Source organism: Pholis gunnellus (genome assembly GCF_910591455.1).
Source record: "Pholis gunnellus genome assembly, chromosome: 14".
NCBI classification, from domain to species: Eukaryota; Metazoa; Chordata; class Actinopteri; order Perciformes; family Pholidae; genus Pholis; species Pholis gunnellus.
Genome location: NC_136541.1, coordinates 7,724,646 through 7,796,440, shown reverse-complemented (window position 1 = coordinate 7,796,440; position 71,795 = coordinate 7,724,646). Strand labels below are relative to the sequence as shown.

Here is a 71,795-nt window from a genome sequence, read left to right as displayed (position 1 = left end):
TTTTTTTTTGCTGAAGTGAAGTCCCAGAATATTCGTATAAGTTGCTGTTGGACTAGCAGGCAACATATTCCCACCACAGGGCTGACGATGCCACCATGCAATGCTGAAATCAGCCTCAGCATTATTATTTTTTCTGGCTTGTTTTTGAAATTGCTGGATTGAGTTTCTCCAGCTGTTCATCCATCACCTCCAGCTAATGATTCACATCATCTGTCTGCACCATTAAAGCAGATATAATTACTTTTTTTTTTTAGCTCTTAGTTAAATTCATGATCACATGACTGCAGCTCCCTTCAACTCTGGAGAGCATTTTGGCATCTTTTAGCATGTTTTGGTTTTCTGGCCGCAAATTTACTGTTTTGGTTCCCTCTCATCGCTCTCATTGCTCTATTAGATATATACATATACATATATATATATATATATTTTTTTTCCTCTCATTCTAAACTGCATTAATATTTCTCCATATGCATGGCATGCCTGAATAAAACCAAGTAGTTCCTACATTTATAAAGGTTTATTTATGTTAAATAGATAATTTGACCTCCTAAAACTATAATTTGTGGAAGTTGCGTTACATCTTGTAACTTCCTGTTTACGTAGTTCAATCGGAGGGAACTACAGATGTTTTCTAGCAACCAATTTACACAAAGTCTTTACTATAAGACATTTGTTTTAATGGTGGAACCAGATATAGTCAATCATGGTTGTGTAACTTTCCATTTAGAAAATTCTTACATCATAACGAGGCAAAGTTTGAACTTACAAACAACAAATGCAACCGGCTCCTGGTGATTCAAGCATCAAGACATTTGCCTGTAACAATAATAAACAACAGCATTTTAACACATTTAAGGATTTTAACAGCGTCCTAAATCACACCCCATAGAAACGTGTCTGATAGATGCCTCTCTTCTGCTAAAATCTATCCTTGTAAGAGGAAAACAAAGAGTCAAGGTAGGAAGCGTGCCGCCTTCACATCTGTCTGTCTCTGCCTATCAGCCCCTTGAGAAGCCATTGATCCATACAGACCCTTTGCTCATATGACCGGCAGACGCTACAGCAGCGACAGACACTTCTGTTCCTCCCTGACGGCATGACCACTCCTGTTTCCGTCAAGAATGGGTAGGAACCCTGGATCTGTCAACCTTTCAAAGAGCGATGAAATGAAACGATGATGACAAGCCAGGCTTGAGTCTTAAGTTTTCGAGACCAGAATATACAGCAAGACATACACTTTTATGTCCTATAGTTACCCTAAAGGTGGCCCGAATTTTAGTTTAAAACATTCAAAGCATGAACCCACATTATCAACAGAATGTGACAATGTTGACGGCCTTCCTTGTAACACCACTTGTTCCTTGAGAGGCAATGGTGAGTCACTGTAGCGTCCAGTCTGTCCCCAGTCCAACAGGAGAGGACGAGGAGGTAGATCACGTTAAAGGTACAGGGTGTACGTTTTAATAGTTTGTTAGTTTATTGGACTAGCAGCAGGGCCGAAGAGGGACAGTTTAGTGGTGAGGATTTTGAGGGAATTTACAGCGGAAGTTGCAGTTTGGGCAGAAATAAATGCTGCGGTTCCTCAAGAACCGACAGAGGTTTCCTGGCTCATTCTAAAGTAACTAAAACACAACAATTCTTTATTATACACTAAAGAAAACGTGCTGATTAATATTATATTCCATTTCTGACGATATATCCTGCTAAATGTTATACACTGTTCCTTTAATGTTTTGGAAGATTCTCAATCAATATTGCCTCTCACCTATGGGAACTCATTGCCCGGCATTAACTGAGCTTTAAACTGCCCCAAGTGTTGACATCCTAATTGATCAATATTCTTATGAGACTCAATATAAACTCAGTTGATTAATCCGTTAAGTAGTATTTAATGAGCGAGCACCGAGAGTTTGGAGCTGTGGTGATATATGTGGAAACCTTTTTCAACCGTGCAGTGGACGATGACAGCCTTCAGCAATGATGATAATTAGTTTATTAGTTTATTAATTTATGTAAATAACATAATGAGCCACAAGGAGCTATAGCAAGATGAATGCTGATAGATGTCATTTCTTCTCAGTCTAACTTTTACTTTTTATATTTGTGACTTTTTGGCTATTTGCCACCATGCCTTGAACATGACCAAATAAACAAGTTTAAACTTTTTTATATTAGGATCCCCAATTAAAATCTTATAATCATATAGATCCTTTGATAAGAATGCACAAGGAGGAAGGAGAAGTTTACTGTCATATAACCTATTACTTCAAACAGAGGTGTGTGACTGCATTTATTCACTTCAAGGAACTGAAGCCGTATTTTAATAATAACCCATAGGAACCCTCCTGGGACGCCGTCAATGACCCCTGTTGGCACCCGGACCCTATTTTGAGAAACTCAAAATAGCACCGCGGGCTTAAAAATCAATGGCATTACCATAGAGGCTTCTATCCATTACAGCACTGGATGCACTTTCGCGTGTAGATACAAGAGGGGGAAAAAAAATGCTTCGATGATTCAAAAACTCTGGCCAATCCCGAGTCACGTGACTCAACCACCGGCAGCGATAGAGAGCGCAAAAGGGACGCAGAGCCTCGGTGTACACAAGTCTGCACACCGACAGTCCGCCACCGCTATACGCCCAATTTCTTTTTAATTGAACCCTTTTACTCCCGCTCGGTGAGTACATTTTCCACTGACATTTTCTTAAGCATATTTTTATCCTCTTCTTTTTTTTTTTTTTTCTTGCTTTCTTGACTTGCTGTTCCGACATGGGGGAAATGTTTTCTCGTTTTCTGCATGCAGTGATTTAAATCTTGGATGCTGAGTGTTGTTGCTCCGGCGACATCCGCTGAGAAATAGCCCTATACGTGCTTTGCGGACGCTCTTGATATTTTTTCTCTCCCCCCCCCCCCCTCCCTCAACACCCCCGCTGTCTCTCTTCTCTTTCCGAAGCAGCTTTCTTTACGAGCTCTCTTGTTATGACGTTTTGCTTATTTTCACGCTTTTTCTCCTCCATCATGGCTTGTTTTGGTGTGATTTTGGTTTTGGTGCTTTCCTCTGATCTTGCAGTGTTTCTCTGGTGTCGGAGGCTGTGCGTCTCCGAGGGCGCAAAAATAACTGTTTTGATTTTCACCTGTGAGGATTTTGCTTTTCTAATAGGTGAGACATTTCACTTTGCTGGAGTTTGTTTTGGTGCTTTCTTTGTACTTCTTTGTGCAGCCTTAACGAGCAAATGGAAACTTTTTGTTTTGCAAAACGGATATCTCGGACAGAGCTGGATTTGCATTGAACTGTCAAATAGTTTTAGATCTTTTAAAACAGTAGATGTGTCTTCAAAACTCAGCAGAAACGCACATCAAAAAGCATGCCACAATTAAAGACATTTTTCATCCTAAATCCATGTTCCTGTTTCTTTTGACGAGTAATGAAACGTGATTTTTTTTATGTCACAGAATGCAGGATTCATGTTGGCTTTTAATTTGGAACATTTAAAACAAGTCTATGAATGCAAATGACTGCTGTGCAACAGCAATTTCTGCCAATTGAACCAAACACAGCTGTGCTCCTCCACCCTGATTCTCTTGCTACACACACAAACCTGACGGAGTGATAACTGGCAAACACTCACACATCACACACAGAGAAGCTTGAAAACTGTCTGAATGAGTCGACGGAGGACGGGGAGGGTTGGACAAGGTCCTTAAGGCCAAGGCAAAAAAAAAATTGCAGCAGTTCATTATGCAAATCAGGCTGATAGATTTGATTAGTAGTCTGACCTTGACATGCAGCCAGAACTCAACCGCAAGCCTACAGGCGACAAATTCAAAAACACAAATTCTCCTGCAATTACCAGACAAAAAGAAAAGTGACATCACCATTTTAAATGACCGCTGGAATCACCGCTTTAAAATCCTTGGCCAAAGTTTGTTTTGGTTCTCTGCTAAAAATTAATGCTTTCAAAACGGTTCTAAGACAAAACCTCCTTTCAATCATCCTCGAAAGATACGGGTGAAGGCATTTGACAAGCTATTCCAGCCTTCAGACTTTGCAGGTCAGGGAACAGGTGGGGGAAGCCGAGCGTGAAATGTGCTGCTACGCAAACAATACTTATCTCTCACTAGGGATGAGGTGGGAGCCTGGCTCTGGAATAGCCGGCCTATATGCACTGAATCACTTATAGAGGAGGAAAGGAAGAATAAAGTTCCGCTCGTCATTTCTGGACCGGGCAGTAATCTGTCTCCGTCCAGTCGAGGCCTGTCTTTATGCACCCGTGGGCCGGGATGATCATTGACCCCTAGCAGGTGTACCATGTGGGCTGCCTTGAAGCCACGCACCACAGAGTCCATCTTCTTTGAGACACGGATGAAAAATGTTTTAGAGCTGCTCCCACTTTCAGACTCTAGGTCATAGAAGAGATTTCGGGGGGGACTGCTTCTCTTTTTATATCCCTGCATGTGAAAGATAACCAAAGAGAAAAACAGATGAGGGAGCCAGACAAAAACATCGAAAGATGATGGCATGCTCACGTGTGTGTGTGTGTGTGTGTGTGAGAAAGAGTGTGTTTCTGTGTTCAAATTCACAAACACACACACACATATGATACGCACTTCACATAGAACAGTTCTGTGTTACATTATGCATGTGGTAATACCCACTGCTCCCTATTAGATCTCCTATTCTTGGATCTGTACGCTATCTTCCATGCCGGCATTAGTCATATTCAACACATTTTTCAATACAGAGTCCGTCTTTTCAGCCACTGGAAAGCAGCAGTTTGGATGAACAACGGTATGTGCACGCACCTGATGCTCAGTTCTGTTGTGAGACGTGCCATTAGGCGAGCAGCACCAGTCTTTCAGCACCACGGCCAGCTCCTTTTATCCATTCACAGATAGTGGTGGTTTTCAGCACCATGGACAGCTGCCAACACTTTATTACTCTGGCAGCTGGAGCAAGCAGATTCTTGCCTGGAAGTAAAGTGTCTCTACTCACTAACCCCTGCCCTCTCCACCGCACACATCTTATTCTGAGCTATTTCAAGCTCTTTAGCCCCCATTCAAAAGGCTGAAAAGGAGGTTTCACCCTAGATAAGACAATACTTTCTCTGAACGAGCTCCTGCATAGTTTAAACTTGTTAAAAAAGCTTATTTTGGTCTTTTTAAAACCAGAATTGGAATACATATATTGTAAAGACCAATGTTAACTGCCTCTATTCAACAGGCTAAAACAATTGGTTTCACCGGATAAACTGAACTAAATACCTTCTCAGACAGGGTTCCTGCTGACCGGGGGGTCCATGGAAATATTGACTCAGGTAATTAAAAATAATAAGAATCATGATTTGAGAAAATGAGTCCACATATTTATTTTAGCATTACAAATTGGTGTGTGGATGATATTTAGTGTATTTGCTTTCTCAATAACCAATAGGCTACCAGCTCTGACACAGTTTCCCACCGAGCTTAATCGGTTGTAACACTTATACGCCACCTGCTGCGTTTGAGATGATTGAGATGAAAACAAGTTAGCGACCAGAGAAGTAAAAAAGAGACCGAGCCCGAGAATATAAAAATCCAGGATGGGTTGTGGGGTTTCTGTGTGTCAGAGGAAAGAGGCTGTTTGTTTGTGAGGTGGCATATGGAGCGGCCGTTATTGAAAGTTAGATGGTATAATAACGAGGATTAAGAGTAAGAAATGTGAGTAGGAAGAGTGGTGGATGGATCAAACAGAAACCTATAATGCCGACTGGGTTGTGTAAACCACTACCTAATATCATCGTTGTTGATTGCTTAAAAAATGCCACACTGTTGCACTGAATGACATGTTCCTTTATTTAGATGAACCTGGGCACTGTAGTTTATTTTGAGTCCAGCATGCTGCTGCTGTTAATACTCACAAGAACATCAACTATGTATTATTCCACAGCTGAAAATAGTCCCCAACAAATTAACATTTTTGTTCATGACCTGTTTGTAAAGATTTAGTGGGAACCAATCGGCTTCAGACAGGCTGAAGGAGTCGGAAAGTATCGAGAGATTTATACATTGTTGGTTTAGGTCTTTTTATGGCATTTATCCACAATAACAAAAACATATTAAATGTCATTAGCTTTATCCTTTAATTAAAGATTTTGTAAACCCAGACTGTAACAGAAAGATCACATGTAAAGTATACAACAGTTATTTGTATTGTTTTGTCAACCGCAAATCACAAAATAAATGAATAAAATTAGACACAGTACGCTTCACAAATGTATATTTTATTGCGTAAACATACCGGTTATGAAATGCCTGTCAACAAATATAGAAACTAGGGAGCCAATGGCTCTTTCCTGGTCCTATCAACAGTGGGTGTTTATTTGCATTCAAATGCATATTATTTAGTGTTTACCAGTTTATATGTAGCGTGTATTCACTCTTGTGGCAATGAAAACATTGCCAACTTCAATAGCAGACCACAGCAATTTCTTCCATTAAAATTGCAAATTTTTCCTGGAATGAAATTATAATCAGTTCCTAGAGTTTATAGCATTCAGTGAGGAAACTCCATTTCACACATATCCAGCTCGGCTTCATGCATATATGTGGTTCACTTGATAAAAGCTGCAGATTATTTGAATGATCCTCCACGTGTGTGCGGCCTCTTGCTCACTGTCACCTTTAACCTTTCACCCTGCACATCTTTACCCCAATATGACTTTACGAGCCTCACTCTACAGCCTTATAGTACCATAAAGCAGAAAGCAGCTAATTACTCATAGCGCTAGTAACCCAGTTACTTTAGCTTAGTGGAGCGAAAGCTATATTTGGCAGTCACACAGGAGGAGAATTAAAGAAATGGAGAAATATGTCCGTGCCAAGAGATATGGGAAAGCATGGCATATGTTCATATGCCCTCGAGTGGAGCTGTGGACTCCCCTGCAACAACAGACTCTTCTTCTCACACTTTTTTTCAAATACACATATTGTTGTAGGCGTCATCCTTCGTTCTGAGTTTTTTCCACAGTGTGAGAATAGGAAAGTCTCTGGATGAAGTAAAAAATAAACTGTTGACACCACTCAGAAGGCAGAGGCGTGATACACAGTGATGCAATAGAGAATTTCTGAAGCACAATAGTTGGCAAGGGCTGCTGGGAGCAAGAAAAGCACAGGGTTAAAATGTTCCCCGAAAACAACATGTCCTTGTGGAATCAATGAAGGAACATCTAAGGAGCTGTTTGCCTTCAAAGTCACCCAAAAACTTTCTCTGTGTACCACAAAATCGTAACTGTTTACAAAAGCTGACAGTGCAAATAGTTTTAAGTTGTACAAATTATACACACTGACCTCACAGATCAGGTTTTGTGATATGTAATAAAAGGACGCAACAAATGCCCCGATTACAGAGATAATCAGCGTTGCTGTTATTGTGAGATGCAAGATAAAATGTCTTCCAGAGATACGGCTTCATCCCATCGCACCGTGTAGGTCACATTGTGCTTTTATCTCCCTGCTGTCATTGCTGGTCGAGGCTGTACGTTGCTCAGATCAGATTATGGTACAACTCATTTTCAGTAGGTGATCATCTACCTTCAGTCGCTCTGCTTCAGCGAGCCACCATATATTCACATGGGGGTGATGGAGGAAAATGGAGTGTATTTTCTTTACAGGAGTTCTGTATAAGTGTATTTTTGTGGGGTTTCACATGTAAAGCATAGCCTTCCACTTCATTAAATGTATGGAAATATATGAAAAATGGCTCATAGGACAGTAAGATAAAAGGAGCGAGTCACAGTAATAATTTATAAGCTACCTACCGCATGATGTATGCCTGTATTTTCCATCTTTAAAATTCTGGTCCGAGGCCTAAGCTCCTTGAAGATGATTGGCATTGCAAATGTCTTTTTTTTAAAGTTCTCTCATTCCCTCATTCCATCTCACCCCCTTTTATTTCACTCTCTGCTGCTGTATCTCTCTCCTTTTGTTGGCATTTCCCCTCTCCTTCAATTCCAACTCAAGACAGGTATTATGCAGAAGGTAATGGGGTGCAGGAACGGAGAGGAGAAATATAAGAATAGTGCTTGACAGTCATCCGTCCTTGTTAGGATCCACAGAAATTCCAGGTACATACAGTAAACTGGAAGGCAAGTGGCTCATTATATGTGGGCAATAACAAGCTATTCTCTATCTGCTCTGCACAGCGAGTTAGTATTTACTGTACAAGTCCTAAAGGAGAGATTAGATTCCACTGGGCTCCTGTGGGCTGGGAGCAGAATGGCCCAGCAAGGACCTCTATTCATTAAGCCCTTAATTGCTAATTGAGGTCTTGAATGATTCAGCAATAGCTGCTGCTGTTGGAGCATTAGTTGAGTAATTTATGGCTGAGAGGGAGCAGGGAAAAAACGAACAAGGGCGAGAAAGTGTTATTAAAAAGGACGTCGGTGCCCGCACAGCGTTGGCTGTTGTTATACACAGCCACCTTATGTTAACTCTCAAAGATCTGCACAAGGCTCCTTTTTTACAGCGGATGTGTCTGAGTTGAACTCATTATGTTCTGTGCATAGATTTAATTTAGTCATAATACAAGTTGACTCTCTAAACTCTAATTTTCACCCAACATTTTTATTTAATATTTGCGATTAAGCATAATGTGCATAATTGTCTCTGTTATTGAGTTGTTTTAGCAGTATCTTCAGCTTTTATGTTATTGCAGCAGCAGTTTGATTCTTCCTCGTGTTCAGCAGCATAACAGCAGAAGCATACTTTATACATTTAGACTGTGTGTAAAGATGAGTGGCAGCTGCTGGCTCAAAAAGTAAAACAGCGTCATGTTAATTTACACTAGTTGGCTACTTATCTCTATTTTATTTATTTTATCAAACAAAAGAACACAGATTCAGTAAACAGGGGAAAGTATACAAATAGACTAATAACAAAAAAAACGGGTATATCACACAAGACAAACAAAATAGCCTTTTTGTTCGTTAAACTTAAATTTATGAATGAACAACATTATCAAATTTACTATAAAATATATAAAATGTCTTTGTATTTTGGAAGCCACCAAACATCACATTTTGTATATTGTGTTGAGTTTCTCATATTATCAATGACAAATCTGTTTATGTATTTTTAAAATGTCTGCATGTGATTGGCAGGGTAATATTCATATTTAATTTCAAAGGACACTTAACCGTATTCACAATCAGATATTTATAAGGAAGCATCCAGACCTTCCTCCAATAGCCTATATATAATTTACCAACATGCCATCACATGTTGAAAAGGGACAACATCTCTTTGAAATCTGGCAGGTTTGGCTCCGTTATTATTGTGGGGATGTAGTGAGAAGTAAATTCTTTGGAAGTCAGCTGGTTTGGAGTTATCTCTACTTTCTTACTTTCCCAAACCAGGATCCAGCCCCGGGCGAGCGGAGCACATAAGCACGTCAGACCGCCGTGGGTCAGTCCAGACGCTAAATTACGAATAGCTTAGTTTGGCTCAGTTTAGCGCTAGCATGAAGATCTGGCATTGTTGACAATCAATCTTATCAATCTTCTCTTCTCTCTGCAAGAAAGTAGATTATTACACAGCCACCGTATGTTAGCTCTCAGAAATCTATACAAAGCTCTTTTTATGGCCTATTTTCACCATTTCTCTGAGTTGAATTTATTATGTTCTGCAATTAAATACCATTTAGCCACAATGCAGTTTAACCTTCCACTCCTCATGCAGGTTTAATTGAATATTTTGTAATTACTGTCAGCTTATTTTTTTGTCTTTCTACATTTGTTATAATGAAGGTTCTTTCTTTGTCTACAACTGACTATTAAACTAAATTCCAGCAGTCATGTCTGCTACAATCATTATTCAGGCTGTTAAATCTCCCTGAGGCTCTGTCATTGAGTGATTTTAGCACTTTTTTCAGCTTTTATGGTATTCACAGCAGCTTTTTCATAAATCCTCACATTTTATGCTGCATATGCTCTCACATAACAGCAGAAAGACGGGAAATAACTCGTACCTGCACTGCAGTGTAGTTCGTAAATTTAGACTGTATAAAAATGTAATTAGGTTTCAGTCCACATTTATTCCCTTGTAATGTGTTTGGCTGTCATTCAAAAAAATGAGGCGAAAAGAAAAAAATACTTATTATAGACACATACTTTATACTCTTATGCAGACATATTTTTTCCAGGGAGGAACTAAAAGTTGAGACTTAGGTCGACAGACGTCTTTCTCCTTAGCCTGATAAGGCAGACGTTAGTGTATCTAAATACAACTTGTTTTCCTCTGTCGGCGACAGTTGAGGTTAGCTGCTACGCTGTCAAGTCGCTAAAGATAAAATGCTGCAATGCAACATTCAAGCAGCGGCTAGTGAATGTGGCCTGAATGCATCCTTCACATCCCATATGTGTCATATTGACTGAGGAGTTTTCCTCTGACGGGAGCGCGAGTCAGTGAGGAGAGAGGAAGTGCTAAAATGATTACTTTCACCAGTTCCTCGCTTCTTTATCTCCGGAGAATTCAGTCTCTGAAGCCCCTGACAGTCGGTGTGAAGGGACCAAAGAGGAACCATGAAATACTTAAACTTGGAACCTCTGCAACACGATAGGATGCCCTGAAGAAAAAACATCACTGTCGAGGACTCGCTTTGCTGTTATAAGAAACTTTACAGACTGTTAAGAGACAAACAAAACGTTGTTCCGTGCAAAAAACATGCCAGTGATGAGTTGGGATGCGTTCACAGCTTCCACTGATGCATGAAGATGTTATTTAGCATTAATTTCTGGAGCGTTAAGCGTGCCAGGATGAATCCAAACCTCTATCCTCCTTTCTTGCCTATCAGGCTGATTTGAATTCAGTGTGAGTGTGTTTTCTGGCTTGGGTTATTTCCACCAGCGTTTGCCAGCAGTTGTGCCACATGTTCTTCTTAAAAGGCTTTGAGGATCTTAGAGGCTCATGAATATTGTAAGTCTTTTTTTTTGCCATTTTGAATAAGCTAGGAATAATGTAAAACTCTTTCTTGTCACCATTTTTATATTTTATTAAAAACATGCAATTGAGGGAAATTGACAAAATAGGCTACTGCTGGAGAATCTCTGCGGTGTTAATGTCGGGTGATGCATGTAGAGAAAGAGAGACTGAAAGCTGCGTAACAGGACATAGATGGCCTATAGTTGTATTCTACCACCTGCAGCCTGCAGTTACTTAGGGCATGAGTTCAGGGGAAGTAACTGTGTTAAAAGTCGTTTACTGTGTATTTCTGTTGCATAGCTGCTTCTTTTACATTGTTTTCTTCAACACTGAAGCACAATGGGTCTTATCAAACTGCTTAAAGTGAAATGTGAACTTATGTGAACAATGAAAATAAAAATCCTTCACTTTTACACCTGCTCACATACGTAAAGCAATAGGTGGAAATAAAAACAACAACACTTATTTGCTTTTGTACAGAGATTTAGATTTAGATGAGAAGATCGATGCGCCTCTCATGTCTGTGCATTAAAGGAAAACTTCATCCACAAAATGACCATTTGTATATCAATTACTCACCCTGTGTTCCCTTGAATTCTTGAAGAAAACTTTGTTTCCCTCGCATGCCTCCACAGTGAACGAAGGTTGTGAGTTTGTTAACGGATGTTTTGATCGGGTTTTGCTGTTGTTTCAATTTACTTCATCGAGACTTTATCTGTTTTTTGATTCTTCGCTTGCTCCATGCGAGAAAAATAAAGTTTTCATGAAGAATCCAAGGTAACTCGAGGTGAGTAATTGATATACATATATGTCATTTTGTGGGTGAAGTGTTCCTTTAAGTATCAAACTGAAGCCAGAAGACAGTTAGCTTAGGACAACAACTGCGGAAACGACTGGAAACAGCTAGCCTGGCTCCTCTAAAGCTCTCTAATTGTCATGTTTCATCTTTCTAGCTGTTTCCAACCTGTTTCCAGTCTTTGCTATGCTAAGCTACGCTAACCAGCTGTTTGCTGTAGCTTCAAATTGAAAGTACAATTTCACATGAAAGATTTCTGTATTTCTTCTTCTTGTGCTCATACCATTGGCTTAAAGTGTCTGGAGCTCAATTTAAAGAACAGTTGGTGGGTTGTTTGGTCGCTGCCAATCAAATCTGATTAAACGACAGCCACACAAACCTTATAATAAAGAATACCCAACAAGGTCTTTCTTTTACTCAATGCTGTTTATTTAGTGTTATCTAATAGAGAAATGTGTAAGAGTAATTCTTAAGAGTAGTTGCTGTTTGGTAACATGCTGAGTGGCCCTTTTTTTAAGTCTGTGGGGTTTTTTTACACCCACACTCTGACCCTAAGGCAGTGACTCTACTGCGGGTGTCAGCCACATTCCACAACTCTATAAAATAACTTGGTTTTTTTGCCTTACTATCTTTTCTAACCAAACACTGTTCATTCAACATTTCAATTTGTGTTTAATGAGCAAAAATCCAATGCTTTCATTTGGCAATATAGCCGAGCTCAATGGGATTAAATTAGGGAAGTCACATTTTCTCATATTAAATCTGCTTAAAAATGTGCTCTTGCTTGCTTAATCAACCGTCTAATGGCCTCACCTCTGTGCACCTCTCATCCATCAGACACTCAGCGGGTTGGGCTGTGAGGTTTATTCAAAGGTAAAGAAGGACTGAATAGGATTTGATTGGATTGACTGGTGGGCTTTTTAAAGCCCCCGGTTCTCTTGATATTTAAGGTATAATCAACTCCAGATGACATCGTGACTTAATGGGACTCGCAGTGTTAAATTATCCTCCATTCTGTGAGGAGCAAAGGGAGATTTAGGGAGTATTATGCACGGTTTAGGAAAGGAAGTGAACAGGTATAGGATGGGGAAAATTGTGATCGGAAGCGTGCCTGACTGCAAGAAGTCTTGATGTATGTATGTGTTCGTATATTTGTGTGTGTCAGGATGTGTGAGATACATTTTAGAGAAATAGCTGTACATATCGTTACATCTCTCCATCATTTCCCCAAACTTATTTGTATTCAGGCCCCATTTAAAGATTAAAATACATTCACAAGTAGAGTCTGCTTTTCACCTGAGCTGTCTTATGATCAAACTAGAGTAGGCATGATATGATTTTTCAATTAAAACATTGCTCAATAAACAGACAATTGATTGGAAACTCTTTCGATCATCAAATAACTGTTCCTGTTTGTTTTTTTCAATCAAACAAACTCCAAACAAAACTCAAATGTGATGACTTGCTGCTTTTGATATAACTAAAGACTGAATTTTGGGTATTGGACTGTTGCTCAATTCTCTGAGTAGCACGAGTACATCTAAATCAGCGCTACCAGAATAAGACATTTTGAGATGTCACCTTGGGCTGTGACGGAATTTAAAACCAGGTTTTTCTGACATTTTATAGATAAAACAATTGACAAATTAATCAAGAGAGTAATTGGCAGATAAACTGATGAAGAAGATAATCAATAGCTACATCCCTGAACACTTAAGGGAAATCTTTGAGGACATTAAGATCAAATATAAAAGTCAATCAAATCTCAAATAAATAAGTGAAATTGCTTGTTTTCCCCCAAACCTCCAAAAATATGCAGTTTACAATCTAATAAAACAAAAAAAGCAGCAAATACTGGAATAAGAGAATAGCTTTAACAACTTTAATTAATTAATTATCAATATAGAAGAAGATAGATACATATTGATTTTAATTTGATCAATTTACCAATGAATTGATTGAACTCACGTGAGGTGACAGTGCTAACCGGTGCGCCGGCTCTCTCAGCCTCATCAGCGCTTTTCCTGTGATAATAATGTGTGTGCAGCTGAATCTGGTTCTAAAAGCCTCATTGTGGAAAGATATGCGTTCATAAATTACCACCAACCAGGGATTTCAAAGACGCAACAACCTAAGAGGTACTTCCGTCATCTCTGAGTGGATTTGCAAAAATGATTGCCATGGTGACACTTCCTGATCCCCCCAGAGGACTGGAGCATTATGGGAGCAAACAGTGCAGCCTGCAGGGAGGTTGTAATTTATGTGTCCAGCTCAGCGCGTTTCTTCTCTCTCTGCTGGTTTCTATTTGACAGTAAAGAAGCTGTCACTGTGTGATTTGTTAATACAACTATTCAGATCCGTTCCTTAAGTAAAAGTAGCAAGACAACAATGTTAAAGTCAACATTAATAGATTATTAATATTGATACATCAACCGTATTTTATTATTATAGCTGGTCAAGGTGGAGCTGGTTTTAACTCGGGATTATTCTTTATATACTTATGTTAATGTAGATAGTTTAGCCAAGTGCTTCCAAACCTAAGGGTCGAGCCCCTCCAAAGGGTCACAAGGTAAATCTGACGGAATCAACTTTTCTTGAATTTTTGCTTTTTAAAAAAAGACATTTTATAATGTTATCTCTATGCGCATTAAAACAAGTTATTAAAATGAAACCATGTGAGGAGTTTAGAGGAGGAATGTCTCATAGACATCTAAAACACAACAAGGTGCAACAACGATATCAACAGTTTGTATGATATCTTACGAAAAGCTACTCCTCTTTCTTTTTTCTGTCTTTTCAAAATAAATGACTGCTGTCTGAGTTTAGTATCCTGATAGAATGAAGGACTTAGTTCATTCTCCTAAGGGGCACATTGTAACGCCGGCCTGAGGCCATTTCATTGAATTCACTGGACAGAACAAGGTCAGATTGGCAGATAGTTCCTTTTGCTTTTCGGGGCACCTGTTTCTCCTACGGGGAACACAAGACTCTTTCCAGGGCTCCAATCATCTTGGAGCAGACTTTCGCAATACCATTTAGGCTATTCGTGTCCTTCTCAGACATTACAAAGGCATTGCACGTGAAGGGAACTCAAAAATAAAAAATAAAGAGGTAAACGGCGGGTGAAGACTCTTTTCAAACATGTGAACATGTAACAGGTCAGCGTTCCTCTCACCTCCTGCAGAACGCTTTCAGTCTTTGCCTCCATGTTAACATATTGGGCTTAGGATGTAGAGAACAGGTGGAAACAATTGGAAAGCAAATTATCAATTAATTGATTAAGTTTAGAAAAATAATAGACAACTTTTGAAATAATTGAGTAGCCTTTGAAGTCTCGTCTTGTTTCAGTTTTTTGCAAAAACTTCCTAAATTCACTGGTTCTTGCTTCTGTAATGTGAACGCTTGCTGACGTTCTTTGTTCTAAATGATATTTATTTGGGTTTTAGATTGTTGGTCGGATAAAACCAGCAATCCGAAGTAGAGCTGCAACAATATGTAGATTAATCAAGTAGAGATTGACAGAAAATTATTTGTATTAAAACTATTTTTGATCAATTATCTACTTTGTCTCTCTTTCATAATTGAGTTAACTGAAGATCTTTGGTTGTTTTAACAGTTGGTCAGAGAGAACAAAACATTTGAAGACGTCACCTCATACTCTGCTTTATAGACTGAATGATTAATAAAAGATTAATTAAGTAAAGAAAATAATCCACACACTAATAAATAAATTAAATGGTCATTGGTTGCAGCTCTAATCTGAAGACATCAGGTTGGGTTTTGGGACACTGTGATGGACACGCTTCACTGTCTATGAAGCAAATGATTAACTGAAAAAATTGAAAATTGAAAATGTAAGTAAGCGTGCCCTACATGATTCACTGATATCGAAGCATTGTGGTTTTCAATTTCCCACACAAATCAAGCCTTTGCTGTGATCATTGAAGCTGTTGGGTGAAAATCTTGTCGCATATCTCAAAATGCCTTTTAGAAGATATTTAGACCATTTAGTGGGGTTTAAATGGATTCATAAAAACAAAGATGTATTTTTCTCAGCCTGTAGATGGCTGCTATTATCTCCAACATATGCTTTCAGCTCAGACTGGTGCTCACTGTTTGGCTTTCTGTGAGTAACCTCCACAGTCTAACCTTCCTGGCTTTCTGAGCAGTGTGCAACTGTGTCTCCCAGCAGGCAGTGCTGCAGGACTAGGATGACTGGGAAGACCCAGACCAGCAACGTGACCAACAAGAATGACCCGCGCTCCCTCAACTCCCGCGTCTTCATCGGCAACCTCAACACGGCCGTGGTAACCAAGGGCGACATCGAGGCCCTCTTTGCCAAATACGGCAAGATTGTGGGCTGCTCGGTCCACAAGGGCTACGCCTTCGTTCAGTACGCCAGCGAGAGGAACGCCAGGGCAGCCGTGGCCGGGGAGAACACCAGGGTCATCGCCGGACAGTCACTAGGTAATGCTGTTCAAATGTTCATCATTGAATTCTGATTGAAATATAAGAGATAATAAGAGAGAACTACACCGTGTAACATGGTGCTTTATTCAACTAATAAGAGACCTCTCTTCCACATTAAAGCTGGTCTCCAGTATGTCCCATCAGTTCTAAAACATTCATAATCTGCTGGCTGATTTACGCGTTGTTGAGAGACACTCTGGCACACATTGATAAAAGATAATACAGAAGAGAACAAAGAATATAGCAAGAGATCTGCGGGGTGGCGGTTCTCCATCAGGTCCAGGTAGGTATGCCACAGTTGGCCGTCAGCGGTCCGTGGTTGGTCCTTAGTCGGCATGTTGTTCAGCGAGCAGAACCTGAGGATTTAGTGATGAAGGAGAGTCAGGTTTGTGTCATGGAGCAGTGAGCCTGTGGATTCTGTTTTCTTTTTCTCCAAAGTTCAAGTTTATCGTTGGAGCAGCTTTAAACAGAAAAGACGTCCAAGTATTAAAAGTGGACCAAATGTTGTTGAAATGTTTGCGTTTTTTAAGTTATAACATTTATTTTAATGGTATTTAATAACTTTATTTTCAAAATGTAACTTGCCCTGACATATTTCATGGCAAAAGTGATTGAAAAGTAAAATCCTTCACTTGCATTACTGTGCTAGAGACACCTACATGTTTCATCCTCTCGCATGTTCTGTTCAAACCAATGTGATATAATCGTTTTACAAAACCTTGCTTATTACAAAACAAAGCGCTGTATACAACACGTAACATTTAACTTGGAAAAGCAATACAAACTAGATGTATATATAAAAACAAGAGTCATAAAAGAAGGGGTCAATACCAATAACAAAAGACAATTTCATAAAAACAAGTCCATAATTTCAGATTAGAAATATAATACAGATTTAGTCAGTTTGAAACCTTCGAGCATGTTATTTCAAACTATTATTTCTGATCAATATTGCCTGAAGACCTCAAGCTGCCATCTGGTTCATGGTGTTTATGGACAAAAAACGTGAAAATAATTCTGAAATGAAGAAGTACAGCCGGGGTGAAGACGCTAAGATACAGAAAACATGTTTTGGGTTTGAGCTTGAATGTACAGATCAGACGGTCAGACGGACAGCAACAAGGAGGAAACATTCAGATCCTGGTCCTCATGGGCATTGAGTGGATCCATGTAAATCTTCTTTATATTACTTATTGATTAGGTCACAGCCTCCTCCACAGAAGACAAAAGTCCTCCCGGATCCCTGCTCTCTGATTAAACATGAATAACAGCGCTGTGGGGTCACGTCTGTAATTCCACTCTGTGTTTGTTCAGAAAGTTTCATGCATTTTTGGGCTGTGAAATGACATATGGCACTGGTAAAAGTGCAAGGTGGAGCTGTGTTCACAGCAATTTGCTGTAAAATCATGTGTCTCAAGAACTATTATTGTATTTTTGTAGAACTGTATGACTGATCCTCCTTTAGTGAAAGTAAACTGACTGGCCTGAGCCAACTCAGGTGTTGTCTGGGTAGTTTTGGCAGTGATTGGTAATAATAACATTAGTAAAATTAGACCTTCAAGGAGCAAACGATACAAACAGACAGACAATCAGGTTTTAAACAAAATCTAACACAAGCCAAACGTATTTGGAAACAAATAAAGCAGCAGTAATATTATGACCCAAACAAGATGTGACATGTTAATTCATTTTAGAGGTAGTGGTTGGCAGATTTTTAAACCCTTTTTCCCGTCTTTATGCTAAGCTAACCACATGAGAATGGTATCAATCTTCTCCTCTAATGCTCAGTAACAAAGTCTTATTTCTTAAAGCGTCAAAGGGTCGAGTTTGTAATCCTGAAAACTGGCTCCTTTATTTTGTTTTGCACAATGCATGCTTAGTCATTTTTAAGGCAGCATTAAGGTCTTCACACCGGTGTCAATAAAGTGTTACGTTATAAATGATGGCCAGAAATTTGGGTTATGATAGGACCGTCGATAAAAAATATGTTCATTTATCGGACCTGATTATTGACTGAAAAAGTGCTTTATGTCATCACACCACCGAAACATTCACCCTGCTGTCAAAACAAATCCACGTCCCGTCTGTCTTGTCCTGTCTGCATCGTTGCATCCACTTACAGGAGCTCCTCTCGTTGTTATGCACACTGACAAACCAAAGCACGGCTATGCATTTCCTGAAAAACACGATTTCTTGAGAGAAAGGAAAGCGCGTCTAGCTGAGAAGATCTCAGCTGAACATGTGTCTCGTGAACAAAGGCTTCATATACAGCAATAAAAGTGAAGTATTCCTTTGCATAGCGGGGCAAATTGCAGCTCCACTGACTGCACTTCACAGGGTCCCTGTAAACACTGAGCGTCTGTGGACACATATGCGCACACACACACACACACACACACACACACACACACACACACACACACACACACACACAATAAATTCAGTATATTAGCAATGCACCACAAGTGTCAGAGGTATACTAAAGGTGCCCACAATAACGTCTCTCTCTGCTTTGGTTATCATCTTTTCTGCCTTTATTCTGCTGGCCCCCGTGAAGCTTAACCCTTGCATCAACATCTTTTAAACATGAACTTTATATTTGATTGGGGTTTGGAACTATATTGCCAAGAGGTGGGCGCAGCCATGCACAAGATATGAATTCTATATATATTCTCCTCATTAAATCACACACAGGGAGGAGACAGAAGCGTGAAGGTATGACACGTGACGGGAGGGGTCACGGGGTCGGATTCAAACCTGTAATGTCCTGAGTACACGGTGTGCAGCTTGAGTACCACAACGTCACGCGCTCGAGTAGATTTAATAGCCGCGAGATGCTGCAGCTCCAGCGATTGCTTTACTCAATTTAATTCCTTCGGACATGACTGGAGTGGCGACACAATGACTTTATGTAGTTCATGAAAATTAAAGTGACATTTAATCACACCGCCGGTTGGCCTAGACGGTAGCTACTTAGATCCTGATGAAGATGTCAGATGAAGAGTGCAGGGGAAGGGTTTGTTCTTGTTTCACCATCTCAGCATTTCTGCTTTCTGCTTTTGTGGCTATAATCTGGACATAGATGTATCAATACTTTAAGGTTCATTCTTCATAATCCGAGTTGAGTGTGATCATATATGCTTTCTCTGGTTTAAAGTGTGTAAGATCTTTCGTGTGTGACTGCTGTCTGGTGGTCTTCGAGCGCCTCTCTGTGGTTGAAAAGCGGCAGAACACCATAATAAATCCAAGGTATTCTGGGGCCTGTTTTAGTAAGTAGTGTTCAGGAACTGTAGGTTGCATCAAGCTGATCTGCTATGTGATGAATTCTTAGAGAAAAAGGTGGTAAAGCTTGAAAAGATTTGTTGGGAAAGGTGTCTTTATTTCATAATAGTGAACCATCTATCTGCAGGTTTGCCTGTCAAAACCTCAGTCTAAAAATCTGTAGCTTCAATTAGTTGTTTTTGTAAAAGAAGATATACAGTACGTAAAATGTATGATAAGGAAACACAGTGAGACTCAAACAATAAAAGTAACAGCAAGGATATAAAATCCAATAGATTCCCATAAATCTACACACTGTTCCTTTAAGTATGATCAAAAAGATGGGACCTGTTGGAATTGTTGATGTAAAGTTGGTTATTTTATATTAAACAATACATCCTAATCTAAAAGTTACAATGTTTACTCTGAAATATGGATTTATGCTTCTGTGTATCAGGCAGTTCTTTCAGGCTTCACTATTCATGCATCCATGACTTTTCCATCTGCATGAACACTAGATGGTGCTGGAAGAATGTCCGTGAGGGCAACGCCACCAAAACGAGGACATCTTATTCAGTTTCTCAGAATGTAAAATTCATTCCTGTCCTCAGTAGTCAAACTAATGCAGGGCTCCCCTGCAACCTGTGCAGAATATCCACATTTTTACATTTATAAGCTGCGTTTTGTCTTTGCTGTTTCAATAGTAGTATAAAGCAGCTGTTGACACATGGACTGTTTTCTATTAAGATATGCCAATGATTACGTTGCTGCTGCCACTAATGGTGATAAAATGTGTTCCTGCTATTATCCTGGAATAACCGCCTTGAATAAATCCCAAAAGACCAAGCACATAGCGCGTTTAGTCCTCACATCGTAAAAACTGAGATGCATTTTTAATATTTTTTTCAAAGAAGTCAAAGTGAGGACATTGGTCGTTTGATTCAAGCGACTGTCCTCAAAGCCATGAATCCGTCTCGCTCGGCCTCCATCTTTCATCAGCTTTTAGTTTCTGGTCTTTTCTTAGCGAGAACAAAGAAGCTGCAGGACCATTAAGACATCAGGCTGTGCGCGAGACAGCTGCAAACCCCTTGTCAGTGTAATTAGATATTACAATTACAAGGCTTCATCTATAGCAGAGCCCTGGTGCTGCAACAGCTGGGGAATCAGTAGGCAGAGCCCCAGGTGCTCTGCTTCCTCAGTCTGTCTCTTAAGTCCACAGCCCCTCCACTTAAAATTAAATTTAAAAGAGAGAGAGAGAGAGAGAGAGAGAGAGAGAGAGAGAAAGAGAGAGAGAGAGAGAGAGAGAGAGATTGGAGACATTCACAATAGGAAGCTGATTCGTCATTCCAATGAAGAAAGGTGTTTGAAAAGTGAGGTCAAACTGTATTTTCTGCATGTTTAAAATGGAGTAAAATGCAGGTTGTATTTTACAAGACGAACCTTAAATATCAAATAGGATTCATCTGTCAATTAGGTTTTATTTAGTTAAATGTATGTTGAATTCTGTCTGTGTGAGTCTGTGATTCATAAAGCAAGACATGCAGACGTACATTACTTTATTCCATGCGCTACAAATTCCATCTTGTTTTCATTCACTTTACTTTGTGTGTATTTGTGTTTTTTGATCAAAACATCAGGCAAATAAAGCTCAGTTGAACTGAGTGAAGCATCTTTCCATAAAAAGAAAAATAATTAATTAATTGAACACAATACAGATAAACATTGTGTGTATGAAAAATAACTACAAAAGATGTTTGCTGTAATTTGCAGCCCATTTGAGTAAACAAATGGATAAAACAGATTCAGGATAAAAACAACATACCGACTGTAAACATATGAATATGCATGTATGTATTATACAGGACCAGGTATGTATTGACATGCGTGATTGTAAAATTGTATGTATGAGTGTATAATATGTACGTGACCAGTGAATCCATCAGAACTCATTCAATGTTCACATCTTTGTTGGCTTCAATAGCTAATATTTTCCCATTAACAATGGGTCCAAATGAGTCGTTGTAATTGTAATAACGTAATCATCACTCGACTCTCTCTGCCCTCATTGCGTCTTTCTCCTGCACCAATCTGAAGACTATAGCTGGTGAACATAGTGGAGCATTTAGCAGCTGAAGAGCCAGATATTTCCCTCAGGAGTTGATGGAGCGCTGAAAGGAGAGTGAATATTGATATTGAACATTTGTGCTAACATGTTAATTAGTTCGTCAGTGTTAGCTGTTTATTTTCAAGAGGCGAACTGTTTGCTTTCACCTATCAACTCTATCAGGTGATATTATTTTAATGTTCCCACCAATGTGGCCAACAAATCTGTAAAGTCATATTGTTATAACAATATATGTATGAACATTAACATCCAGAACAAATACTCACAATAGCATGTAAATGTTCTGTATTGTGTTCTGTTATGTGGACACAGCTGCTATTGATGACACTGAAGTCGTGTTTTCTGTACTTTTTCATTAAATCTTTTTTTTAAAGCAACATTTATATACCTATTGGTAAGGGGATTAAAATGTTACAATTTAAAACCATGCATGATTAAAGCTGACCAGAAAAGTCAATTTATTGATTAGTTAACTGACAGAAAATGATTTAATAAATCCATAATTGTTTTCTTAGTTTTCAATAGAAATGAATACCTTTTAGTTTTGGACTGTTGGTTGTAATAAACAAGATAGATTACTCGACAACAAAAGTAATCGTTAGTTGCAGCCATATACACGTCATGGGTATTTTACAGGCTGATTCCAGTATGTTAGACTCTATATGTTTGAGTACTTCCAGGCCAGTAAGTGTCTGTATTTTCAACACAATTGATCGGAACAAATGAAACATGAAAATATCCAATTAATTACAACTACATTTCCAAGACCTTTTGGTGTTTGATTAAATGTTTGTGAGTGGGGTGATGGGTGCCTTGTTGGTCGGGGACTAGGGGCTAAAATCCTGGCTATGGGCCCATACAAAAATAAACAAACTATTATATAGAATACTACTATATAGAGTAGAGTTTAATCACATTTGTCCTTATTCTCTTCCTTCACTTTAAATTGCTTCGTTCTGGTCACATACATTTCGCGTTTAAGGGGAGAGAGTGACTTTTTGGGAGTGAAATAGTCTTTAATAATTTCGTATAATAATAATTTACTAATTTCCTCACTGCTCAATCTGTGCTTCACAGAGACAAACAACATGTAGTTCAACTCCTGTCTTTGGAAGAGAGAGGAGTATTTTGAGAAGAGAGAGAGAGAGAGTTCCCCCTGGAATAGTTCGACAATGGTTTGGTCCGAAGCGGCTCCGCTCTCAGTCTGGGGCTGAAGGTGCACGCGCAGTCTGGCTTTTTTTAAGGGAGAGAAAAGGAAGCAAAAGTCTTCCCGACCACAGACATCACCCGCGTGTTCCCCCTCGTGACATGACCATGTACAAAGGCAGGCGTCGCAACCTGAGATGTGAGTATGAGGCGTCACTCTCTCGTGACGAAGGAGCTTTAAATGTGGCTGAAGTTAATGCTGCTAGTGTGGAGGGAGCATTGGTGAAATATTGTACCAATTTGAGATACTACTTGTACTTAAACTTGACGTATTTTATCTTAGAGGGGTATATTGCTATATTTTTTTACATATAGTATATCTGACAGATATAACGGTAGTTACTTATCAGATCAATATGTAATACATTAAATAGATTAAAATTTAAATTAGTTGACATTTGACATCATTTGGATGGTGATGAATTAAGAAAATGATTCAAATGATGAAAGTAAAACGTTGAGTCGAGCCATTGTGCCTTATTAGTACTTTTACTTTTGATACTTTAAGTACAACTTGCTGCTTGAAGTCTTCTCGTGCATATTTTGCTTGTGTAATATTTTGAATGCAGAACTTTCACTTGTTAATCCTTTACATTGTGGTATTGCTATTTTTACTTAAAGAGATCGGAGTACTTCCTCCACCACTGCTGTGTGCAGGCTTCTTTGCAGTGTCTTCATGATTGAAATCTGCATCTCCTCCTTTCTGTTGCTCAGTATGTGTCCGCATATTCATGTCAATTTCAAAATTCTAGGGAAGTAATCCCTATTTTATGTTAAAATACACTGTAAAATATTGCATTGTAGCTTTAATAATGAATGGGAATTAAAGCATGGGGACTGATGCAAATCGCACTGGTTAAACATTTACATGCCATGGCTAATAAGCTAATCTTTTACCAATTCAGACCACATAAATCCCCTTTTCATCCAGTCTTTGTGCATTATTATTATTTCTTTTTTTTTTTGCAGGAATTGTGTGAAAAGCAAATTTTTCTCAGTGACTCGCTCACAGGCAGGAGATTGCTGCATAAAGCATGTAACATTCATTTTAATCTATTTGGTGACTGCAGTCAAAAAGAATACAGTGGTGGTGTTGTGTTATGTTCAGAGCGTGTGTTCAGTGCAGAAGTGCCTTTGAGCAAAGTACTGGAGCTGCAGTGGTTGGTTGCACATTACAGCTCCAGGTGAGGTGTGCACATGTGTACATAAGAGGCTGAGGGAGATATTTCTGCATTGTTGGCAGATCTGCGGTTAAATGAATAATTTATATCTCATATATTAACATCTAGATTTACTGATTCATGATCAGAATACATTATTTATACGACCAGTGTGTTTTGCATGTAACCTTTTATTAATAATTATTTAAATATATAAAGTCAGGGCTGCAACAGTTATTTATCAAAAAAGCCTTCTTCACAGCGGACCCTTTGACAGAAACTAATAAACTAAAAGCCGTGAGAGTGAGGCAGCATGCACATAGAGTGCTGCAGGGATGACTTATTTTTTGTTGGCCAACCCGGAAGTTAGCATCACCCTGGTTCCCTACACAAAAAGCGAATTGGGATTTTTCCATTGAATTTTGGATTAGAAATAAACTCTGTGGCAAACAAATGTTTATGATACTTGCACGTTTTGTTCAGCAAGATAATCTTAATCCTTATTTCAGGCGTCTAAACCCATCAGACGAGGGAACAGGAAGTGCGAGAATGCCGACTCATTTCCAGGTTTTAGGGCTCATTCCTGCTACACTCGATCAGGACCCTGAAACTAAAGCAGCTAAATGGAATTCATCCGTTTCTATTATTTACACCTGTGCTCTTCCTACTGTGGCATGACAAGATGGCTCCCGGGAGCGAAGGCCAATTAGTCTGACGATTATTTCCCCAATTAGTAAATCAATCATTTGATGAATAAAATATGAGAAAACAGGGAAAGCACCCATTGAGATTTCCTCTGGTCCTTGTTTTGTCTGACCAACCATCAAAGTCTAATTTACTGTCACATAAGACAAACTACTGAACTTATCTTAACAATGGAGAAGCTGAAATCTGAGAATATTTGACATATTTAAAACTTAAAACAACCGGAAAAAAGATCTGATAAACATAATTTTGAGTAGCGGGAACATGTTTCCTCTTCTTTTTCTAACCTGTTAAACCTTTTCTAAATTCCTCTGGTGTGTATTACCTTATCATTTAATTGAGCTGATGTCTAAACACGTCTGCTACTCAGTGTTTCAACAGTCAACCCCTGAACGAGGAGGCCAAGCTTCAGAGCAGATGTACAAGTAGTTTCAAGCAGCTGCTGGCTTGTTTCCAGCTGCTTGCACAGATTCACCAGCGTGTGTTGAGGCGGAAGTGATGGACCGGCTCCTGGGCTTAAAACGTTTCGAACGGTTGCACTTAAGAGCCACATAGTTACATCATAAGACAAAAAGGAAAAGGAGGAAAAGTGTATCAACAGCTCAGGAGAGATGAAAGAGTAAATTATTTTTACCCCAGGCTACAATATGCTCATTATGGTTTAATGCAAAAATCAACTCGTGACAATGTTGAGATGCACCACAGGCGTGAAAACATCTTACCTTCTGTACTGCTGCTCTGAAGAACGTTCACTCACTAATGCTTAAATTCTCAATGCGATCTATTGAGCACAGACAACCCCGAAAATGTAGCAACCACACGTCCGGCTCTCCTTAATGGACCACAGCTCAGCAGGTCTAATGAAAATAATTGTATTGGATCCTCAGGAGCTCGGGGACCGGCTGCCAAATTTATGGGCTGCCAAGTAACCGTTTTCCTTAAGAGGGCGAAAGAGCAAAGTACAAGGAATTCATTAAGGAAGGACGGTAATTAATCCACACTTTGCCTTGACGACACGATTCTCCACCATCCTGATTGGTGGAATCAGTCAGGACGTAATAAACTCTGGATCGGTGCGTGTAGCTCAGAGTTGCATAATGTCAAGTAGCTCGCAAGGTAATAGTCTTCAGGATTTAGCATTGACAGGATTCAGATGATTTAATTTACCCAAAATTCATTAGTTAAAAACTAAACAGTGCAAGGAATTCATTTGGACATTTGACTCTCAGTTTGAGCTATGTCATATCTATCTTTGTGAAACCAACATGTTGATAGACTTTCCAGAATTACATTCATTGTATCTGCAAATGCACTGTAAGTAATGTCAATTAAAATACAATCTGCAATGGCATTCTAACCAGTAAGAACAATATTTCAAGATAATGTAAACGGAAGGTCATTGTGTCCACACACACGCATACATACATTAATCCGTACACTGCGTGTGTGTGTGTGTGTGTATACCCAGACACACACGTATGCTTCCTCACCCTGTCACTCAGCCTGCCCTGCTTAAGGAAACACTCTCTCAGCTGTAATGAAAAGCCGAAACTGCCTGTGCCCTTGAGCCGAGCTCAGAGATTGTTCAAGTCCTCCCTGTCAGATTTACGGGCCGCGAGAACACAGCGTAGATTGAATCTGCGGCTGCTGTCAAGCAGGATGTCTCTTAGTCGCTCATTTGTATTCACACAGGTGCCCGGACGATCTCTTAATCAAATACTGCTCACCTGCTCTCGCGTAACGGCATCGACGGAGATTGTTCTGTGCCAGGAGTGATGCTCTGCCTGCCAAAGATTGTGTTTCGGTATTAGTGCAGGGAGGAAATGTATTCTCTCGTTCCTTTTCTCAGGCTGTATTACCACATCGCTTACCTCTTCTGCATTAATTGGACAGAGAGTAGGCTGTAGTTTAACATGGACAACCGCTGTCCTTCCAAAGTCGCTTTGCACAGTCTCTTGAATAATCCCAGTCAACAGGAAAATTGCTAATACACTATGGTTTGGCTTGTCTCTGTTAAATGGAAGCAGCATAAGGGCTAAACAGTTATTTAGCTGCGTTTTCCTTTTTATACTAAACTCATCCCAGTGGACTAACTAAGTTTTGTCTGCGCTAGTCCGGTTTTAATGACTCGTCCACGTCTCCAGAGACAAAGAGCTCAAGGGCAAGCTGAATCGAGTGGTCTATTTATAACTAAAAAAGACACTCAAAGGTAATTTAGCACTGCTTCATTAATATGAATGAACCCAAACTGAGTCAGAGGTGCCCTGACGTGGTGATGATTGTATTCTTAAAGGATCCAGTGTGGATGGATAAAACTGCTGCTGAACTCGGCCACATCTTTGCCGAAGGAGCCGTTCAATTAAAAGGACTTGCAAACTAAACCTCTTCCTTTTAAAATCTGGCTTGTATACTGTTGTATTTCTTTAGATATTGTAACATGATATATTCTCAAAGGATTTTTATTGATGCTTCTTTGGTCCAACCAAATAATTTACAAAATAATCATTATACTGTATTGAAAAAGACTTGAAACTAGCGATTGAAACCATGAAGTCAAAGACAGAAGAGCCTTGTTTCCATCCCCCAGTGGTCCATACACATTTTAGACAGAGAGCCAGTGGCTATTTTGATTTTGAGTTATTCTATACTTCTTCATATTCACACACATAAACCCACTCTGGGGATTTGTTCCAGTGAATACCTTTACCATTTTGGGCCACCTTTGCACCGGAGGTTTGAAAAGTGAAGCCAATAAACTTGTATTCTCTCTAATGGCCAGCAGGGGGCGACTCCTCTGGTTGTAAGAAGAAGTCTGATTGTATAGAAGTCTGTGAGGAAATTACCATTTTTCTCACTTGAATAAACATTGTAAACATGAGTTTGTGGTCTCGATTGCTAGTTTCAAGTCTTCTTTAATACAGCATGAAGTTAATTTAGTAAATTATGGTCCCATTTAGAATAGACGATGAACCCGAATAGCTTTAGGGCGTGACTACCTTGTGATTGACAGGGCGCTACCACGACGTTATCCGGTCTGGGAGTTGTCTGTGTTTTCATCTTACTAATTTGAACCTTTTTATAGTGTTTTCAGTTCATTTTGGTCGCCTAAAATGTCTTATTCAGCGGTGGCTTGTACGTAGCTCACACCCTCTCGTGTCACTTCTGGTTGCACAAAAAATGGCCAAAATGCTCAAACCGGTGATCCACAAACCAATGAGTGACATCACTAACTATGGCAACCTCTTATAGAGAGTCTATTCCTTCTCAACATTAAAACCCCCACGGGTCGAGCGGTTGGCCAGTACTCTTTGTTGTTTGAATTTGTCTCTGTGCTCACTCATGATGCCGCATACAGTTTACAGTATCAATTAAGTCCTAACTGGCTATTGCTTAGCAACACAGCCTCTATCTCCTCCATTTCCAGGCGCAACTTTTTAATAGATACACATACAATCAAGTCCGTCACTCACACACAAGCTCACACACATTTGTTTCATTTTTTTTGTATATGACTAATATAATGACTGTAATCAATCAGAGGCTCAGTGCGTGTCTGTCGGGGGTGTGGAGGGTTGGCGTTGTTCGTTTAGAGAGTGCTTTTTAGTGCGTCACTCTCTCTTTAACGACCCCAGCAGGGGACCAGAGAGAGGAGAGCACACTTAACGATGTGAACCATTCCTCACGTCTTCCTGGAGCATAATGATAATGATACAGACGTCCCTGTGCACCGGAGAGTGGCTTGATACATCCCGGATTCATTAGTCCATTAGGGAGAGCGAGGAGGGAAAGGAGGGAATGAAGAGAAAAAGAGAGGAAGGGGAAAAGTCTGGGCTCCAAACATAGCACAATGGTTAATCTGCAGACAATGTTTTGTAAGATCCAGTTGCAGCTACTTTAGCTCCAACCAGCTACTGGTGTGTGTGTGTGTGTGTGTGTGTGTGTGTGTCTGTGTCTGACCGACGAAAACAGAGATCTTGAGTATGATATAGTCTGAGATATCTTGCATTCTTTAAATTCACAAGCTCAGTGCATTAACAATGCAGCAAGATATTTCATTATCATCTCCACCAGCAGGGGGAGAAAAAAAAGAAGAGGCTAAAGCTGCAACACTTTCTGCGAAATGACTCGACTTCAGCTCCTGTCATGAAAGTTGCCGCTGCATGATCCCCAAAGCAGTTGATGCAAAGCTGATACTTTATTTCTGCGACTTTTTGAAGCTGTCGAGGCTAACTCATCTCATCAGACAGGGGTGTGCCCTGCTTTGTCGGTGTGTGCCTCTGTTTGTTTTGTGTGGGAAGTGTCTGATATTTGTTTGTGTGTATGACCTTGACTGAGCTGAGTTTGAGCAGAAGCAGCGCTGAGAAGCCGACGGTCTGAACGCAGTGATGGCAGCCGGCTCGGCAGCTAGAAGAGGCTGTCGATCATGACGAGCCATGTGGTGAAGAGTCACAGTAGTCTGCTAATGGATTTGAAGGGGATTTCATTGTTTTTCTGTTTTTTACCAAGTTACTTTAAAAATAAAAAGTTTAACCAAAACTGTGACTCTCAGTCCTTTCTTACACAATCGATGTCTCAGCTGCCTCAAAGCCCTTAAAACCCTTTAAAAGTTTCCAGCCTCTCTGCTCGTCTTTGTCTCTTTGAAAGTTTCAGTGGACTGAATCACTAAGTGAATCAATGCTTTCTACCTTTTTTATTCAGCTGGTTAATCTCATCACAGAGCCCGACAGGCACATCCCTCTCTGCTTCAGGGCTCCAACTAACAAATACTTTCAATAGAAGGCTACGTATATATTTTTATTAGACTACTATAGTATTTATTTAGCAATAGACTTTTTATTAGTTGATTCATTCATAAAGTTGTGTCGGAGTCAAAATAATATTTAACCAAAGAACTTATTGTTTGAGAAGCTGCTATCAAAAATGTTTTTAATTAATACTTTTCAACTTGATGATATAATGAATACTTTTATAATCATTTAACAATCTGTTTCTGTTGCAGTCTTTGCCATTTGTCAATAATTTTCCAGCTTGCTGTTTCATCTAAATCTGCAATTGGATGAATGTATGGAATTGTCTTAAGTAACAAATAATGAAAATTCATAAATGAAGGTATTGAAATTAGAATAGATTTATACATAGAGCAACCTGTAAATCGTGTAAATCAAACTCTTTAAAGACAAGATTCTAAAGTTCTTTTGACATAAAAATAGAAAATCTATAAAATATTGTAATTTATAGTGTTTGCATTGTGCAGTATTGTGCTGATATTGAAATTGTCACAGCACAGTTTGCTGCAGTGACAGTAAAAACCTTGTTCAGTATATGTTACAGTGGGGGTTTGCCACTGATGCCCCCCCCCCCCCACAGACACCCTCTGTGTACAGAATGAACTATAAAGAGTTCCTGTTTGCTATTTACTCAAAAAGGCAAGTTCTGCAGCTATACAGTCATGTGTGTCTTTTTTTTCTATGATTTCTAAGCGGATTTATGATTTGTTCGCATGGACGTTGGGTATAATCCTCTGGAAGTGTAAGTTACGCTGAATCTAAAATACATGTATGTGTGTTAAGATTTGACTGAGATATGACTCCGAAAGAGCGACCGCCGACCATGTTGTTGAGCGGTTCAAATCAGCGGGACAAACAATAAATGACTTCCTGTTGTTTTTAGAGCACCAGTATGTTACTGTCACTTTTTACCTCACTCAGTATCTTTATTGTTTTCATAGTAAGTTGAAATAAAAGTTATATAGAGATGATGCCAGGTCTTGCATTGTTTATAAGGCGCCGTCTTACAACATCGACTCTGAGTCTGCAGGGCTTCGATGCAAAGATTCAGCCTTGAGTAAAGGAATGCCCCCATGCCATCTATTTCTCCAAGATGGTGGGAAATAAAATGTAAGAGCTTACCAGAGAGGTGAAGTTCAGAAGACAGTGAGAATTAAGTCTGTGTCCGTGTCCGAGAAGTGATTTAGAGTGAATCGCCCCTCGAGGGATTGTCAGCAACGCTCTTTCTCTAATCTCTAATCTTTTTCTCTGAGCCTGTGTAATTAGCGGTGTTCCTCGTCTCCCAAAGTTTGGATACTGATGTTTTCACTTCAAAATGGAGAATGATATGTTCCACTTGAGTTTCTGTATTTTAAAGAAATTTGTCTAAACAAGATCGCTATTAGTGTCTGAAAAGATAAGATACAGATGTTATTGTCTGGAGACTGTGATTACACGGTATGGAGTACACACACATATATAAGACACAAAATGGTACAGTTAACATATATTTCCAGTATATAGTAATCTTGCAAGGATTGTCTTTATTAATCAATAAAAGAAATATATCCTTTTGTCTGTAACATGTCAGCAAATATGGAAAAAGGCTCATCACTGCAGAACTTTCTGCAGTTTTGAATCTTGTGCCTGTTTTGCTCTCCAAAAACAATAGGGTCCCTGCACTTTCATGCTCGGGCTCTTATCACATTTTGGAGATATATGATGGTCGCATGTATTTGTACCCTGCAAGCATTTCACATGCAATAATTTGTTAACCCAATTTCAACAGTATTATCATTAATATCATTAACATACATTTTTAATTGAGTTACAGTTAAACAGCTTGGAAGCTCATTCAATTGTTAAATGTTAAATTCATTCCAAGACATGAAAATATCATGTCATATTTTCACAATAGGCAAGACGATGCAGGTTTCACTCTACCCCCTTATTTTACACAGGATTTCATTCTAGCTCAATTTTTTTTTTTATTGATTTAATTTTATAAGGTGCTACTGTGTGTGTTTGCAGACATCAACATGGCAGGAGAGCCCAAACCATACAGGCCTAAGATGGGCTCCAAGAGGCCTCTGTCGTCCCTCTACAGGTCTGTGTGAAACGTGTGTCTCGTTTAACTGTGGCCGTCAGCTATTGCTTTGCTGACCTACTTCTCCCACCGTAGTTCTATTCTGCTGTCTGGTCGGGTACTTCAGCAGGAACAGCCAATTTAACTAACTGTGCTATCAGTGTCTGTTATTACACATTCGCTGATTCTTGACATTTTAGTGTCTTGTTGGAGGCAAAGAAAAAAACAGCGCACAGCAAGGGACATGGCCGACATTTGAAAGGCTAAAAGAAGAACAAAATAGCTGATCATTAGGGAATTAAAGGATTTTGGTAAATTAGCTTATTCGCTTTCTTGCAGAGTGTTAGATGAGATGATTGATATCACTCTCATGTCTGTACGCTAAATACTAAATCTGTGCGGAAAAAGAAGTGTAAAAATGACACCTTGTCAGACGGTTAGCTTAGCGTAGCTTAAAGACAGTTTCTGCTCTTAGCTAAAGAATATATCAAAAAAAGGAAAGAATAACGTCACTGAACCCACATTGGTTCGAAGCCGGTAGTATCCTACATATATTTTATTGTAATGGAGCATGTTTGTTATCAATAACTAACCAAACCATCACTCTGATAATGATATTTAATTATATTCAGGAGGGCTAACGTTAGCCAGGTCTCTTGATAATGTTTATTGATATTGTCAGGAGGTGGTGCTTTGCCAAATTTGATATAAATCTGGACTTTTATACATTTAACACTGTAACAGGAAACTCTGTTTTATCTTCACAGTGGCTATGAGTTTGACTATGACTACTACAGAGACGATTTCTACAGCAGGTATGTAAAAAGGCGTATCTGATGGTAAATGACACAGTTTGGATGAACTGGTTCTTTTCCTTCCCACATCGTTTTTTTTCGATCCCATTTCTCCTGGTATTTTGCCTTTCACTGTTCAGCCTCCTTTCTCCTCTTTTCAGATACAGCTACTTAAAAAAAGAATGAGTTTTGAACAGAATAGTCCCAATTCCATCTAAGGCTAAGTAACTACATTATCATGAGCATAGTGAATGTCATATTGGGGAGGTTTTTATTCTTTTCCGTTGGAATTACTAATGATGCTTTTATCCGCATAGGTGCGTACTGAATGTCAGATAGTCCCCAGGCTGGTCATTTGCGCTGGCAAGGCAGAGAATGTATCTTCCCTCTGACATTTTCATTGGCTTGTTTACTTCCTCTACTTCGCAGTAACCCTGATGAGAGTTGAATCCTTCAGCTTTGAGTCGTTATTGCTATTTTGGCAATTTAATGTGTCGTAGGCAAGTGGGAACAAGATTTGATTGAATGGCTGCTGCGTTTAATATACCTCTATCTATCGTTCAAACATCTTTTGCAGCATGTCTTTTAGGGGCTTTGTAAATGTTTCTTGTTGTTAGAGTAACAACATCTAAACATGTGAGTGACTGTGACTCCTGAAAAGAAAAAAGAAAACACACCAGCACACTTTGCTGTTCAATGGCTATAATAAATCCAGAAATACTTCTCCCTGGTTTTTCAAAGATGACTTTTTCTGCACTCTAACGCCTTTTGTAACATTTCTATTGTTCAAAGATTGCTGCAACTTTATTTCTCATGTGTCTTCAGACTCTTTGAGTACCACGGTCGTGTCGTGCCCCCGACCCGTGCTGTGATCCCCATCAAACGTTCGCGACTAGTCGTCCCGTCCACACGCAGAGCCAAATCCTCCTTTCCCGCCAGGGCCTGTTCTTCCTCCTCCTCCTCCTCTTCCTCCTCCCGAGCGCTCAATGTCGGCTCTTCCATCACAGTCCCTAAACGTATGTTCTATTTGTCACTTTTATTCTGCTCTGTTTAAAGGGAAATTCAAGTTTATTACTTATTATTTATTAGTTTTTCAGTTTTGTCATTTCTATATTGTGATAAGAATGTTCTGACCAAAATGATTCGTGAGATCTGAAAACTTGGCAAAAACACTTTAGCAGAAGTGCAATCAGACAGGTTTAGGGTTGCAACTTATTATATTTATTTGTATTTATCAATTGATTACTTTTTTTGATTAGTTAATAAATCATTTGATCTGTAAATTATCAGAAAATAAGGTAAAATACCCATCACAGTTTCCCTGAGCCCAAGGTGACGTCTTCATATATCCTGTTTTGTTCAAAGAAAAGCAGTAAATCTTTAAATTTACAAAGCTTGTTTTGCATTTCATCTTAAAATGGTACAAAAGTCCAAGTGTGACGTAAAATGTATCGCTCATAGTGATGAACCTGAAGACGGATATCATCTGACCTTGTGATTCTCCTCCGCTCTATGTAGCATTTTAGTGTTTTTTTTAGATCATTGTTTAGCCCTGCGGCTGTTTTAGTTCACTTTCACTGCTCTCAGAGGATCATTTTCAGTGGTAGCAGGCAAATGTTCTCAGCAAAAAAGCTCTAAAAACCCACAGTACACTCCTGCTCTGCACCAAATGGCAGACAGACTCAGTTGGAGATTAACTCCTGATCATAGTGGAGCTTTTAGCAGCTAAAGAGACAGATATTTTTGAAGAACCAGATAGTGAGAGTGAACATTGGACTTACATTTGCCAGGTGGCCAGAAACAAATAAAAGGACAAACAGTTGCTTATTTACACATCAAGCAGTTACAGAGCAACATCAGCAAACACATTTGTTAAATCAACTTTGTTAAGTCAATGTTGTGTTGCCCCCATGTGGCCCAGAAAATCAATGAATAGTTTGACATTTTTGTAAATATACTTAATTGCTTTCTTGCAGAGAGTTTAATGAGAGGATTGACTCCATTCTCATGAGCAGTGTTGCCAACTTGGTGACTTTAGCGACTGAAATTAAGAGAAGAATAACAACTACCAACAAATGTAGGGACTTATTCAGACCATCAGGGAAAACGAGAGTTATATTGTATTTTGTTTGCTTGCATGCTGCTGAGAGTAATCGCAGTAACGGCATTAGTTTCTCCCTCTCAGTCAGTAGATGAGGCCGGCAGCACGACGACGCTTGCCGCAGAAATGGGAGTTCAGTTGTAGTGAGTTTCTATGGTTAAGTGTTGCACACACATGATACTGAGTCATAAATAGTTTTGCATAAATAAATACATAGTTTTAGAAAGTTAATAAAAAATATCTATAATAGATACACACAGTTGGATATACAATAATATTTTCTCCAGTTCTTTCCTCATCTGTAAATTGTTTGTTTGATATATTCGCTCTATTTGAAGATTATACTTTATTTCTTTTTAACTTTTTTTGCTTCAAATATCCAATGTCTCCGTAGTGAGTTTGTAGTTATTTGGCTAAATATTTCTCTATTAAGCCCGATACAAGGTGATCTCTCCCCTCGCTACAACCGACACAACCACTAAACTTTATGCAAATGAATGTGTGATTATGTCACCAATATGCAAATTAGTGTGTAATCTGGCAACTTTCGGAGCTAGCGCTACTAGCTACAGACACAGAAGTTTGCTCATCTGTGTCTGTGAGGCTGCAGCCGGTTAGCTTAGCACAAAGACTGGAAGGGGGGGAGGGGCAAACCTGGCTCCGTCTGTTGGTAACTAAATGGACCCACAAAGCACCTCGAAAATCTAAAATTAAAAAAGTGTCAAAGTACTTTAAGTTGGTGAAGACGGTGTTATTATAACTGATAGGAATGACTGCAAAAATAAGATCTAGATTGTATGAAACCTTAATTTTATTATAATTGTTCAACGGTTGCCTTTGCACAGCTCGTAATCTCACTCTTACTAATCAGTATTCTCCACATAATGCAGAGCCGTAAAATATATCTTTGGCTTCGGCTTCCATTCGAACGCCCTTTCACGATTGTGCCTCAGCTACATTTCTGGCAACGATCTTGGCTTGAGCAGTGCAGTAGCTGTTGTAGCCGTGTCTGTCTCCTCGTCAAACGTCACATTAATTATGCTTTTTAACTTTTATTTATGTATGCGCACAGTGAAGACAGACCAGCTCCAAACAATCAAGAAGGAGCTGTCACAGATCAAGACCAAGATCGACTCCCTGCTTGGAAGGCTGGAGAGGATTGAGAGGCAACATCGCTCTGACGACGGTGAGATTCGACAGAGGGGAGGGGAGAAGCATGCATTCATTCAGATGTGCAAATGAAAGACACACACACACACAGCGAAGTGAAACTAAATAAATACTAAAGCTTTATAGAATGGCTTGTCTGGAAGAAATCATTCTGTCAGTGAAAGTAAGATGTCAGTTCAATAAATCCATTACGCTCTGATGTTGACGGCCAGTCTCTCTCTCTTCTCAGACATGCAGAGGAAACAAGAGGAGATGTGTGAGTGTCTCCATGGTGATGCAGCAGACCGCTCTGGTGGAGAGGAGGCGGAGGGCACCGCCGAGGTGGAGGCAGGGGAGATGACGGACGGCGGTGAGGATGACTTTGAAGATGAAGGCACCAGCGACATGGTGAGCTGGTCAAGTAGACATTTACAGTCTCAATAGGAGTGGGGGGGGGGAAAAAAGATGTGTTTTCTTGCATCTCAATGAAAAAAGCAAAGCTGTTAATCAATGGCTGAATAGCCTCTCGAGCTGCCTGGCCATGGAGAAACTCACGTATGCTCATAAAAGCATTAAAAAAATATGTAATGTATAATATTATGCCCTATCTGGAAACCCAGTTGCCAAACCAAGTCTGTATTTTCTGAGGAAGAAATGTAGCTTAATAACGTTTCCTCTTTCTCTGTATCTATATATTTTTGTGTCCTTATTTATTGTGGAAAAATATGGAAACAAATCAATATATTGACGCAACTTTATTGTGACCTTAAAAGCACTTCTAAATTCACTTATTCTGAAATGTTGCCATTAGTACCTCATCAAAGGCCTCCTATGTGACATTACAACAAACATACATGTTAATAAAAACCCAATTTCATTGTTTCATTTAAAATGATTGTGAATTGAAGAAGGGCCAGTTATAAGAATGGATGCTTAGCTCACCGATCTCTTTCGTTGTTGTTGTTTTTCTTTTAATCGCAGATAGAGAACCACATATCGGACATTGACAACTGAGTAAGGTCAGTGTTTAATCCCTGCTTAAAAGGGAATAATTCTTTATTCATATGGCATTTCATTTTGTGAATAGACTTACAGAGTATGGAACACAGTACCCCTTTTGCTCTTCGGCTTATTTTCCACATTTAAGCAGAGTGAGAAACGCTGCTCATTCTGTCTTCTAAATGGGCCGTTATTCTCTCCGTCTGGGTGCGTAAAGTAAAGGCAGCTTCTCTGCAGTTATCACTGATGACTGTCTGAACCGCCACAGAGATACGACTCCGTCTCATCCGCACTCTGCATCAGACGACATTTAAATCCCCTGATTTTCTTTATATGAACAAATAGCTTTGAGATTTTATTTGCCTCTTGGCTGACATTTCCTCCCTGCTGTCCTCAAGTGCCCGATAACGGGAAATCTTTTTCAGCCGCTCTGAACATGATGGTTCGTTAAGATGGTAGCATAATGAACTGCTTGTCCTCAGGTGGATATCTCAGTGGTTGCAAGTAATATCAAAAGCATTAGTTTATTTTAATGTTGAGCCCCTACCCCTCCTCTGTTTTTCATCTTGCAGATAAAGCAGCTTATAATGTAGCCACCTTTTTCTACATAAGTTTACTGTGAAAGTAAATATTAATATTAATTATCACTGCTGTCTGTCTTTTATTCTCTTTTTTTTTGAAGTTGGGGAAAAGGGGAGCCTACCGTCCAAGAAGAAGGGAGAACAGATGCCAGCAAAACCTTCTTGATCAAGAAGGTGTATTTGAAATTTTAGGAAAGCGATGACGGGAGTGACTGACGGCAGAGGAAGAGTTTTTCAAACTTGTTTTTTCGCTTCGTTTGCCTCATTAGAACATGACACTCCTGATGTGTACTTCATCTAAATGCTGGTTATAAATATTCTTCAGACGACTGCAAGGTCACCTGCAAAGAGCAATCTATAATTGCCCTTCAAGCTGATTGCCTCTCTGGAAAGTAAGGACAATATATTGTGTTCTTAATATATTGTGGTCTGTATTGTGCATAAAAATACAGTTACGTTATCAGTCAGAGGAATCATGAAACGCCCTCTTTTGTTGTAATGTTTGTTCTGTTTCTGTGCATTGAAAACTGTGACGAGTCAGGACGCTGGCAGCGAGAGAAGACTTGATAATTATGTGATTTTTCTTTATTTGTACATTTAACTGAAATGTAATTTATTCAGAATGTCTCCACACTGTTTGTCATCCGTTATACATGATAAGATGCATTTTGAATTCCGTTTACATTCTGTTTATGGTTGACAAAAAATGACAATTTTTTACTATCAGCATGTTAAAAACTGTGGCTATTATTATGGATCATTTGTATTCATTGCATCTGTTGTACAGCTATGGATGATAGCAGTTTTTGAAATAAACCCAGTCCTCCCAAAAACATAAAAAAACAGCCTACCAGAGTGTTGTGGCTTTGTTTTTTACAAACAATCGGGGAGGGGAAATGCAGTGTTTCCGTTTGGTTTTCTGGTCAGTAGATAAAATATTTATATTTACGTACAGCTTTAAAAATAACTTCAATCTTTTTAATAACCTTGTATGACACGAGAAGCAGTATTGGAAAGTGTCTACCTGACTACACTTATGCAACATGGCGGTAGGGATGAAAATGCCTGTCTGTCGAAATATCTAAACAACTATGGATTGTCATGGGACTTTTCTTCAGCCCTTCATGCTCCCCTTAAGATTAAATACAATTTTAAGGTAGTTGGACTTTCATGCGATTTTATTCATTGCATTGTGCTTTTCTCACTATTTTTGAGTCCAATTTACCATTTTTGCCAAATTGATATCGCGCTCACAAGAATGCCGGACGACAAACCCGAAAAACGTATTGCCGACAATGGCTGTCGCTGCTGCGGAGACATAATAATCATTAATAATGACAGTAATAACAATAATAACAGTCACAGAGCACATCTTCTGCATTGAGTACAGTACTTGGTATATTTTCCTGATTTTACTTACATATTTTGACTAAAGTAACATTGTCAATGAAGGACTTTTAACGGAGTATTTCTATAATATGGTATTTGAAACTTTACTGAAGTAAAGAATGTTTCCTCCAAACCTGCAGATCTGTGTGTCCCTCAGGATGAATTGTAGTAGGTTTAATGAGTCCAATACTTTAGTTTATGATTAAAAAATAATTGGCATTCCCTTCAGCCTCAGCTGTGCTTTGTGTGTAGTTCTATCAAATGCTAACATGATAAAGGCGGTGAATGTCAAACCTTCTTCACACATCAGTGTGTTTAGCATTGTCGTTGTTACGCTATGTCAAAGTAAAACATCACAGTGCCTCCAGCTTACTTCTGAGTAACTTTTCTCTCCACCTTCAAACCATTTTCGAAACAAATGGGAGTGGCAAGGTGAAAATAAAGTTGATGCTAAATGTACACTCCACTCAAGTTTAATTATTCCTGCATTAGTCCTATTCTGTAATTGGCTGTGAGAATTTTTTTTTTTTTAGTACAGTGCCCTTGAAAACTACATGCTTATGAGCGATAAGTGGTGGTGGGGCAGCAGCTGGCATTTCTAATTCACTCACTTCATTAGCACCAGATCATCATTTTCACAGGTTAAGGAGGGCCATTGGCTGGTTTTCAGGTATAATTGGCTCTATCATTGCTGGCTAGCAGCCAGTGAGTACAATGATCAGTCATGCAGCTCCTCTAATATGGACAATGTTCAGTGTGCAATGAACTGAATCAATCACCAGCCTTTCACTGCTGGATGAGTTATGTGTATAAGAGAGGTCAGTATCTTGATGATACATCTGTGATTAGCCATGCTTGAGCGAGGATGCACAACTTGCAGCAAGCTTTGTTTCACAGGCATCTAAGTCAAAGATAGAGCTATTGTTCAAGTTTTATAAATTATATCTTAGTGAAAGCCAGCATAAGGAGCTATTTATATTTCATATATTCCTCCATGAATAATGCCAAAATGGCAAAGTCTTCTGTCATCAGCTAAAGTCCTTCTAACTCTTTGTTCTTATAGTCAAAGTTGATTATTTCACTTTGACTCAAATTACTTTTCCCTTCACACTAAACTGGATACAATTTGTCACGTATTTGTTTGTGTGCTTGACACTTTCAAGAGTTTAAAAATAATTATTTTTTATAACATTTTCGTTGAGGCCAAAAGCCAATATTGATTCTCTGTTGGCTTTTTTTTCTTTTTTTCAATTGTGGTTTGGAGATCCCTATTAGTGTTGGTTCTATTAAATATACTGTGCCCTTAACAACTCTATTGTATGGTTGTGAGGCATCATAGAAAGATAGACAATAAATAATTAACAAATAAAAAAACAACAGAGATCATATTCAGTTGTTCACACAAATGGCAAGAGGAAGAGCAAAGAGTCATTTACATTGAAGACTATGTTATGGTTGCTTTGAGACAAAGGCATCATTTATATTATGCACAAGCATCTTTTCTTTGGCAGGCATAAAATATTGAGTTTTTCATGCAACAATTGGTGTCTGTTTCTCTCTGTATTTGCCCCATTTTTTAATGTGTGATTGCTGCCAGGAAGGGTACAAATTCTGAGGGAAGCAGCTGGTGCTTAAAAAGAATCAAGAATGAAGATGTGAAAAGCTGGAAGCAAACCCATATGTTCTTTATTTTAACTGATGAGTAAACACAAAGAAACACTGTCAGTTAAACACAGGGAGTGAAGGGAGCAGACACAAAAACATAGTTATGATGTGCGAGTGATTAACAACATGGGGTTGAAATTAGCAAATTTATAATAAATGCTGTAAAACTTAAAATGTATATGGTTTACATAATGGAGAGTCAATGTTTGTGTATTTTCTCTTGATTTAGTCACATATTTGATAAAACATGCTTATCGTATGTTATATGTTTTGGATTTATTAAACCATCAAAAAGCTTCAAAGTTCATTCCTGGAGTGCAGTTAAAAAAAACAATATCTCACGGTTTATTTAGTAGCTTCTTCGTCTGCTTATACGAAGATCATGCGATATGATCGAAAGCTCCAGAACAGTCAGTTTCCTTCTGTTTCCTAATTGAAAAAGGAACTTTGAAGCTCAATCTTTTCGTAATGTGCATATAGAGAAAAAAATATATATTAGACAGTTTGCAATTCCATGACAACTAAAGAACAGCCTCCGAAAAAGCCTTTATTACAATGTTACATGAAATCAGTATGCAAATACATAATGAGTACTTTTACTTCTAGTAGGCCTACTTTGAGTATATTTTGATGCTAATACTTTTGTGTACTTTTAGCTAAATAAAGTTTTGAATGCGGGACTTCTACTTGCAACAGAGTATTTCTACACTATGGTATTGGTACTTATCTGAGTTATTCTTCCTCCACTGGCTATGACGCGTGTGAACACAGATGCCCCGGATGTTACCGTTGACTACGTCACATAAACAGGAAGTACGATGCTAAAAGCGGTTATTTCAATTATCCGACTGTAAAAGAGGCTCAAAACAATAAAAACAAACGTGTTAACGAACGCACGAATCCTGGCCTTGGTTGTTAGAAAATACAACACAACATTTGTTGGCTGTTCCGGCTTCGGTAACTGTGGTTTGTAAATGTTAACCTCCTGAGCTAGGTCGCTGGTAAACTTTTGCTAGGATGCTAGGTTAACTTAGCTAAAGGTTTTCGGGATGTGTTTGCAAGTTCCATGAGCCTGCAGACTACTTAACGGTTACACAGTCTACATTACAAACGTGTAATTAACGGTAAAATAACTGGCTGCATGTCGTCGTTATGGGAGAGAAGGAGCTGAGTCTTCTTGACAAGAATATAACAAGGTAAAGTCATTGTTTTTGTTTATTTTATTCACTGAACACATGTGCCCTGAGTTGTATGAAACGTTGAATTCATTAAATTTGCCTTCAAAACATTAACAAAAGTGCAGAAATATTTATATAGCTGTTGTACTTTTATTTTTTTACTTTTATGTTATAAAATACTTAAAACAATCTGAGATAGAGAAGTCATTCGCATAGTTCATGTCCACATTAAGCTCACAGCCTGTAAGAGGGAGGTAGATTTTTCTTCATTTTAGGGGCTCACAATCCCAAGATATAAGATATACTGAATATATTTTTGTAGACGTTATCTTCATTTTTTTTTACACTTTTTGGGCACAAAACTTCCCCTTTTTCCCTTCCACGGTGAATCTGTCATTTCATAGTGTTTCTTTCTGTCTAGTTTGCTGGACGTCCCCCTGAGTCCCACTGTAACATCACTCAATCTGCACTGCAATCACATCCCCGGGATCGAGGGCCTGACCTCCGCTTGGCACCTACGGCACTTGGACCTTTCCTCCAATCGCATTTCTAAGATTGAGGGTCTAAGCTCCCTCACTTTCCTGAGGACTTTAAATTTATCCTGTAACTTAATCACCAAGGTTGAAGGTGAGTGTTTTGTCACAGTTTTACTCTGACGATGAATGTTTCAGCTTTGTGGGTGTTCTCCAAGTAATGATTCTTCATTACAGACTCTTTGAGCTGTGAAATCACTCAGTTGTTAATGTCCCCTCCCTTTACCTCAGGACTGAATGGCCTTGTGAACTTAACAAGATTAAACTTGTCCTACAATCGGATAAACAACCTCACTGGTGAGTTGAACACCGACTGACCATTGTTGTGTCATTCTTTCTCTGCGATCAAGTATAAACATGAACAAGTGACTGACAAGTCAATACTGTTGATTCCTGATGTATTTTTCTAGGCTTGTTGTATCTTCATGGCACGGAATACAAGCTGAAGCACCTCAGTCTTCACAGCAACGATCTGGACAACATCAATCACCTCCTGCAGTGCCTGCTTGGATTGCAAAGTTTAAGAGAGGTCACTTTGAGCCAGGGTGGCAGAGACAACGCTGTGTGTAGGTCACCAGGTAAGTTGTAACTAGTGGTTGGAATGTATTATTACTGTAATATTACCTGTAGATATTTACTCAGGTAAACTTTCAGTCTTTCACCTTCACTTCCAGGAGTATATAGATCCATCTATGCCCATCCTCACATTCAGGTTTAACAGATCTATATTCCCCCGCATACCCAAAGGCAAACAGCCTACATACCTATGTGTGTACTTCTACTTCAATCTGGCATCAATTTTCTTATTTTCCTTTCTTACACATGCTCATCCCACACTCTATTAAACACAAAAATATGTACATTAGAACCAAGCAAGCTTACATTTATGTTATTCCCATTAAGAAGGGAAAGGACTGGAGCATGAAACTAAAGTGAAATCATACAAAATATCAATTAGGGATTATACATTTAATTAATTTATTCAAAATTTGATAGAATTTGTCTTTTTGGATCCTCAAAGAAAAAGTCAACCTTTCCATTTTTAATATTTTACTCACAAAAAAAAAACCATGCAACAAGCTTGTAGTTGTTTGTTTGGGAGGGATGTATTTCCAATTTTTTAAGACGTCTATCTCTGGACAGAAGCATCTGCAACGCTAATGTAAAATTGGCATAAGATTGAAAGCCCTGCATATAACCTTACCAAATAATGCTCAGTTCTTGTTTAACACGTACTTATTCAACTTCATGGTCCTTTTGGAGGCTTTATATTTTGCTATTCTGTCCACCACATTTCTATTAATGAGGGTAGACTAAATATCCGAAACACCTCTCAATTCAACAGCACCACAAACCACAGACTCCAGAACCAAAATTCTTTAAAACAGTTTGAACGATACAATCATCATGAAGGTAGGATTTATTAAGATATTGCGATTAAACTGCCAACTGAGTTTATAGGTTTGATTTGTGTGCTATAAACGGCTGATTTTGTTTCTCTCTCTCTCTCTCTCTCTCTCTGTGTCTCTCTCTCTCTCTCTCTCTCTCTCTCTCTCTCTCTCTCTCTCTCTCTCTCTCTCTCTCTCTCTCTCTCTCTCTCTCTCTCTCTCTCTCTCTCTCTCTCTCTCTCTCTCTATAATAAATAAAATAAAATAATAATGAAAGCACAATGAAAATCAGTGGAAGTTGACAGCTAAAAATAGTAATGACTGGTATATTTATCTCTTTACACATCTTATGTCAGTTTCTTTTCATAATTGTATTGACTGAATTCATATGAATGCAACATCTTTGCCGTGTTTTCCTTTTCAGTTATGCTGTGCACCCATTATCCATATCTCCCAGTTCATGATTAATTCACAGCAGTAGCTGTTGAGAGCAAGTATTTAAATCCATGAGGACACACTTAAATTATTCTTACAACCTTTGCTGTCAATATGTGAAGTTACACTTCTAGTGCTCAGTTCTCATTGGGTGAGCTGCATCAATAGTGCATATGAGGATAGTACACACAGAGGAGAAGTTAATCATTAAGATATAGATTATTTGATGTTGTTCAACATAACCACCCTAACACCTGATGCTTTAGCTAAGCCATAAACAACTAATGTGACAATAATATATAATGGAGTTCGTGGACGGTCTTGCAGCTCTTTCCTTGTCAGGTTTTTGTAATGTATGTATGTGTGTCTGTGTCACTGCAGGTTACAGAGAGATTGTTATTCAGTCGTTGCCACAGATCTCTGCTCTGGATGGTCTGGACCGGCTGGGAAATCCATCACATCTAGGTCTAGGTAGTCCCTGTGATATCCCCGGTCTGGAGGACTATGTGGACCTCCTGCTGTCCTCGGATACTAGTCACAATGAAGCGGTAAGTTTTGATGCCATACCACCATCAGTAGCCTTATATTTATACGATTATACTTCATTTTAAATGAAAAAAGGTCGGTATTGTATACTGAAAGTGTTTGGGAGACTTATTTAACTAGGAAACCTTGCTGTGAAGTGATGGTGCTGATCATTGAGCCACTGTGTCATTATATAACCAAAGTAGTGCTTGTAAATAGCAGATTCCCAGTGGTCACTGAATGGCTGAACTATTATGTTGTTGAGGTGTCCACCAATAATGTCCGAGACACGCTACACCCTAGAAATCTTGCTATTAAAATAATTAATTCACCAGTTGATTAGTCGATTTAATGTAACTATAGTTAAACAAATACTTGTATCAAGGAGGAGGCTGTAGTGTTTTTAGCCTGAAATAAGAGATACGACGGTGGCTAGTGGTATTTAGTTATCCTGGTTTTCGCCCCCCTAAGCAGGCTAAGACTGTCTCGCGTGTATATTTCGGGGGGTGCGTTCGCTACCGAGGTCAGAGGTTATTGAACAAGCCGTCTTCCAGCGCTCCATTCGGAGGTGGGAGGGGGTATCGGTTACGCAGCTAGGCTGTACACCTTTTCAATGTAATATAGTGGATTTATATCAAGAAAGTAGAAGTTAAGGAATCTAATATCTTACCAATAAGTTGCTTATTAAAAGTTAAATCTTAAATTCATCGCACCAGATGGCAAAATGCACATTTTTCTCTTAAGCAAAACCAGCTGCAGTGTAACACAACAAAATGAAAAAAAAGCAAGTTCAAGTCTAAGTTTCCATTGCAGGTTAGAGAAGATGTCGCTCTCACCACACCCCGCATCGATGAGGTGCTGACCCAGTTTCGTCAGCGGATTGTCTCCGAAGCGATCACAGATCCGGTTGGACAGATTTGCTCCACTGTGGCCAATCCAGCAGACCCAGTTAACGAACAACGCATCAGGAAACTGGAGCACCAGATGTCCCAGCTCATCCAGAAGGTGCTTATTTTACACCTGCTGGAAGCCATTAAGTCAATAATTAAGAAGTATTTGTGTGAGGTATGCAGCAGGTGAGAGTGGGTGAAGAAAAAAACATTGATGGATTATATTTAGATTAAAGAAAACAACAGTACTTAGCCTGCATAGGTAATGGTCCTCTTTTACAAAATAGGTTATAAATGATATTAGAAACTGGAGTATTTCATCATTTTCCCCTAAAGATGCCTTTGGGATCTGCTTAATTTGTCAGTTCTAGATTAAGTATTCGTGGTTTCCAGGCAGCAGATTGAATTAGATTCACAAGTTGTTTTTTCTAAGTGTTACTATTCATGTTGCTGTTATATCTATCAAATATATCCTGTGTTTTATTCATTTATAATTTAGTTTGTATTTATGCAAACAGTTAGTTGTCACATATTTTGAGTATTTCTGCGAATTTCAACCAGGCTCCTGTAGGTGACAAATCCAGTAGCCCTACTCATTCTGTGGCAACGGTACGGAAAGCCAAGAGGGACACCGACCGCACGTCAGAGAGTGAGTGTGACAGCGGGAAGGAAAACAGGAGGCGCACCAGGATCCCCAAACACCGTAACAGCATATCATCGAGGACGACGCCCAAGAAGATCAAGGGCCGGAGATCAGACAGGTGATTTCACACCGAAATATCTCTGCACAAAAAAGATGTTTCAGTAACGAGAATAACTTGTTTTGCCGTCATATTAACGTGTGTTTTCCCTGATTTTGTTATAGTAGCTAAATGCCACCCACACAAAGCCTAAAATTCATCAGAACTCTCTGTTAATGTTTTAAAACTCAACTGTGTGAAGACATTTAAGCTCTATTAGACTCTATAACAAAATCAGGGAGAGTACCTGTGAGTAATGATAATCATACATGCAAGTGTTTATGATGGTGTAATTAACAAAGCCTGCTTTCATGATAATCAAACACAATATGCAGCAATGAGTATTTCCATTTCAAACAGCATGCGTCAACATAATATTATCAGGTATCTTGAAGATAAAGGAAACCCTTTTATGTCTCAGCTGGAAGGCGGTGACACGTTTTCTTCTCTGAGCGATGTGGTGAAGTTTCCTCCTCTCTGTTAGATATTACAACTGCCATCTGAGTCCCATGATTAACGATCGTGCTTCAGTGGTCTACCCCCTCATCTTACTTCATCAGCCACTGATGACATGTTCAGGACGTAGTAATTTAACTTAAGTAAGCTCCCGACTGGCCTCATCCGAGGCAAGGTGATTTTGAAATATAAGCTCCAAATTCAATTCAAAGTTGTTCAAACTTTGCTGACCTATAACAGTGAGCAAGTTGTCTGCTTTGACCTTTATTGAACCAGACTTAAGCTTGAGGGCTGTTGTATATCAATTTTACAGCTTGTGCAATACTCGTGATTTGTTTTATGTGCAGTGATCAGGAGAATCATAAACAGAGGAGTTTAAAGTCTGCTGAGGGGCACATGAGGCCGGCTGGCGGCCTAGGGGGTACAGCCTCAGCGGGGCTGATGAGGAGAGGACCTGTGAGAGCTGCTGAGGCCTCAGGCAGCATGAAACCCAAGTCCAATGAGGAGGAGGAAACCTACAGGGTACGACATGGATCGCTCACCTGTGGTCTGAACAACAGCTTGAATGTAATATGAAAAAGGTTATGTCTTTGTACAAGAGGAGCATAGACATCCTCCGGGTGTTTGCACTCGTATCTCTGTGAAGGCATAATTTATTTTTATTTTACACAAAACTAATACAAAACAACATGCACATACAGGAACAGATTAATAGATACCCATAAAACGAAGACAATAACAAACATTTTCTAATCTACAATATGATTGTGTTTTTAGTTTATCATTGTGGTCCTCTAACAGGTGCAATATGAATATAAAGATGTGAATACTCATTAAAAGTGTACATACATAAAGAATCTTATTTTCCATTCCCCTTTAATATGCCAGCCACCATTTTTCTTACTTTTATTCTATATTTAAAGCCCAACCTTCACCCTGACTGAGAGTGTCCCGCCCATGCTACAACATTAAATTCTGGTTATCCAGCGACGTATCATTTAACTCCTGTGACGTTGTCGGACTCCTGATAGACACTTTAATTTAGAAAAATAGGATCGGGTTTTCTTTTTACCAAAGGTTATTTTTGGTATCATTACCCACAATGCAACTCGACTGCCAATGATTTGGTCCGAGATTTGGGTGTGTTATGCTAGTAGTGGCTAATGTAGTCTCGAGCTTGTTGTCCTCAGACCCTTGAGACACCGACTCAAATCACTTGATGGAATTTATCTGATTTCACTCAGCTCCCTGTGGAGCCACAAAAGGCTTTATGCAATGTTTTAAACATGTGCAGTGGTACTCCCTAAGACCTGTAAACAGACTTTGATGTGTAAAATCCATGGAGCTTATCAATATATTTTTTTCATATACCGATACTTGAACCCTTTCAAACAGTCAATGTTATATTATTCATGCCGTATTCAGCATTTGTGTATGTGCATGTGTTAGGCTATTGTGGAAGAGCGTGACCAGGAAAGGGAGAGGCGTTGGAAGGCTGAGCAGGCTGTGAGGAAACTAACAGAGGATCGAAAGTGCCTGCAGACAAAGGTCAGCGAGGAGAAAGACCTGCAGAGCATGGCCCTGCACACCACCGACAGGTAAGAGGAAAACCGGCTGGACACACACAGACACTCGCTGGCACACAAACTTCCACATGAATCGGTGCAGTAGCTCTAAAGCAGATATCATGAGTAAAAGGGATAATTGGACTTGTCTCTGTGGATTTTAGTTGTCAACTGCATAATGGATTCTCATCCATTTCAGCTCTCTTCATCTTTTGTATTGGCTCTCCTGAGATCAGGACGCGCTGCTTGTCTCGTTCTTGAACAATGAGTATCCATCCCACCATTAAAAATCCTCACTATCATTGTCCTGTAGCCTCTCATAAAATCAAGCACACATTTTGGCTCCATTACTCCAAAACCCTAAAGTAGTTCCTGCAGTTGCCTTCAATGTTAAAGCTATTCGTATAAAAATCATTAACCTACGCACCCAAACCTGTGAGACCGTTTGGCTTTGACACTGCACTCATTGAGCCAGGAGTAAGTATTATAAGTATCAAACCTGCTGAGATAAATCTGCATTATGGTTGTAATTAGAATCTTGGTGACAGGCATATGTCGGCTGCATTACGTGAATCAATCTTAACTGTCACTGTGTAATGACACTGATCACGGCAGCGACTGTTGACTCCCTCACTCATCAGGCTTACAGTGAAATGACTCACCAGGGCTAATTAATGAGGGGACAACTGTAGGTGGTCGTACAGTTTTTCCTGAATTCTCCATGTGTCTTCTGTCTTTTTTTTACTTTCTACCAGACAGCCCTTTTATATGTTTTTTCATTTTGCCATTTTCACTATATTTCCATTTTCTCTTCCTCACAATAAGGTTTTGACTCTGCTGTAATGTCATATTTCTTCAAGTTTACAAGCTATCACATTTTTAACAGCAGGCAATAAAACACGGGTCAATCAAGGGCACCACAGCATTGACAGTGGTTGCCTATACCAGTCATTCAGGGTATTACTCCCGCTGCTCTTATCATGCGTTCTACCCACACAGACTGAAAGAATTGTTGCTAAAGGAGCGATCGGGTCGCTCTGAACTGCAGACTCGTGTTGAGGAGCTGGAGGGGAGGTGTCGGTCCCTAACCCAGCATGTGGACCAGGCCCGCAGCAGTGAAGAACAACACAGAACTGCACTGCGCAGACTGGAGGAAAGCATTTCCCATGGAGAGGCACTCAGGGCTCGCCAGCAGGCTGAGGAGGTACAGTGGTTGGTTTATTATACCCGAGAAGTCTTGAATCACTGTTGTGTTCGTTCAGTCAGGAAATCAGAGCTATTTAGAGTCATAAACATATGAAAATGTCATGCTGTTTCTGTTACCTACAACTGAGCATGTTAACTCCCGATGTCACTATTATTTTTAATTAAACCAGCGTAGTAGTTCAGTGATCTCTCCTGCAGAGGGAATGTATGCAGCCAGATGAAAGCGTGCAGCAGAGAGAGTACATTCAGCTCTGACAATATCTACTAAAACATGGTATAAAACATGTGCCGACCTTCCTCAGATGAAGCGGCACCAGGAGCTGGAGAACAAAGCAGTGGCTCTGAAGAGAGAGTCGGACATCCAGAGAGCCTCAGTGCGTCAGTACAAAGACAAAATGCAGCAGCTGCATGAACTGCTGGCATCCAGGGAACAAGAGCACAGGTACACCTGAAGGTCATTATTCTGGATCACTGGAGTGTTAGTATGAAATTCCTTCTTTCTGTTGCTCTCCCTCCTCTACAGCTCAACAAAATAAAAACACTGTCCAGGTACTGCAAAGAGGGAATTTCCTACCAAAAAGTCTGATTAGCTCAGTCTGCTGCAGCCTCATATTAGTCGCATATAAACTTTTGAATACAGTTTTTCACAAAACGAGGACTTTTGATTTTGTCCCCAATCACTTATATTGCTTTAGAGGAGATCTTTTAATGATAGAGGTACAAACAGGAGCACTATTGTTATAATAAAGACTTGGAAAAGGGTGAACCTATCCTCTAATAAGTTTTCGGGGGATTTAATATTTAATATTGGTAACTACTTTCTATTTGTAGCAAAATTACTTCATACATCTGCTCTAAATTAAATTATTCAAATAATTACCTTTTTAAATATTTACTAGTGGATATTGATTTCATGCCATGTGGCAGCCCGTTAGACACATTTATCATTTATACTCTTTATTGCTAAATATTAAAATTTGAGTCCTCAATTTACTGGATTTATTTTAAATATACAGTTGGAATTTCATGTTTTGACCCACAAATTTCCATTTGCATGCCATCCTATTTGTGTTAAGGCCCCAGCGGCCTTTAGAAACAGCTCAGTTTCCCATGCTCGTTTGTATTGTTTCACAGAAAACAGCTGGATTTGCGGTTGCAGCCTGGCGGGGCAGATTTCAGAGAGGCAGTGGCGAAAGAAGTTGCGTCAGTGGAACAGAGACACGGCCACAAGGAGGTGGAGCTGCAGGAGAAACTGTCAGAGGGCAGGAAACAGTACGCTGCTCTGGAAGACGAGTTCCGCATGGCGCTAACCATCGAGGCCGCTCGCTTCTCTGAGGTCTGATTAAAGATGGAGTCATGCCATACAGGTGGCCTGTAATCACTGAAGTGTTGTCTTAAATTTGGCTCTACATTCTCTGTACAGTTAAGCTGATAAAGTATTACTGTGTCCAGTAAAAAGTGAAATGATTGACCTGGAATTGACCCCAATCTAGATAGATTTAGCGTTAATGTGAACGCTGAGATTGAATTAGGGTCGTCTGACATTAGATTAGTCTGTAATTGACACAGAAAGAATGTTATACAAAAGGATTGTATTTGAATCAATCTTCTCTTTATGGTTACAGAATTCATTAATTCATTCGGCACAAAATGTAATCTTCTCTTGATTGCTACCGCTCACACAATTTTCTACTGATAGGCTTCAACCTTTGACCTTTCGGTAAAGTCTGAATAAGATGCAGATTGTGAGTTGAACGCTGGCGAATGTAAACCTTTAAAAAAAAGAAAAATAGCTTTCTTTAGATACGTACCTCTGAAACATTTTCTGTCAGAATGTGACATTGACTGATTACATTGTCAAGTCAGGTAATGCTCCAATCAAAGTGCTTCACTCTGTTCAACTCTCCTTCGATTCCACGTCCTCGCTCTGCTTCTGCAGGTGAAGGAGGCTTGTGATCAGATGACTGCAGAGCTGTTGGGGCTCAAGGCAAGCCTCGCCCAGACCCAGCAGAGGGAGAAGAAATCGGGTTCCCTGGTGCAGGAGCTCACCGCCATGGTCAAAGAACAGAAGACCCGCATCACTGATCTCATCAAAGCCAAGAGAGATGCTGTCACTGATCTAAAGGTACAGCATTAAAGTAAAAGAGTGAGATCTGACTGAATTATTTAGAATAAATTCTCTGATCTGGTGTGAAAAATCACATATCTAAGCAGTGTTGGGCGAGCTACTTGTAAAGTATAGTGAGCTAAGCTACCAGTAACTCCGCATTAAATTCAGCTTCGCTACACTGAAACTACGTCCTGGAGAAATTCTTCAAGCTAAGCTGCAGCAACATGGCAAAAGTAGTTTAACTACATCAAAGGTATTTTTTCTTTACATTAAATATTCAATCCTGCACCTTAATACAATAGAATATGCACCTGCCTTGCACTTATGTCTAGGCACTACTCTGTCTGTAGCATATTAATATAACTAAACAGTGAATGTGCAACTCCCTCTGGATCAATTCCTCCCTGTTCTCACCCTCTGCCACCTTTTTATGACGTAAACACAAGCTTGCTTGTCTGTATTTCCTGCAGCAGAGACGCGATGTCATCGTCGCTGTTTATTTGTCCCAGTCCACCCCTGCTGTCAGCTATACATGCACATACTGATCCCAGAGCAGTTTTATTTCAGACCGCAGGAGAAAACTCTGCTTTCAGAAATGCTCGGGAAAATGTAGCTTGTGTGGACGCTACCTCACTACTTGATCAATAAAAGAGCTGAGCGACTAAAAAGCTATTTAATTCAGAAAACTGCGACACTCGCACCACGTTGCTGAGAAATGTTATTGAAACAGTAACTCCACTACATGTAGCCCCTCTACTGCCCAACACTGTATACAAGATACAATAGAGATAAGCAGTTCTGGGCATCAGTCATATTGTTCAGCCTGAGCCTTTAGCAGACTTTTAAGACCTCATGAATGCTGAATGGTCCAGCTGCCTTTCCATCTGTCAGCCATGACAGATGGCTGTTGATCATTAATACTCTCTGTCTCTCTCTCTCTCTCTCTCTCTCTCTGTGTGTCTCTCTCTCTCTGTTTCTGTCCCTCTGCCAGAACCGCCTGCATTCCTTGGAAACAGAGGTGGAGCAGGACCGGCGTCTCGGTCTGCAGCTCGAGTTGCTCAAGAAGGACAAGGCTCGACTGTTGTCTCAGCTGACAGCTCAGGAGTCGGTGATCGATGGCCTCAGGGCAGAGAGGAGGATCTGGGGCCAGGAGCTCGCTCAACAAGGTGGGAGGCGACCAGGAGACATGCGTTCCCCACTTAGAATGAGCCTTTTAGTACATGGAACACTTTGACAACTAGTTTTAGTTGCTCATCCGACACTAGTATAGGTTTTCTCTTAAGTCCAACTCTTATATATTGGCCAGCAGAGTGAGTCACTCACTTTAGAGTCAGTATGAAGGAGCTGTTTGGCTTAATACTGTATGTGCTAATGTTTTATTTAATTTGTAACAAGTAAAGCCTGTCATCTAGTGGTTATTTGTGAGAAACACACTCAGTAGACCTTCCAAAGAAATCCAATTTACAATTGTATGTACTTGTCTTTACAAGGAGCGTCTTTGGCTCAGGATCGTGGACGCCTGGAGGCGAGGATAGAGGTGCTGAACGCTGAGCTGGAGACTCAGAAGAAACGGAGCGAGAGGGACAACGATGCCCTAAAAATCAAAACCAAAATCATTGATGACCAGACAGAGACCATCCGCAGACTCAAAGAGGTAGTGGGAAATAACATTTATATTTACAATCAACACTTGCAATGATTAAGGCACTTGCAAATGACAAGGTTGTTCAAAATGTACCAAAACATCATTTCATTATTGAAATCAATATGTCGTTCCTAAAACAAAAGAGCTCGTCATACAAGAACCTGTTACTGCTTCAACGTTTGTATTTGTGCATTTTAACATGAACATTACTATGTGACTGGTTTATGGGTGTTTCTGTATTTCTATCGACACGCCTTCTGTTTTTATCGTGGAACACACTGAAGCCATTTCTCCGTCTTCCTGCCGTCTAGACCCTGCAGCAGCGCGATGATCAGATCCGTAGACTGAGTGAGGAGGCGGTCAAGGCCCAGAAGAGGTTCCAGCAGCAGCTGGAGGAGGAAACGGCTCAGCAGGCTGAGCTGAGGGAACGGCTGGAGCATGTAAGCCTGCGCAAGGAGGAGCTGAAACAGCAGCTGGAGGACAAGGAGGCGGAGCTTGAGGAGATCAAAAGAGTTTACAGGCAAGCGTCCCATCACAAGCACACACAGATTACTAGATATACAGTAGCTACAAACATAGATATACCGGAACAAATGTTTGGAAGTATTATTTAATAGGAATAACTGATGTTGTACTGTTTCGAGTAAAGACCACTACGGCTCATGACCGGAACCAGCTCCCCCTAACGTCTTCCTGATCAGATCTGTTTCTTCTCCATCACCAAGTTTATTTTTTTTTAATATATTACTCCATATTTCTTTTTTCTACCAGTGATTCCAGTAAGAAGTGGCAGGCGAAGGCAGACCTGCTGACTCGGCTGGAGAACCAGGTGAAGCGCATGAAGGAAAACTTTGATTCCAAGGAACGTTTGCTGCTGGAAGAAAGAGACAAAGCAACAGAAGCGCACAAGTATGATACAACACATCCAAGCAAAAATCTGCTGTTCTGTTACATTTTGGGCCAATGTGTAGTTATCAAGTCTCAGTTCTAATAGCCCACATGTTGTTGTTTTTTTAGACTATCATTAAACATGGCTCCTCCATCCCTCTCTCAAACCCAAAAGCTAGAAAACTTTGAAGATTCATAATAGTAATAACATATTAGTTATGAAGTCAAATCCTGATCAGGGTGTATTAGATCCCCTGAGACAGAAGCAGAAGATAAATACAATATTAGTTTATGTTTATGTCAGTGATTCCATTCTGGGGCCGTCCACCCTAGAAATGTTATTGTACCCGGGCAGTTAGCGTGACACCCAAGTGTCTTCTATAACATTATGTTTTATTTGTTGTTTGTCTTGCAGAGATGCGGTAGAGAAGTTGCACTGTGTGGATGATGCATTTCGTCGACAGCTGGAGTCTGGCCAGGTTACCCATCAAGCTGAGCTGCTTCGACTGGCGAATGAGAAGCAGAAACAGATTGAACAAGCCAATCAGAAGGTAAAATACACATACTAGGATAGTTTTCTGGCTTTGTGCCAGAGTGTTCATATGTAACATATATGAACAAAATCCAAGTCCAGCCCTCAACTCTAATGTGGATCAGGATTAATCAGTGTGTGGTAAATACACTACAAATAGTCTGTTGTAATGTTTGATATTGTACAGTAGTGTGATTTTCTAGTGTTTTACCTTCTTTGCCATTCAAAAAGGTTCTTGTATTTAACTATTATAAAATTTAAATAAAGAGTTGTGTGTGTCTTCTTCAGGTGTTTGAAGTGGAGGAGGAGATGCGTCAGCTGTTGGAGGAGACAGAAACCAACAAGAGAATCATGGAAGAGAAGATGAAACGTCTCACAAGTGTACTTAAAGACTTCTAACAAATTAAATGACTTTGCAGCTATTTCAATATATGAATTTAAACACTAGAGTATAATTAATTATTTTAAATTAATAAATGTTTTTATATACACTGTTAAATTATTTTTTGTATTTTAGTATATCACGATTTGTCTAATAAACACTCTTAAGCTGATTTTTGTCTTTTTCTTGAAATTATACATAAAGTTGTGTTAACACAACTTTAAGATGAGAACGCAGGGTTTGATGGGAAATATTTATAAAAACTTTATATGTATGTCATATTTCATCCACAAATAAAAGACTCGACGATTCAAGAACTATGATTTCCCAAAATAATAAAAAAATGGTTTTAAAAACTAAAGAATGACAGTAAATCAAATAAGTATGAAGTAAGTTTAACTAATATTAGTATTGTTTGAGTGTCCGGTTGAAGGGGGAGGGGGGGCTCAAAATCAGGTTGAGGAGGGGCATCACTGGGGAGGGGGCTCGAGCGGGACCAGTGTTGCCACGGCAACTGTAACCTAACGTAACGTAACGTCCGTTGATTTAAAACCCCGCAGGTTCAACCGTCGTCCCGTCGAGATAACAGACGTTATGTTGGAGTGTAATGCTCGTTGTTTCTAAAGTTAGTTAAAACACGTTGGCTAACTATAAGCAGGACTCTGTTTTAAAGAGAAGAAGAAGAAGAAGATGGAGTTTGTGGCCACGGAGACTGTCCGCTCGACACCGAGTCGACACGAGAAAAGTTTGGGGCTCCTTACGATGAAGTTTGTCAGTCTGCTTCAAGAGGCGAAGGATGGTGTCCTTGATCTGAAAGTGGTCAGTGTAACGGCCCCGTGTCGTTGTTTTTAGGGGGAATTAATCTATTAATGTGTGATGTTTAGCGGCCCCTCGGTAACAAAGGGCTGTCTGTCACAAGCCTCAGTCAGGTGCATTGATTTGTTTAACAGGTGGACCAGCTATAGCCGCCATTACCTCTTCGGTTGCACACCACACTCACAAGCAGTGAAACAACAAACTACTTGTTTACAGAGGGAGAGCGTAACTACCAGTTTCCAGTCAGATTGTTAGTGGTAATAAACCAGTTTGTACTGTTAATTATATTTAAAGTGAGCCCCTCCCCCCTCCAGTAGACTAACGAAACAAGCCTAAAGTCACGAGGAAGTCCAATTTATTACTATGTTGATTAATGAAATCAGGACTACATTTAAAGCCCAAGTAGAGCTAGCCCAATCTCTTGTGATTCTAACACCTTAAAACAAGACAATATCTTACTCTGACCCAGTGTCATTAACTGCATATCTGTGGGTTATTTATCAGGGCATCCAAAAAGTGATGCATCCTCTAGTTTTTAGGGTCCTGATGAGGTAGAACTATGATGTAATTCACGTGTGGGAAGAAATGTAATGATTAGGAGGAATGTCCAAACAAATGCAATATAGTTTTGTGTTTTTCTGCTTACCTGTTAGCCTAATGTTCAAGATGTATTGCAGATTTGCTTTTTTTTTTATCTTTGTGTTTTGTATTGTTGGTCAGACAAAACGACACATTGGAAGATGTCTCCCCGGTCTGGGAAAAGCAGGGATGGACACAGTTTTCTGATGTTTTATAGACTAAAGTAATCAAGAAGATGATCGACAGATTAATCGATAATGAAAGTAGTTTGTAGTTGTGATATAGTCCATGTTCCTCTGACAGTTTCCTTCCTACCATCTCTAAATTATTGATTTCTTATGGCTGTCTGCTATCAGCTACAAACTAGAAACAGTGAATGAACATTTCTAAGCCCGTCTCCTCAAGTGTCTGCCACAGTTCTTCCTTATTTTCATCACACTAGTAGGTTTTCCCTCCCTTCTTGCGCGCCAAAACTGGGTAATGTTTACACAGCAGGCTTCTTGGACCCTTTCCTTCCTCCCGCCTCTACTATTGTAACTGTCCTCTCCTGCCAACGGGCTTTATTTTCTGTTTTTGCAGCTTAATTTGCCAAATCCTTGATTTGTTGGCTTTGTTCGAGTCTTCTTTCCCACAGAAGTTCTGGGTTTCCTGTTAAAGTGTCTGTGATCTTTCTGTCAGCGCAGTTCGTATTAAGCTGCCACTCAATAAGAGCCTTTATGGGAATGTCTCACTGAATCAACAGGCTGCAGACAGCTTGGCAGTGAAGCAGAAGAGGAGGATATATGACATCACCAACGTACTGGAAGGAGTCGGCTTGATCGAGAAGAAAAACAAGAACATAATTCAGTGGAGGTTTGAAAAAAACTATTTTCATATGTTAGAGTCCGCGAAATATCTGCTTTCTTACTGATAACACCTTCGATATCTTTGAACTCTTGTCGTCATTGTGAAACATGTGAGTGGATCTCCCATCCTACCCTTTAGGCATTGAATTTTTGAAATGAAATGAAACATTTGGACGCTTTTAGCAGCCAAATCTAGTTTTAAGCTGCCAAAATGGAGCAAAACATGACTTGTGCTCATACCTCATGCTTGCCTCTCTCATGTGTAATCTTCCTCGTGTCCAGGGGAGAGAACTCAGGCAGCCAAACTGAGGAGGTGCTGGAGCAGGTGAAGGTTTTAAAGGCCCACATTTCTGACCTGGAGGCTCAAGAAAAAGAGCTGGACAACCAGAAGGTGTGGCTGGAGGAGAACATCAAACACTTTGACCTCGATCCCATCACCAGCACATATCCTTTCATGCCATCTGGCATTACATGGAGATGTGTTGCTTGTACCTATTTTAAGGTTATTTAGCAACTTACTGTGGCACTAAATGTATTTAGTGTAGAAAACATTTACTACTGAGGCTTCGTGTTTGTTTCTTTCTACAGTTTGTAACTCTAGTCCTCTTGAGGCCCCATTTTAGTCATTTCAGAGGAATAAATCTCTACTTATCCTTTTAACATTGTTTGTTATGAAGAAAATGCCATAAAGGGAGGATTATAAATACAATTGCTATTGTTGGTCTCTTGTGAAATCACAGCCGGGCTAATCCTGAGTTGCACAATGCTCACAGTCTTGTTTTTCCAGTTTACTTTCTCCATTTTCCTCCCCAAAGTAATCTAGCTCCTGTTTCCTTAACACCTCTCCACTTATAAATTTGTCACACATGAAGACATCTGCAGTGCCTTCAGCGGAGAGACTCTCCTCGCTGTAGTGGCTCCTGCTGGGACCCAGCTGGAGGTACCGCTACCTGAAACGGTTGGTCACGTCTTACAAGCTTTCTTTATTGATTGGCATACATATAATCACCAAAAAATACAGGAATTCACCATATACTGTGTGTATTCCTCGTTTTCTACCGTAAACCACACAACACATGTTATAGAAGCAGGCTAACAAGGGACAGGGTTCTCTGCACATTTGGCTGCTTGTTTGGTATGTATTTTCTGTAATGGATATCAGAATAGTGTCATTAAATATTATTATATATTAGGGAGACAATTTTCAAACTTTATAAGAATACTTAAGCACATGCTGAGCTGAGCTGGACATAAAAACTCCAGCAAGACCCTCTGGAGATGCTGCACTTTAGCTTACATTCATAAACATCCGTGTCTAAATGACTACTCTCCTTATCTGTGAAAACACAACGCAACTCTGACATATCATCACCGTTTCAGTTGATAGGGCAAACTTTAGTAAACAGTTGGCCATTTAAATCCCCAGCAGGTTCGGAGTAACATCAGAATACCTCTGCGGTCGTGTTTCAGGCCATTTAATGAATGTAAACCCAATATTTGCTCTATTTTTGGTCTCTCACTCTTGAGGGAAATTTAGCTGTTACGTGCTCCACTATGTTTAAAAGCTAGTTGCACACTATGTGTGGCTGCTGTTTTAATGCTGAGCAGGTAATGTGCTTTTTCCCGCTGGAAACCGCTGCCTCCTGCAACTGAAAATCATGCAGTGAGAGTGAATCAAAACGGAAGAGTTGTGGCCATAAAACCAAAAAATAGCTGCTCTGCTGCTATCTTTTTTGTGGGTTCGTCACTTCAAAAGACCTGTTTCACGGACAACAAGTCCTGTGATCCATTGTGTATATAAAAAAATACCTTTTCTAACTGCTGTAATGATGCTAAACTTCTCTCCACTGCTGATCCCCAGGGCCAGAGTGGACAGAACAAGTACCAGGTGAACCTGCGCAGCCACTCGGCCCCCATCCAGGTCCTGCTCATCAACAGGGATTCAGACTCCACCATACCCGTGGTCTTCTCTGTGCCGCCCACTGACGACATCTGTCCAATGCCAACTCCCCCGAGCACCCCCGCCAGCCTGCAGAGGTTCCCTTTGTCCACGTCGGTGTACTCCACCTCCAACACCACCACCTCCTCCTCCTACTGCAGCCAGGACTCCCTCTGCTCAGACCACCAGATGGTGCTGCCAGAACATGAAGTGCTGACTCCGTCGTCCAGCCCTCCCGATGTGCAGATGGGTAAGTACAGGGACTGTGAGGATTTTAATGCTTATTAAGGTATTCTAGAAAACCACCATGTGCAATTATTACTGATTTTTAATGGCCTCTCTCAGGCTGCAGTGAACAAAATTGGACAGACAAAAGCATGACTTTCCACTCTGATTTTTATATTTTGTGCACGGTCATATTTTATCCATGCAGTAAAAGGTTAATAACAGAAAGGATTAAATGAATAAAGCCAGCCACAGCTTTAATGGTTAATAAACATAAGACCACACATTACAGTCTGACAATATCTAATAACAGGCCTGACACAATATAGATCACTTACACGTTGAATTAACTGTGGCCTATGCAGAGGAGCTATCTGAACAATAATCCCAAAGCACTGTCACACTTGGGCGTTTTCCATTTTTCCTCTCTCAAATCTTTCGTCATGATCTAATGAAGTAACATCCTCCACCCTGTGAGTCGAAAGACGTTGGTTTTAGTCCCTCCCTCTGGTTTTGTCACTTATTGTAATATGAACGGTGTTGGACGTCCACAGTGAGACTGGCTGACAGCGCTCAATGTTTCACTTAAAGTAGAGGAAATTCCACCTGTGTAGACTTGTCTACCAAATGCCACCAGTAATATCACCCACCCAAACAATAGACTCAATTGCCACCTAGCGACAACTGAAGCAGCAGTTGGATATAACAGCCCTACAAGTTTGTCTTGCCTCGCTACCACATAGGAATGAGTGGGAAGCTAGTTTCAATCTGACTGCACCTTCGGAAAACAAAGGGTAATAGATCCAAGGTGTGTAACGCGGTTACTCATTTTAAACTGTTTAAATACCCAGAGTTCTCAATGTCACATGCTGCTGCCTTTTCTTTTGTGTTACTCTGCACTTAGACAGAGATCAGATGATCTACTTGTTGTTGAACTGTGTTGCATTATACTGAGAGTAAAACATTTATCTTACTATGATGGTTGACTAAATATTGGCCGAGACACTTTTTCAAATCTCTGTGTTGCATTCAAAGACGCATGTCCCATGTCCAAGAGCTGGAAGTATTAAATTGCTAAGATATGTTGTCAGGAAATCAAATCCTGAAGACAAACAGTAAGAAAACACTTCCGTTATAATATTAATCGTGTGAATCTGGTTGATTGTTGCTTTTAAAAAGTCTATGTCTATCAGCTGACTCAGAAATATCAGATGTCATCTTGTCCTGACATGCAAGAACAGGAAAAGTCATTGCTTGCGTCTGTTATACACTGTGATCATAATGTAACCGACACTGTGTGTGCGTCATAGCTGACCTGTCTCAAGCAAGTTCAGTGTTTGAAGTTGATTTCATAGTGCAAAATGGTCAATATTAAGACATGCGATAAAACATGCAAAACCACAGCTGTTCTCATTTGAGTGACACCATCAGATGAAATACTGTACGGATACAAAAGCAAAAGATACGGCGACTAATGAGAATGCTGTTTGAACTTTGTAAACTCAGTGTTTCGAAAGCCTTGAATTCTTCCTCTTCTTGGAATTTAGAGTATCTAAAACCGCTCCTTTTCATAAACGTTTCCTCCATCCAGCTAATCGTCTAATGTTTCTGTATAAAATGATCTAGTTTGGCAACAAGTACAATTTCTATAAACCCTCCACAACAACTCTAGTGTTAAGAAAGCAACATGATCATGATGTAAAGCAGAAATTATATATAACTGTTTCAAATGACAGTTAAATAGAATAATTGAGTCAATTGTACAACATGCAGCATTTGAAACATCTGTGATTTGATCTGGGCATGTTTTTGCAAAGCTAGATTTGGATTGTAAAAAAAGCATTTCTGGATGAAATAGATCAGCTGTGGAAGAGATATCTTGTATGTATAACGCCACGCATTGCCTTGTTTCCACAACCCAGACGGACAGACTGCATTTACATCTGTCCCCACGTCAGGTCACGGGACTAAACATAAAATAAACGTCCAGTCTGTGCGAGAGACAAACTACTTCTTCATCCAGCCAGAGCTAGGTTTCTAAGAGACGAAGGAGTCGGGATGTGCTAAGATGCTAACAGACTCTTGTTCTCAAATTCAGTCAGACCTTTCCTCCAGAAACAAATTAGGAATTATGAAAACCAACCAAAAAACAATCTTTACTGTTCCACAACACAATATTGGAGATGTTGACAAAGAAAACATAGTGCGTGTTTACATGATGGCTCGTCCAGGTTTAGAGATGCTGGTCGGTGCGTTTCTTTACCTTAAGACACACAAATTAGCAATTTGGATTTACAAAGGGAGCAATGTGTGGGACTCGAGTCTTGTTTAACAGCGCCGCCCAGCACCCTCGCGGACTTGACATGAAGTCTAGAGAATTGATTTCAATACAGATGATTGTTGAGTTTGTCTCTGTCCCAGTGCTTTACATTCAGATTTAATTTCCCACAAGCGGCTTTTACTGTACAGCTAAGTGCTGTTGTTGCACCTGCAGAGTGCCACGGTCAGTCGGCAGCAGTGCTGGAGCAGCAGCAGATGGACCTGCAGGGCCCAGAGTTCCAGTCTGTACTAGACATGAGCAGCCTGTTGAAGCTCAGTGCTGCTGGAGACCACATGAAGGACGGCCGAGAGGGTGAGATACACCGCTAGTTTCATGTTTTCTTCACTTTCGTTTCAGTTATGGTTCTGTAAAGGCTTTAAGACCTAAGCTGCTGGGAGAACATGGCTGAATAATATACTGATATTTTAAATATACTACTTTTATCCAGCTGTGATGGTTATGAATTAATGTTGCATAGTCTGCAGTGAATGTTCTGTGTACTGAGAAATGGAAATATGTTGTCTTTAATTCTCTTGTAGGAGCTGTCGACCTGATTGATGAGCTAATGTCGACTGACGGTAAGCGTCTGAAAGCCTTGACTCACTTTATGAATGAAACATTGTGTCAAGTATTTGGAATTTCAGTATGTTTAAAAAGATAATCAACAAGAGTCTAAAGCCATGCCATCAGCTCTGTGAGATGCTAACATGCTAACGTTAACATGCTTGAGGAGGTGTAATGTTTAACAGGTTCAACATCTCAGTTCAGTGTGTTAGCATGATGCATCAGCACCAAAGTTCAGTTGAGGTTGATGGGAATGTCATTGTGTTTGATCATGAACCTAAATATTGGCATTAAAGTTCTGACCTGATGGTGGCGCTAGAGGAAAATTCAGAAGGATCTCCTCACAGCACCATAGATGTCTCTATCAAATTGAATGTCATTATACAGTTTATGTCTGGACCAAAATGGTCGACCACCCGATATTTGTTTTTTTGTTTGTTGCCAGCAAATAATTCTATAAAATCTCTTTGTTGTCTTTGTCTTATTGGTGATTTACAGTATGTTGTGTTGTTGATGCTCCTCTCTCCTCACGCAGGAATAGACTACAGCTTCAACCTGGACGACAATGAGGGAGTGTGTGACCTGTTCGATGTGCAGATCCTTAATTACTGATGGCTAACCGCGCCTCCTCTGCTGCACACTTTTACAATCTCAGGAGCCACCTTTGCCTCTCTCTCTAAAGACACTTCAAAGATGCCTTTCCCCCCCGTTCTGTTACGATGCACAGCTGATAATCAAACATTCCATTGTCATATTAAAAACAACTTTTACACACACGTAGACTACAGTTTAAAACACGGTGCCTGCTTTAGTTCACCGTGAGATGTTTGTGAAGCCACGAGTCATTATACGTCCAGTTGAATGGTTGTACTGGTGAATACCGTTCCCTCAGTCGGAGTAAGCCGGGACAAATCCTTCAGCCTCCTACTGCACTTTGGCATGTTAGTATTCTTGTATTTTTCCACATCCAGTGGAAATTCTGAGATTAATACGACAGCTTTACTTTCTGTTCATGAACAGTTGTGATTGTGAGAGTGTTTTCATATTAGTTGATATTCAGAGTAGCTTGTAACAACTCAGTATTTACTGCTTTCAAACATTTGATAAAGGGTCGATGACCTAGTTCTGGCTATGTAAGCCATTTAGGATTAGGGTTCTTTAAAAAGCATATTGTGTAAAAACGTACCCAATTCAATAGTTATATTTGATAAAACGTCATATAGTATTTAATGAGTGAATGTTTCGGGTACATTTTGTGACCTTGTTCTAATGTGAAAATGGCAGAAAGATTTATTTTCTAAATTATTGTGACACTGCCATTTTGGGCCTCTATTTTTTTTAAGTTCTTGTATAATTAGTTATATATTTAAATAACTAATACTTTTTATTTAATTTAAGAAACAAATGTTCTTGGTTCTAAATAGTTGAAAGTGATGCTGGTTGACTGCCTTAATTGTAATAAAAGTGAATTTGCCATATTTCTGACCTGAAATAACAAATCTTACGAGCCATAAGGGGCATTTTTTGTATATTTATAGTTTTCTTTGGTTACAACAAGTCTTGTTTTTTGTGACACTTTGCTCTTTATTTGCACAGTTTTGAAAGTTTTTTTTCAATAAACAGATTTAAAATCAATTTATAACCTTTTCTTTTCTGACAAATAATGATTTGAGTTTGGTTTGAGAGAAGGAAAAGAAGCACAAATTATTTCAAAATGTACTCTACTTTTGTCATGTAAGATTTGTTTGTTTGCGAGTCGTCAGGGTTGTATTAAACTATATAGTTTTTTTTAATCACACACTGAAAGTTTGATCCCCAGGTTGAAACAATTTCTTTAGTTTTGGCTGAGTGAAATGTTTTGCTCAGTGAACAGATGGCAAACCTCAGTCAGATTGTTTCCACACGAGAAGGCACACGTGCCAGAGAGCAACATCACTTGATTTGTACCAGCTGGGACACAGGAAGACAACAAAGGCAAAACATTTACAATTCAAATGCGTTTTCCTAATCTTATCTAAGAACATGAAATTCTAACTTTCATTAAAAGCTCATTGTGTTTACATTTTGTATGAGAGATTAATGACATGACAAACCACAGCATACATGTGTCTAACAAGAAAAATAACAGAAATGCTAAATATTTAAACTATGTAGTGTTGTGTTTGTCTCGTAACCCCTCAACTTTCATGTAATGAATTGGCCTCATTCTTTATTGACAAAATCCCATCAGCTACAAAACCTTTTGGGGAAATTGTGCAACATCTGAACTCCTCGTGCTGCTACTTGCATTGATTTCTTACCTACAGGCTTTTTCTAAAGCGGTTTTAACTGCATGGCATCAGATCCTCTGATAACAGTAAACACTTCTCTACTCTGAGGCTATTTCCCACAGACATGGCAGTTATTAAGCCACTCTTAAAATGATCTAAACAACTCCCTAATTAACAATTACAGGCGGCTATCGAACCTAACATTTTGACTCTTTTTCAACAGTTAATCACTCTTGACCATAAACTTTTTTTTTTTTATGTTTTCCTGTCAGGACCACAGCACAGAGACGGCTCTTGTTAAGATCTTGAATAACATCCACCTAAACACAGTGGAAAAGTTTCCGTCTCTGCATTCCACATGGTCAACCACAACATATTACTAGAGAGACTGGAAAACTGGCATGGACCTTCTGGAACCGTGCTATACTGGTTTCAATTCTATTTGAAGTACAGTGGCCCTGAGAGCTCAATGCACTGTAAATTAAGAAAATATACATGTGCCAAAAGTTAGACAAAACAGAACAGGGGGATGTTGTAATCAGTTTGAAAGGGAAGGCAAAATAACATGGACTTGTGGTTATGTAAATAACTAGTGTGCTAATACCGTACTTTTCACAAGCGTGTGGCTAAATGTTTGAATGTGTATGATCCTCCCTCTCTATCCTCTCCAAGTCATCTTGAAGGGTTGAATCAGTCTTAAAGAAAAAACATCTGAAAATTACGACCTCGTTAAAAAAAGGTTACTAGAAGTTGTTTTTCAGTGTGTTTTGTAGAGTTGGCTGCAGAGATAAACTGTGAAGTAGGCGTGCAGTAAATGTGCCTCTGGTGTTCTGAGGAACTCAGGAAACTAATCTGTGGCTTTCCCACATGAAAGGAAGTTAAATCCCACTGGATGTAGATTTGGTTACAAGCAACACCACCAGTGCAAACAAGCTGATATGTGATACATTTTCATTATCAGGAAGTTAAGGTCATCTTGAGCTGAGAACAAAAAAGACATGGTAAAAAGGTATATAGTTCAACTAGAAGAATATTTAAAATCACTTCCTATCAGTGGGGCAGGCACGTGTGTTACATCTGGTTTGTAGGCTGTGCAGATGTGTAACATCAAGTGAATCAGGATTATTTACTGAAAGTGATTTAAAACATGCATTATTTCAAACAAGTTGCAGTTACAAAGTTGTTTCAAAAAGAACTAAGTTCCAGCTCATTCATTGTTTCACAAATAAATCTTTTTCTCTTTTATTTATATGTGCAATATGTGTAATGAAGAGCATGAGGTTCCTGCATGTATCTTATTTGTGCCGTGTGGGCAGCTGGAAGTGTTACTATAAGTGTTAAATGTTTCTTGTGAAATCTTGAAATGTTACCTCACATCTGGATAAACAAAAAAACAACTAGATTTAAGCTTGTGGGCTTTTCTTCAAAGTACGAATTTCATCCTGTTGAACCAGTTTTAGTAAAAATAATAAGAGTTCATTTTTCATGCAAACTATGAAAAATACACTTGAAATTACTTGTTCCCTCTGGACCAGGGTTAAACAGACACAACATCACTCAAAACAGAAATCCAAATTCCTTTTGCATTCATCCCTCACAGTAGAATAAAACATACATTTCTTTGGTCTTTGAAAGTAAACAAGAATACAACTAACAACCTCCTGTTTTGAAATGGAGGGAATTGAAGTGTTAAAGTATTAAAACGTCTGGAATTGTTGTACGTCTTAATGATTTCCTGACATGCTTCTACTGCTGTTGCGTCCGCTCTTCTGCTTTACTAAATATGGGATTTTTCACCAGTTTTGGCTCAGATTGAGAATGTGTTTGTGTCTTGGGATGCACAGTGGGAGTTAAACGACATCTCCATCTCTTCGTCCTCTGCTGGATTTTCCCTCGTCTTCCTCCTCTTTCTTCTCTTCTCGCCAAACGTTTTGGCCACTGTCATCATGTGCTGCCTGAAGGACGACCCCACGAAGGCGTAGAGGATCGGGTTGAGGCAGCAGTGAGTGAGGGCCAAGCTCTCTGTCACCTGAGCCGCCTGATCCAACACTTTACTCGTCCCACAGTGGGTCACTAAGGCGTAGACGGAGTCCATCGCTCGGTAGACCTTCAACACGTTGTACGGCAGCTGAGTGACCACGAACACCCCCACTACGGTCAGGAGGACACGTAGAGCTCTCCACTTCTTGCCTCTGCTCTCCACAGGGAGGCCCCTCAGTGCCCGGCCCACGCTCCAGTAGCAGATCACCATAACCAGGAGCGGAAGCAGGAATCCCAGCAGCACCTCTACTATCTCCAGAGCAGCTTTCCCCCCTCGGGCCATTGATGGAGGGTAGATAGCCAGACAGACACTCCTATTAGATAACCATCTCACTTCTGAGAGAATTAAATCAGGAAGACCAAGGAGGAAAGCTGTCGCCCAAACAGCTAAACACACCTTCCAGCAGTGTCTCCTGGTGATTATCCTCCGCAGCCACCGACTTTGCTCTTTACTTTGCGCCCTGGCTAACGCCAAGTAGCGATCCAGGCTGATGCAGGCCAGCAGCAGCATGCAGCAGGTGAAGTTGACCGAGTAGCAGGCCGACACGATCTTACAGACGGCCTCGCCCAGCTCCCAGCCCCGCGCCGCATCAGCAGCCCAGAAAGGCAGCGTGCAGAGCAGGAGCAGGTCGGCCACAGCCAGGTGGGTCAGGAAGGCGTCCGTCATGGTTTTGAGGCGTTTGTGGTAGGCGTAGACCGCCACGACTAAGCTGTTTCCTGCCAGTCCCACCACCAGACACACAGTGTACATGATGGGGAGGAAGATGGCTGCGAAGGAACGGACGTCGCCCTTCTCGCAGAGGACCGGGTAGTCCTCGTAGCTGAAGTTCAAGCTGATGTTGTCATGGTAGAAGTAGTCGTCCTCTGAGACATCCATGCTGATCAGCCAAAGCTGTGAGGGAGGACATTTAGAATGTAATCCAATAATATAGTATAAATATTCTCAAATGGGACATTTTGCATAATGAGTACTTTTTCTGTTGGTACTGTACTTTGAATCTAATACTTTTGCACTTTTACTTGAGTAAAAATGTGACCACTTCTTTTACCTGTAACAGAGCATTTCTACACTACAGAGTATTTCTACACTGTGGTATTACGTTTACTTGAGTACGAGATCGGAGTACTCGTTCCCCTCTGTCTGTTTAAAACAAGGACAAATCATTGATTATTTAAGTACTTTTAAAATAATACATGATAAACACAGAGGTGGACAGTAACTAAGTATATTAACTTAAGTACTTACATTTTGAGGTATTCACATTTTCTTCTTCTTTATACTTCTACTTCTACTCTTGTACAATAGTAGGCTACTTGGTACTTTTAAAACCTACAAGTTACTCTGCAGATTAAACTTTCACATACAATAAAATACGATACTTACAAGTTAATGCATCAATAATAATATTCCGTTCATGTAATATTTCTCATAATTACTCTGAAAGGGACACTCTGCACATTGAGAACTTTTACTTTTGATGCTTGTAAGGAGGGTTTTGTGATTTTTGTAGCTTTTACTCAAGGCAAAGATAAAGAATGCACATAGAACTGTATAAACTGATTTAAGAGAATTACATTTTTTTGTGTAGAAAGCGATGCAGATCCTCAAACCGTTGCAAAAAGAACGATTACGTCACTAATAAAAAGGTATAAACAGGTACGCCATGTTTGATACTCACCGTGTTTTATTCATCTATTTGTCCCGTCTCCTTGTGCCATGTTGAGCTCAAAGCTTGTGTTAGACCTCAGACTTTAGACTTCAGATTAAAACGTCAGCCTACTCTGTGCTGAGGATGGTTTGTTTGATTTCACACACAAACCTGAAAAAAGTTCAGCTCGCGAGATCTGTGCGCGACCTAAAGAACTAAACGAGCGACACTAACATTTATAAGAGAAAAAAAATAGATTACATACCGGAGGAGAAACGTCCTCGCGGACCTGCGCGCAAACTATTCCCTCTGAGTATAGCATGCAAAGTCCAAAAAGAGACGAACCCCACGTGATTTAAAGTCACGCTGCACCACTGCTATATCAGTTTATAGCTCTAAGCAGCATCTTAATAACTGAATGGAATTTATTTAATGACAAAAGATTAAATAAATGATGAACAGCCTCACCAGGAGGCATCCCAGATGTGTCCACTATGTCCACGTTTCATCTCATCTGGACTAGCTTTATGTCAAAAATGGATTTTGAGGTGGAAATGATTTCCATAAGTTTATGCTTACACATAGGAACACAGAGTCATTGAGAGTTAAAGACATATTCATCACATATTTTTTCCAACAAAAAAAGACCCAGTGGCGTCTTATGCATCCACTACAACAAAACATATAAGAAGCAAAATACAGCACGTTGTAAATACTATTTTTCAAGTGTTGTCTTCTCATTATTTTTTTAAATTTAAATCTACTGGGTAAACTACCCCAGGGCAATTGTCCCCCCCCCCCCCAAAAAATGCTTTAATCAAAACTAAAATGACTTGTGAATAATGTAGCTAGGATTTGACTTGTGTAAGTCATAAACCCAATAATTAGTTCAGAAACTAGTCTTACCGGTTAGGGCTTTGTTTCTCCTGCAAAGAGAGCCGGGAATCAGTCCAGCTTTAAATCCAGCCTGGTCTTGTAGCGCTGCAGTCTATAAACGCACTTCTTGGAAAGATGACTCAGAGAGAGAGAAAGAGGTCAAGGGAGACAGAAACCTAATCATTTGTCTGAGCTTTATTGAGGAAACAATTTGTGTGTTTAAAACATGAATGAACATGTTTACACCGAGAGGAAAGCAGATATGGTAACAACATTTCAACACCGGGGGAACAATATAAACAATTAGTCATTACACCAAACATAAAAATGAAGGAATCAGAGAGATAGAAAGAAATATTCTCACTTGCGCTTCAGCAAACTTTGATGACATAGAAGATATTTAGCTCAGCAAAGAAAAAAAAACACAGACAGACTTATGCTGGAATAAATATTGCATCTTAAATGTGCAGTGTCAGACAGAAGTGTGGTGCTGGTCCTGTTGTGTCTGCAGGTTTGTCTGCTCACCACGGCCTTCATGCTGCCGACAAATCAACTGTCTCCTGATCTGGTAAGAACAGTGGTGATCTCAGGCTGTCTGAGGGGCAAGGGCTGAAAAATATCAAAAGGGCACCAACTGCATGGGGCACCAACAAGCACTTACAGCCGCCTATGGCATCATGTTTTCTTCATGGAAGGCCACCATGGAGGGCACATCATCACATATTCTCCAATAGAAGTGCACCCAGAGGGCAATTTATCATGTTTTATCTACCATAGAGGCATCTAAGAGGTGCACTTTTGCTGCGGTTTGTCTGAACAAGGTGGCATCCTTGGTGCATTTAAAGTTGTTCAACATTCTCAAGCTTATCTTCCCTTCTCAAGACGCTATGTAACCCGAGTCGTCATCAACACATCATCAAATTGTACCTTTACTTGCACATTATTGTTCCTGTTATGACGTATGCCGGTTTTAATCATATTCAGGATGGAACATTTTCCCACCGGGGATCAATTAAAAAAATGATTATCTAATAAATTGGCACACGGTTTGATGACTGAAATGGGCAGGGAAGTCAAAAGAGGGATTACAATAGAAGGAAGCAGACATTTACGGGTGTCTTTGTAATGATGAAACTGGACTTGTGAAATCATTTCAAAACGTGCATTGTTTACCTGGAAATGATTCATCAGCAGCGAGTATATAAAGATCTGTGTGTTTCCAACTCTTCATATCATCAGCCATGGACAAAAGTGTGCTGCTGGTCCTGTTCTCTCTGCAGGTTTTGCTGCTCATCACATCCTTCACTTCCACTGATGCAGCCACTCTGGTGAGAGATGATGAGCGACTGCCGTCTTCTATTCTGGTAAGAAGACCTGCAGGAGCTGGAAAAGCTTTGATTCTAATTGTGTTTTCTCTCAGAACCGTCTCAGTCTAAATGTCAAACATGTTGCTGAGAGAGAGAGAGACGTCAAACACCATTTTGTTCAGTTAGTATTGGTAGTTTTGAGTCACGGCACAAATCAATGCCAGTGACTTTGAATACAAGTACACATTAGAGCTGACAACTCAAAATTATTTTGTTGTATGTGAAGGAAGTAAGTGAGCCCGACAAAGGAAAGGGTGGACGAAAGGAGAACCAACAATCACGCGGCTGCTGGTGGCTGCCCGGTGCATGTTCACTCTTTGGAAAACAAAATGTACTTGATTTTTGAGATTTTTTCATTTTAATTTACGATAAATTGAATCCCTGAACTGAACTGAACTGTTTTAGAGACTTTTTTTTTTCTCTCTCTTTTTACAGGTTCCTCCAACAAAGCGTCAGCCAGCGGATTTGGTTGAATTACTTTAAATGTGCTTAATTCTTTCAGAATGAGTCTTATTATTGATTGAGATCTGTGTTATTTTCTTGCAATATGGTCAAGTGACAAAAGAGAACGTTGAGGTGAACAAAATGCAAACATGTAGAACTTTTTTTAAATGTAATAAACTGCTAGATTGATGAATTAATAGACTGACTGAAACAGAAACCAAAATTGAGATGTTTTTCCTGCTTCTCACTGACTTTTATCCTTTTTTTCTGCATCAGTAAGAAGAAGAAACTCCAGCCAGTCTTGCAGAACTGAAGACCGACACAAAAAACCTGCATCTTCTCTTCAAGAAAGCTGCTCTCTTTTGCTTTACTATTTACTATTTTGATGACAATAATCGATCATTACATGAACAATACTCCTCCTTTACTCCTGTGCTCAACAAAATTACAGCAAGCCATGAAATATAACATGTATTCAAATTTTCAACTGGTTTTCATATAGAAGCTTACAAGCGTCTTTTGCTACTTTGCTGATTTTTTATCATAAGTTCCCTACAGTGAGTTAAAATTGTTGTTATTTTGTACTTTGGCTGGTTAATGCAGCCAAGGCTACCCTACATCATGTTGTTGGAGGTTATTGTAGCTTGTTAAGAATTAAAGAAACAGGACAGAATTATTGCAGAATGAAACTAACATCACATTGCTTAAGATGTGTAGTTTTCTTATATTTGGTTAAAATCTGCTCAGTAAATGTTATAATTTTGTATTTACAGATGCTCTGATAAATTGCTTACAAATGTCTTCTATTACTAGGATGGATAATGAGGTAATCTTTCACTCCAATTGTTGATTATAAAGTTCGTAGCAAACAAAATAAAGTTTTTGGCATTAATACAAAATGAGTGTGTCATCTTTATTCTTAGAAACTCAGAAGAAGCTTTTTCCTTTGCAGATAGTTTAATTTAAATGTTTATTTACTCTAGGTAGCTGCCCAGTATAACCACAGCCTGTCGACGGACTGGTAGACACCGAGTCCAGCTGTGAAAGTCCCTTTCATCAGTGTGCAGTGGTCAGCAGAAGACACTGTACATTTCTATGTATTCTAATCTGCAAATCAAAGCAGGGGAGGTAGTACTGCTCTCTGTGTAGGCTGGCTTCAGAGTACATTTTGTAAAAT

The 71,795-nt window shown here is 39.7% G+C and overlaps 4 protein-coding genes and 1 long non-coding RNA gene across 7 annotated transcripts; 4 read left to right on the top strand and 1 right to left on the bottom strand.

Moving 5' to 3' along the window:
- Positions 1-15,965: 15,965 nt before the first annotated feature.
- Positions 15,966-37,357, top strand: LOC306706726 (RNA-binding Raly-like protein; the record flags this gene model as incomplete). The annotated part of the gene is made up of 8 exons (XM_079173893.1): positions 15,966-16,221; positions 31,479-31,554; positions 32,301-32,348; positions 33,153-33,343; positions 35,501-35,614; positions 35,828-35,985; positions 36,559-36,596; positions 37,259-37,357. The coding sequence occupies 7 exons, from the start codon at positions 15,966-15,968 to the stop codon at positions 36,589-36,591; spliced, it is 876 nt and encodes a 291-aa protein (XP_079030019.1). The 3' UTR covers positions 36,592-36,596; positions 37,259-37,357.
- A 3,795-nt stretch (positions 37,358-41,152) lies between these two features.
- lrrcc1 (leucine rich repeat and coiled-coil centrosomal protein 1) lies at positions 41,153-54,838 on the top strand. The gene is made up of 19 exons (XM_079173678.1): positions 41,153-41,407; positions 41,811-42,016; positions 42,154-42,219; positions 42,333-42,500; positions 44,127-44,293; positions 45,084-45,275; positions 45,722-45,921; positions 46,704-46,878; positions 47,806-47,954; positions 48,921-49,125; positions 49,430-49,569; positions 50,262-50,463; positions 51,067-51,252; positions 52,229-52,403; positions 52,728-52,891; positions 53,194-53,402; positions 53,654-53,791; positions 54,186-54,321; positions 54,591-54,838. Exons 1-19 carry the CDS (start codon positions 41,364-41,366, stop codon positions 54,699-54,701), a joined length of 3,033 nt encoding a protein of 1,010 aa, XP_079029804.1. The 5' UTR covers positions 41,153-41,363; the 3' UTR covers positions 54,702-54,838.
- A 536-nt stretch (positions 54,839-55,374) lies between these two features.
- Positions 55,375-62,639, top strand: LOC306706523 (transcription factor E2F5-like; the record flags this gene model as incomplete). Its single annotated transcript, XM_079173647.1, has 8 exons — positions 55,375-55,503; positions 56,822-56,931; positions 57,207-57,368; positions 57,774-57,882; positions 58,786-59,113; positions 61,583-61,720; positions 61,948-61,986; positions 62,508-62,639. 8 exons carry the CDS (start codon positions 55,375-55,377, stop codon positions 62,582-62,584), a joined length of 1,092 nt encoding a protein of 363 aa, XP_079029773.1. The 3' UTR covers positions 62,585-62,639.
- A 906-nt stretch (positions 62,640-63,545) lies between these two features.
- On the bottom strand, positions 63,546-68,952 carry ackr4a (atypical chemokine receptor 4a). Of its 3 annotated transcripts, none has more exons than XM_079173646.1 (2): positions 68,197-68,246; positions 63,546-67,174 (listed from the first exon to the last, which is right to left on the bottom strand). In XM_079173646.1, the coding sequence occupies exon 2, from the start codon at positions 67,157-67,159 to the stop codon at positions 66,050-66,052; it is 1,110 nt and encodes a 369-aa protein (XP_079029772.1). In that variant the 5' UTR covers positions 67,160-67,174; positions 68,197-68,246; the 3' UTR covers positions 63,546-66,049. The 3 variants fall into 3 exon arrangements, with proteins under 3 accessions (XP_079029772.1, XP_079029771.1, XP_079029770.1); XM_079173645.1 differs by lacking the exon at positions 68,197-68,246 and adding an exon at positions 68,838-68,952 and having other exon boundaries at positions 63,547-67,174; XM_079173644.1 differs by having other exon boundaries at positions 63,549-67,174; positions 67,962-68,227.
- Positions 68,953-70,051: 1,099 nt separating this feature from the next.
- Positions 70,052-71,511, top strand: LOC306705918. Its single transcript, XR_013767354.1, has 4 exons — positions 70,052-70,171; positions 70,401-70,505; positions 70,610-70,659; positions 70,895-71,511. It is a non-coding gene; the product is annotated as an uncharacterized lncRNA (long non-coding RNA).
- Positions 71,512-71,795: the final 284 nt, after the last annotated feature.

What these genes read in the sequence shown, in the direction of transcription:
- ackr4a (XM_079173645.1), bottom strand. Translation starts at nt 67,159, where the DNA reads ATGGATGTCTCAGAGGACGACTACTTCTACCATGACAACATCAGCTTG.
- lrrcc1 (XM_079173678.1), top strand. Translation starts at nt 41,364, where the DNA reads ATGGGAGAGAAGGAGCTGAGTCTTCTTGACAAGAATATAACAAG. An exon ending in TCGGATAAACAACCTCACTG is followed by an intron (nt 42,220 to 42,332) that starts GTGAGTTGAACA and finishes GTATTTTTCTAG; the next exon opens with GCTTGTTGTATCTTCATGGC. An exon ending in TGTCCCAGCTCATCCAGAAG is followed by an intron (nt 45,276 to 45,721) that starts GTGCTTATTTTA and finishes AATTTCAACCAG; the next exon opens with GCTCCTGTAGGTGACAAATC.